The 72,089-nt window shown below is 33.7% G+C and overlaps 1 non-coding gene and 2 pseudogenes across 1 annotated transcript; 2 read left to right on the forward strand and 1 right to left on the reverse strand.

Annotated features, from left to right (window-relative positions):
• Positions 1 to 12,111: 12,111 nt before the first annotated feature.
• On the forward strand, positions 12,112 to 12,851 carry LOC126011461 (60S ribosomal protein L8-like; annotated as a pseudogene).
• A 39,541-nt stretch (positions 12,852 to 52,392) lies between these two features.
• Positions 52,393 to 52,530, forward strand: LOC126012512 (small nucleolar RNA SNORA61). The gene has a single exon (XR_007496971.1). It is a non-coding gene; the product is annotated as a small nucleolar RNA SNORA61 (small nucleolar RNA).
• An 8,166-nt stretch (positions 52,531 to 60,696) lies between these two features.
• On the reverse strand, positions 60,697 to 63,575 carry LOC126011816 (heat shock protein HSP 90-beta-like; annotated as a pseudogene).
• Positions 63,576 to 72,089: the final 8,514 nt, after the last annotated feature.

Consider the following 72,089-nt stretch of genomic DNA (forward strand, 5'->3'; position numbering starts at 1 on the left):
CAAAAGTGGGGCCGGAGCGGTGGTGCAGTGATAGTGCCTTTGCCTTGCTGACACAGGAAGGAATACAGGAATACTGTTAAGTTTTAAATATACAATTGTTTAGTAGCAATCCCACTACCAGTTCAACCTCCCTCCATCAATGTTACCAGAGTCCAACCTAAATCTCTCTGTCCCCACCTTTCATCATGACAGGCACCTTTTTTTTTTTTTTTTTTTATTGAGACCATTGTGAATTACAAGCTTTTCACAGTATATTTCAGGTACATAATGACAGTGAATTAGGGCCATTCCCACCACCATTGTTGACCTCCCTCCACCACAGTTTCCTGCATGCATCCTTTCCTGCATACTTCCACCCTTAGCCCCTGGGTCTACCATTGTAACAGGTCAATTTTATGTTTAACTTGTTGTAGCTAAACACAAAACAACAACATACCTTATTGTAGCTATTGATTCTATTGTTGTTGATTTCGGCATGGGTATTTAGAACTGGTATCTTTTTTATTTTTCACTCAATGCTCCTGAGACCTCTTGGCCTCTGAGCCCCATCAACTTTTTTTCTTCCTCGTTTCCCAATTTGTAAGAAAACATAGAAATATGAGACAGATCGAAATGGCTCAAGTTCTATGGTTTAATAAAAAAGGCAGGAGCACCTATCTAGATTATAAGTAAAATTAAAAAAAAAAATAAAAAGGGAAAGAAAGGGACAGGTGTGTCTTCCCCCACCCCTATAGGCAAAGTAAACATTGGGGGATTAGAAAGGAAATTCCATTGGCCTAAGAGATACAGGGTGTCTTCACTCACGAAGCATACTGTCAAAAGACTAACTACAGGCTCTGGGCATGTTCTTTGCCCAATCCCAATGTCTCTTTCTATAATCCGAGATAAAGTTCTGCTCAGTCAAGGTTGTTAAAGTCAGTCTTCTGTAGTTAGAGGAGGTCTTGGTTTTTGCACAGGTCCTAGGATGAAGCCTAGGATAAAGTCTTTCTTTTTGTCCCTGGAAAAATTCTGCTTAGTCGAGGCTGTTGTAGTCAGTCTTGTGTATTTAAAGATACTGGTTCTGTAGCCAGAGCAATAGCACAAGGCCACGGCATTTGCCTTGAATGCAGCCAATTCTGGACCAACCCCATTCAATCCCCGGCATCCCATATGGTCCCCGGAGCCTGCTAAGTATGACTTCTGAACAGCACAGAGCCAGGAGTAACCCCTGAGCGCCACTGGGTGTGGCCCCAAAACAAAAACAAAGAAATAAAATTATGATAAAGATCTTGGCTCTTGTGCAGATTCTAGGAGGGAGCTTTTTGGGATTTCATCTCACCATTGGGTGGTGAGGTAGGGCAACCTGTCAGTAGATCAAGTTGTTGCTGTTTCTTCATCATCTAGGTCTCTTATTGACCTACTCCAGAGCAGGTTGGTGCCAGGTAGGCATTCGGGCCTCCCCAGAGGAAGTTTGATTCCTGATGCTGGCGTTTGTAAACTGTGCAGGTATCAATGTTGGGATCTGAGGTTTGGGATTAGATGATGTCCAATACATTGAGGCTTAAGTCAATTCTCTGTGATAAATTTTAAGGGCAAAGGGCAGCCCTGAACTATAAAATTTATGAATCCCTGGAGCTGGAGTGATAGCACAGTGGTAGGGTGTTTGCCTTGCACGCAGCTGATCCATAATGAACCTGGGTTCGATTCTCAGTCTCATATGGTCTCCAGAGCCAGGAGTGATTTCTGAGTGAATAGCCTGAGCATCATTGGGGTGGCCCAAAAACCAAAAACCAAACCAAACAAAACAAAAACCCAAAATTATGATTTCCTATCCCTATTAGATACAAACTCTTAATATGTAAGATCTCCCCATTTTAGGGTGCCCATGCAAAAAAGGAACAATTCTACGTTATACTCTTGGTGTATATGGGGTAAAAATAACAAGCTTTTTTTTGGGGGGGCCACACCCATTTGATGCTCAAGGGCTACTCCTGGCTAAGCGCTCAGAAATTACCCCTGGCTTGGGGGGACCATATGGGACACCGGGGGATCGAACCATGGTCCTTCCTTGGCTAGCGCTTGCAAGAGAGACACCTTACCTCTAGCACCACCACGCTGGCCCCATCAAGCTAAACAATCTCTATAACCCGATTTTAACCTGAGCTCATAACCCAGCCACTACTTTTCTTCAAGAATTTTCTGTTAAGCATACCCGCAGCAGGGGTGGGGAAGCTACATTTACATATGGAAATAGACATTAAGAATTATAACTATTAAGGTAATGCATCTACAAAAACATACAAAAGAAATATAGAAATCCCCTTTAATTCTTTTGAGATAGTGTGGTGTAGAATTCCAGAGCACAGACAGTTTCATCCCATCCTGTGGTCTTGTGGAGTATGAGAAATTGTTCACAGAAGTTGGGACTCAGGTAGTATCCTAGAGCTGAGGGTTTCTCGGTAGTCAAAACTTGTAGCAAGCAGAAGTCTACAGTGAGAGGAGGTGGAAGAAAGAGGGCCTCATAGAATGGGTCTTCAGAAACGGTGTCTGCTGGTTCTTCCTGGGGCTAGACATAAATAACAGGCTGGGAGGGTATCTTTTTACTTTGGGAGTTAGCTGGCAGCTTGTTGGGGTAGATTGAAGTTTCCAATTCTGGAGGAGTTAAGAATTGAGGGTGAAGAGGGTTAAATAGATGGAGATAGAGGATCAGGTTTGGGGGGTGAGAGGATAGAAAAGGATTTGTAAGGTGGTAAACGGGGGCGGGAAGGAAGAATATTATATAATAGAACTATATATAAAAAGGGCAGGGATTGGGGCCAGAGCAGTGGCGCAGGATTAGGGATTTTGCTTGGCATGCTCTGACCCAGGACGGACCTCGGTTAGATCTCCACTTCCCATATGGTCCCGTAAGCCAAGAGTGATTTCTGAGTACATAGCCAGGGTGTGGTCTAAAACAAACAAACAAAAAAGGCAGGGATTATGCACAATACATATTAGATAAGAGTAGAGGAGTCCACTACGTGTACACACACACACACACACACACACACACACACAATGGAGATCTATTTGTAGGTCAGAGTTCTTAAAACAAAACAAAACAAAACAAGCAAAAAAAAAGAGGCTGGCATATGGGGTGGAGTGTGCCATTATCTAGGCAATTCCATTGATGGTGGAGATAAATTGCTAGATAAAAGCTTCCAGGATTAGTTTGTGCATAGAGCATTCTTAAAACACTCATACTTTTCCCATCAAGGGTACTAAGCAATATGATAGTGAGCTCTGTAAGAGGAGTCTATCCCATGGCATATTGTTTACCATGTCTCAAGCATTCAGATTCCTTTCCTAGAAGCAAACTGACAATGTGGAATTTGTGGTCTAATAGTAAAATAGCCTGGCTTAAAAAAAACAAAAACAAAACCAGATTGTATAAAACTTAGTCAATGAACAGGGCCTGTGACAAAAGTCTATGGTGTGCAGTTGCCTATTTCAACAGTCTTTGTGGACATACGCATTAGCTCATGACAGTAGGCATAATCAAATGAAAGCTGAATAAATTGGAGTAATTTGTAAAGGCATTACCATATTGAGGACTGTATTTGGATTCTAGTACGATAAAATATTAAAATACAAAACTTGGACAACCAACCTATATCTTCAAGAACCCCCATGGACAAGAAAAAAATTGGCAATTTATGAAATAGCTAAAAGTTTTCAATTATGTTTATACTTTTAAGAAATGAGCTTCTGGTTTTATCAAACCTATGTATTAATTTCTTGTTTTCTCTGTCATTAATTTTCATTCCAGTACTTAACATTTTCTTTATAAGCCATCTTTAAAGATGGCTTTTGTAAAACAGCAAAAACTCCAAATGGATCAGTGGAAGAATATTATGCTATTTAATATTCAAACATCTCTTCATTTCTTGATTTTCTACTTTAACTCATGTTAACATGAAATTGATATTGTCCAACAACTTCTTTATAAGAACTATAAAAATTAAGCATAAGTTAAATTTTAAATGTGTTGGGGGCCAGAGCAGTGGCTAAAGCTGTAAGGCGTGTCTGCCTTGCCCACACTAGCCTTGGATGGACCATGGTTCAATGCCCCTGCATTCCATATGGTCCCTCAAGTCAGGAGCAATTTCTGAGTGCATAGCCAGGAGTAACCCCTGAGCATCACTGGGTGTGACCCAAAAACCAAAAACCAAAAGAAAAAAAATTAAATGTATTGAATACTAAATATACTGAAAAATCACTGTATGGTATAAAAAGACGAAATAAAAGATTTCTGCTATTTCCCTACCAGATATGAGAAAAGACTGAAATTTGGATTTTTTTTTTACTGAAAGATATTGTTGAGATGATCATATGCTAAACTTTTTAAATGTATTTTATATAATTTACATAAACATTGTTAAATTTTTTTCTGACAAAAAAGAGTTATGGAACAATATTTCCATAACTCACTTCAACAATTAAAATTAGTTTATACATGTTGTTGCATGTATTTGCAAGAAATATAATATCTAATTTTTTCAAATTTAGCATTTCTGCCAAAATTGTAAGAAAAATAAAGACCTAACCATAATAACTAAAATAGGATAAACAGAATTACCAACATTATCCATTTAAAAACAGAAACAAGTCATCCTGCACAGAAAAATTTTCCACAGTTCATTTCTCCCATTGAAGTAAAAATTCCAATCTACTTTCTTCAGAAAATTTTGTTATATTTTCATTTCTCTAAATTTTTTACCAACCTACTTTTCATTAATATGTGATAAAAATAAATATAATTATTTGGGGAGGTTGTACTGGATTAGTAGATACAAATCGAAATAATCACACATGCAAAAGCATTTATTTTACTGCTGAGACATATTTTTGGTTCCACAATATAAATTTTGATGTGTAAATATTTAAATTTCATTTGTGAGCTGGGGAGATAGTATATGAGATAAGGTGCTTGGCTTGTATGCAGCTGACATTGTTCTATTCCTAATACCATATAAAGTCCCCTGAGCCAAGAATAACAAAGCCAAGAATAGCCACTGAATACTGGAATACATGACCCAATATCACCTAGCCCCCCTCAATTAAAACCTAATTAAATATGTCTCTGAGCATAAGTGTAAATCTTAAAATTACTTTTAATTCTATGGTAATTACATATATCCTTTTAATTTGATACCTTTTAAATGGTTAGTTATTTTAACTACACATTAAATATGTTATCTGAATAATACTTGATGTTATTAATGAGCTAATTTTTGTTTTTAATAATATATTTATTACATGATTACAATAAAAGCTAATTTTTGAAGAATGTTTTGCTTACCTATTTTTTTCTTATATTATATCTCAAATACTGAAAATTCTGTCCAGCTCAACAAGTGAATTGAAAAATTGTATTTGTATTTGTTAAATGACACAAACTATTTCAACTTGCTCTGAAATATATGTCAAAAATAGCTTTATTAGAATTATGTTTATGATTGTTAGTAAATAATTATGTGATTTAATTTGTTTATTTTGGGCAATATCTGGCACTGCTCAGGCTCTACTCCTGCTAGATGCTCAAGACTCAACCCTCAAAGTGTTCAGTGGCTATTCAATGCCAGAAATCAAAGCTGAGCTTTCTACATGCAAAGCATTTAGTTTGACCATTTAGTTCAATCTCTTGTTCCAGCTTATTTTTAAACTTATTTTATTTCAGGTATGTTTATAATATATTTATCCTTTGATTGCAAAAAGAATCTTTATTTTGTCTATATTTTTGAGAGATATACCATTGCTATGTATGATCTTTTATGTTGACCTTTTTCATTTTACTGAATAAATTCTTGTTCAATGACGTAAAGGCATTAGTTTCCTGTATTTTCTAATATCAAATCAAAACCTGCTAAAATATTACTTTTCTATTTTTATGTATTGTTTTGTCTTCCAGTTAAACATTTTTATCTTTATCTCTGGTTTTCATCACAGAATTTTGATAAACCTTTTTGTGGTTTTATTTATGAAATTTTATTTGGGCTTTTTAAAGCATCTACCTCATGTTTTCAGAGAATTTAATTATGTTTCAATGTTTAATATTTGATCACAAATAACTGTATTCTCCATGGGGTCTTTCTCAGTCTTACTATATTTTTCTGCTACATATGAATAATGTACATTCTAAGCCTATATAGATTTATTAATTTCTCTTGCTGCAATTGATCTTTGTTGTATTGCTAATTCCATGTAATTCATACTTTGATAAATTTATCATGCATTTTGTTCATCCTGTTTGTTCTTTCCATTTTACTTCTCTTCAGATTAGTTCTTTATAATTTTTGTATTTTTTCATTACTTTTTTTTCCAAAACAAAGACCATAGTTATAAAATTGCCTTGCCAAACATGTTTACTTCCTATTACATTTTTTTATTTCTATTGATTCACTTTTCTTCTGGTAGTATTTTTCTTCTGATTTTACTATTTCTACTGATAGTATTTTTGTTTCTTTTCTTTTCTCTGCATGGCTAGAGTTTGTTTTGTCTACTAATGTAAATTTTGTGCATTTAGCTATTAAATTTATTATTTTTGTTAAATAGCAATAAATATATTTTGATTTTCAGTAAAGTTAACTTGGATAAGTTGAATCTTTAAAGATTGCTTTAAAGGTATCACAAATTGTTGTAAAGAGTCTTTGATCAGACTTTCCAATGCACATGTATTGTGAAGTGTTTGCGTTTTATCTAGTGAGAGTTCAAAATATCACACCCTCTGCTTAATCCATTAATTGCTTCATCTCTTGTTTTATTATGTGATGATTTTTATTCTGCAAACTGCAATTCCCAAAGAATCAGTTTCATTTCTAAAGTTCTCTCTCCATGCAGAAACTTCTTTAGCATTATTGAAAAGAAGGTGTGACTGTCTTTATTCACATCCTGAATGTCTGCCAAGGACTGCAAATTTGCTCAACCCATCTACTCTGCTTCTTTTTCTTTCTAGCTGTAGGCCTTGATTACAGGAGGGAGTCATAAAGCCAATGCAGCCATCAAAATCATACCTTTTTTTTTTCTTTCTCTCAGAATCAGGTTAGTTCCTGATTTTCAAAAGTATGAATCCTTCCCTTTATAGATTTTCCTTGTTTTCTAGTTTTAACTAGAGAAGTCCCTTTTCCACCCTTGTGCCTACAAGATTATAGACAAATCTCCCAATTTCAAGACTTAGCTGTTTTACAGTTTCATCTATATAGTTTCTGATGATATTTTTATATCTACCTTTTTATTATCTATTTCCAAGAAGCATCAAGATCACTCGTTCTGAAAATGAAAAGGATGAACTGACACTATTCCCATTAACTTTTCCCATCTCATTGACATGCTCCTTCCAGACACCTGAAGAGCACACTAGCCAATGATCATCTCCATATTTTATTACCATGCATGAAACTTCACTCTTTAAATAAGTATAACAACTATATCTTTCTTTTTTTTTCTTTTGGTTTTTGGGTTACACCTGGCTGTGCTCAGGGGTTACTCCTGGCTGTCTGCTCAGAAATAGCTCCTGGCAGGCATGGGGGACCATATGGGACACTGGGATTCGAACCAACCACCTTTGGTCCTGGATCGGCTGCTTGCAAGGTAAACGCCGCTCTGCTATCTCTCCGGGCCCTTTTTTTTCTTTTTTTTTTTTTTTTTTTTTTTGGTTTTTGGTTTTTGGGCCACACCCATTTGACGCTCAGGGGTTACTCCTGGCTATGTGCTCAGAAATCGCCCCTGGCTTGGGGGAACCATATGGGACGCCGGGGGATTGAACCGCGGTCTGTCCTACGCTAGTGCTTGCAAGGCAGACACCTTACCTCTAGCGCCACCTTCCCGGCCCCCTTATTTCTTTATTTATATTTTGGGACCACACTAAGAAGTGCTCAAGGCTTATTTCTGGCTCTGTGATCTGTAGTCTCTGAAGGGAGAACTCAGAGGATCACTTGTGGTACTAGAACCACATGAAAGGCAAGCATCCTATTCACTGTACTAATATCTCTTTGGCCCCAAATTTCAACAATTTTAATTGTTTGAAAGTTTCATTGAATTTTCCTATAATTTTTCTTTTTATTTTTTTTTAAATAATAAGTTTTCCTGAAAGAAATTTAGAGAAATGTAAAGCGAGAGAGATAAAGAAAACTATGTTCAAGAGAACATGTGTTTCCCTGGGGGAAAATACTTATTTTAATTTGTTATTATATTTAATAGATTTTAATATATTTATATTATAGTATATATGCTGCACTATAGTATGGAAATGCAACTGAAGCTAATAATTTGTAGTACATGAAAGTATTCCCTCTACTAAGTTCATTAAATGTTAAGTAATTTAGATAACTCATCTTTGATATCTTTGATATGATCTATATCTTGCATTACAAATTAAATTCTTGGTGTAGTATTTAAGATGTATTGGCATAACTTTCAGATTTGGGGGAAATTATTTATAAGCTTGATATGCATTCATATTTTTCCACTTTTAAAATATGAGTTTTCATCTTTCCAATATTATTGTGTACCATATTTTTAAAAATTGAATTCAAATAATAAGGCTACCTATATTGTAATCTAACATCATATGTCTCAAAGCAATGCTTCATATTAAAGCTGTCAATTATTGAGAGATTGCTGCTCACAGGGACAAGCCTAGACAACAGCAAAATTGGGTAGAAACCATTTTATTTAAAGAAAGTTTATAATAACATTGAGAAACACATGGAAGTATAACTAATAAATAAATAAAATTAGCTATGAAGAATATAGCTAGTACATTCAGTTGTCAAGATTCCACAGACTATGTTCAGAGGAAATGAATGCAGTATAAAATCAAATAAAAATGATGTTTTTAGTAGTTATGATTGAGATTTCTTTTATAAATATAAAATATGTTGGGGCCAGAGAGAGCACAGCAATAGGGCATTTGCCTTGCATGCAGCTGATCCAGGACAGACAATGGTTTGAATCCCAGCATTGCATATGGCACTCATGCCTACCTGGAGCGATTTCTGAGCACAGAGCCAGGAGAAACCTGAATGCCCCTGGGTGTGACCCAACCCCCCAAAAAATATACACATATAAATAATATGTGTATAGAATATAGAATATTAACTCTCCTAGAAGGCTCATAATTTTAACTTTCCATTTTATATTTTTGCCATATTCATTTTAATGAGTATTCTTATTATAATGAAAATAGAATCCAAAATTTTATCTGATCTTTATAATAGAGAAGATTTTTCAAAATAAAAGGAATATATTGCTAAATAGAACCTCAGAACAATTACATTTTTATGATATATATTAAAACAATATTAAATATAGATAATATAGATAATATAGCTATTAGCAATGTACTTGACTTTTAGAAATTCATAACTGTGCTAAGATAGTACTACAAATCAAATTATCCCTTATAAAAATTAGGTAAAAACTGGAAAATTTACTAAAGAAACAATAAGACCAAAACGTGTGAGATATAAATACTAATACTATTAAAATATATATTTAAATAAAATTAGCAAGATATTGTTTTAACACTTTTTGTAAGTTACAAAATTAAATGAACTAATAATAGTTTATTTCTTGAATTTTAAGTCAGTTACCATTAACAGAAAATCAATGTAATGTTTTAAAAGTTTGTAATGTCCAATTTTATCTCCTTGAATTAATGGTATTTTCCTTTTAACTTTAAATAGCAAAAACTGGTATAGAGAGTAATAACTATTACTTGCTAAATAATAGGTACTGTGTAAGGTATATCTAAAAATAACTTATTTATAGTTTATTCTTATCAGACCATGTTCTGTTACATTAAATCATTTAATCTGAAAATATATGGAATAATTACTGCTATTAGCTATATTTGAGAAAACTGAGTTTCAGAGAGATTAACAGATGTTATATGTTTCAAAGGTAATAAATGACAGTTAACACAGATACACATATTTATATGTATATTTTAAATATGCTGAGCAAAATATATATGAAAACAACTGATCTTGGAGTATTCTTAAAAACAATTTTAAATTTTGTGCTCTTTTATTATGTAAAATTATAATTCTCAGAGAATTTGAATAATTTTCCACTGACCACACAACCATAAATTGTAAAATCGAGTTTCAAACCCAGACCCAATGAACTGCAAAAACTATCATTTTCTTATCATTTTAAGACTATCACTTGTTCAGGAAGGAATAGGGATTTATGAATTATACTCATAAGTCATTATAAATTGGAAACTAAGTCAAGTGCCTGATATTAATCCATTATAGTCTATAAATGTAACAACAAAAGTAAAATACTTTCACCATGTCCTTTATTTGCTTACCTTATATTCTGTTCTTCTAAGGTCCTGTGAAATAGGTTCTGCAGCTGGTATTATCTGCCGTGTACAGATGAAGCGGAAATTGTTTAGCGATAAAAAGTAATTCACACAAGGTCAACAGTCTAAGTAAGTGGTGGAGGAAAGTTGCCTGCCTGTGATTCCAGGGTTCCTTTCACACCTTGTAACCCAAATATAGCTCCTAGTAACCATGTCTGCTTTTGATTTATTTTTATATCCTTGATCCACTATCTGTTGACCTGGAATGAAAACCCAATCCATTCCACTTCTGGGGTGCTTTAAATTATGTTTTGACGCATTTTCTAGTCGATTCTTGAGAAACTCTCAAGTCTTCATGCCACTGTAGTGGCCTCACCACTAATATTGCTTATTCTGAAAAAAAAAAAATTCAGCTCTGGATTCTAAGTGATGGAACTCAATTTTAATTATAGTGAAAGAAAATGAATTAGATGTATACAAATAGTTATGAAGATGAGCATGAGCGTTTACAGTCAAGAAATAGTCAAGAGTTATAGAAAAGCTATCAAGTCAGGGATAAAACCAAAGTGTTGCCAGGACCTCTGTGTAGCAAGGACACACTGACAACAGTACGGCTTGGGGACATTTATGATCCACTACTGTTTTCTATTCCCTAACATTCACACCCTGAATAATGTCTAAATCCCTCTGAATCCTTGAAGATTTCTTTCAAGATCTGACTACTAAGTGAGAAGAAACTTTCTAAAATGCCAAAAATTAAATATTTATGCTCTTGGGTTTCTCTAGTGTGATAGGGCATTGTTCGCAAAATGAATCAAATTAAAAAAATCTTTGGAATTCAACATAAAAATGACAAATATCTGTTGTAAAAATCAGAACAAATTTGACTATAGGATAAAATTTTTCTTTGTAGTTGCAAACACCACGAGTTTAATAATTAAAGAATGAAAAATATATCTCTCTTCAATATAGATATACACACAAAACCAAATATTTCAATATAAAGTGTGTGTGAATAGAAAGATAATACAGTGGGCAGGGTGCTTAGCTTGCAGGCAGCCTAACAAATTCAATCTCTGGAAGCCCAGATGATCCCTCAGCTTCTCTACTAGTGATCCCTAAATGCAGAGCCCAGAGTAAGCTCTGAGAGTCCTTCCTGCATTGTGTGATTGTGTGGTTGTGTGACCCGTGAAAATGACCTGACTCTAATTTGTTTACATCTCCAGTTAAAAAATAATTGTTTTATTGATGAACACACTCTACCAGGAAGGACTTAATAGTTTTATGGCAACAATGACTTTAAGAAAAATGCTCTTAATCAGATACAAATATTTTTGTTATAAAGTTGTGAGGCATATATGCTAACTTATTTTTTCCCAGTTTAAAAATAATTTTCAAGTCAAATTAGAACTTACTTCAGTTAGTGAAATAAAGATTTATAAAACCCCATTATGAATTTTATAACACTAAACTGTGAGAATGAGAAATGAGTACTGCTGCGTTTCTATATATATTATAAAGTTAATCATGGATGCTGGCACTACAGAACTACTACACAAGTACTCCTTATACAAGCATTTTTGGTTATGTTCTTAAATTCTACTTTTACTTTTGATGACTGATCAATTCTCAAATATTCTGTACATTAAAATGATACATTAATTTAATGTATGATCAAAATTATACATAAAAATAACATTAAGAAATAAAATTATTAAAAAGATTTTTCCAAATTAAAAATGCCACAGCTCTTTTGGCTGTGCTCCATACGAGGCAGTGCAATGGGCCGTGTAATCCGTGGGCAGATGAAGGGTGCCGGTTCTGTGTTTCATGTTCTGTGTGCTGTGGACTTTGCTGAGCCCCCGGCTACATCAAAGGCATCATGAAGGACATCATCCATGACCCGGCCGTGATGCACCCTTGGCCCAGGTGATCTTTCGGATTTTTATCAGTTCAAGATACGGTAAGAACTGTTCATTGCAGCCAAGGGCATCCACACCAGCCAGTTCGTGTACTGTGGCACAAAGGCAAAGCTCAACCTCGCAATGTTCTCCCAGTGGGCATCATGCTCAAGGGCACCATCTTGTGCTGCCTGGAGGAGAAGTCTGGTGACCAAGGCAAGCTTGCCCACGCCTCAGGAAACTACGCCACTGTCATCTCTCACAACCCCGAGACTAAGAGGACACGGGTGAAGCTGCCCTTGGGATCCAAGAAAGGACGTGTCCTCAGCCAACCGAGCTGTGTTTGGATTGGTGGCTGGAGGTGGCCACATTGACAAGCCCATACTGAAAGTTGGCTGTGCCTACCACAAATATAAGGCAAAGAGGAATTGCTAGCCATGTTTGCCATGTGTTACCACGAACCCTGTGAAACATACTTTTGGAGATGGTAATCACCAACATAGTGCAAACCCTCTCCCATCTGCAGAGATGCCCCAGCTGGCCAGAAAGCGGGTGTCGTTGCTGTCCGCTGCACTGGGCATCTCCTGGGAATAAAGACTGTGCAGGAGAAAAGAAACTAGAGGGTGGCAATTCTTTTCTTTGATTATTTTATTTTACTTTATTTTATTTTATTTTGGGGCCACACCTGATAATGCTAAGAGTTACTCCTGGTTATGTACTCAGAAATCGCTCCTCGCTTGGGGGACCATGTGGGATGCTGGGAGATCGAACTGTGGTATGTTCTAGGTCAGACTCTTGCAAGACAAACGCCTTACTGCTGCACAACAGCTTCGGCCCTGGGGGTGACAATTCTTAAGTAAAGTTTGTTCTACCATAAAAACAACAACAACAACAAAAACCCACTACAATTTTCCTAAACAAAATAAATCTAAATAACATATCTTTCTTTTGAGGAAAATGGAGGAAATAAGTAATGAAAAAGTTGCTAGATATGTAGTTATAATACATATATTTATTCAAATCATGACAACAATGGAACAGATTTATGATCACATAAATCTTTTAAATAGCAAAGACCTTAGTCTCCTTCACATGACAGTCTGGAGACATTACAACTGGTGAAGGGAGGTGTTCTGTTTATGATTGAAACCCAACTATAGTTGTTTGTAATCATGGTGCTTAAATATAGATTTTATATATAAAAATAAATAAAAGGTTATTCCTGAACTACTATGGCACCAGAGATTACTTGAAATCCTTAATAAAAATCTATTTTTATATTTTATATGGAAGAAACAAGATGAAATGTTATATAAACCATAATATCAGACTCAACTTGCATATTTGAGCTGTAAATAACTTGAATAATTGTTAATGAAAATGAAATATCAATTTCTGAAATTGATTATATTAACACTACAGAGTTTCATCTGAAGGCATAATTGCTTTAATATATGATTATATTCTCTAGGTAACAGTACTAAATGGTATCTGAATATGATTCCTGGCCCATTAGGCAGATTAAAAAGTCTCAATCAGCTTAATTTTTTAAAGCACACCTATGTTTGACCTCTGGCACTACATATGCTCAGTCTCAGGAGTGACCCTTGAGCACTGAATCAGAAGTAATTCCAGAACATTGCTGGATGCCATCCCAAAATACATAAACAAATAAACAGTTACTTCCTTTTTTCAACAGTTAACTTTTTCATGAAGAAAAACTATTTGAGAGAATAACATTGTAAAATCTCTATACACAAAATATGTATTAATGCAAACTAAGATTAATCTAAACAATATCAAAGTAATTTGAACACTTTGTCTAAAAATGCAGTAATGTTTGCTGATAAAGTCAATTGATGAGGAAATTTAACTCTCAGCCACTTTTGGGAAGACAGAAAAATATAGAAATGTACGATTTTAAAAAAATCATATTTGAGAATTCCTAAGAGGAACTTTAGAGCCACTGTACCCAAGGATTAACAAGAATGTATTTAAATAAATGTTTCATAATATGATTTAGGGTATATGTAGTTAAATTGAAAACAATTAGATTTTGGATCCAAAATCTTAACTGAATGTACAAATATAAAGAACCATGCTAAAAGAGTTAAATAGAATATTATACTTTTACCACACTATGATATGTGTCAAATATTGAAAATATTGAAGCAAAGGTGATCTGTAATAAAACTTTCTGAAGAAATTTAGTCAAATGTTCAAGACAAGACTATACGAAATTATAATTTATAGTACAATGTGCAAGACAAAATTAGACAAATATAGCTGTAACATAATGAAGTGATCCTAGAAAAGAAGAACAGAAATCATGTCATATTAACCACACTAAAGGATTCAAGCATGGTTTCATCAAAAATATTGAAAAATCCTTTTGTGATTTGAAAAATATATACAATTTTTATGCATTTGAGGACTATGTGGAAGAAATCTAAATAGGAAGAATAAATCTGACCCAAAATCAAGAGCCAAAATTCTTCTTTAGTAAGCTTGATCAAAAACTATAAGTAGATTTATTAGGACTATTTAAATTAATTAGAATAGAATGTATAATAGTAAATACTGATTTATAATGGAATTTAAGGCATTGTGATTGGAATCTCTCAATTCAACATTAATGCGTTTACCTAACAAAAATTCATTAGCACTACTTTAAGTGGTCCTAATAGCTAAACAGAAAGAAACATTTTGAACATTTCTATGATTATTGTAAAATCTATACCAAAAGTTAAATCAATCACAGAAACACATCTGAAATTCCCATAAGTATGCCACAGATAAGTGTTGCTAGAGAGGAGACAGAGGGTCATCCTTAATAAGAGAACCAACTAAAATGAACAATGCAACATAACATATCTGAAAGAATTTTCTAGGTTATAAAATCTTATCCTGGGAAACTATGGGTTATGTCAGACACCTGAAGCCCAATTCCACAGTCCTATGCCCAAAGCATGGAAAGAAAATAAGACACTATGGTTCATAATAGGAGTCAGAATCAATCAGCAGGTATCATATTAGTAACTTCTCAAAACATGGCTGATGAACACCTTTGGAACTCAATCCTTAGTGAAAAAAATTCAAAGAAAGTTTTATGAAGTGAGCTATAAATATCTGAAGCTAAAACCTACAATCAGTTGAGAATGAAATACACTTTAGCTTAGTAGATATACGAACCCAATTACCACAAGCAAGCAACATCCTTACCTACAGTCTTAAAGCACTTTACCTAACTTTCCCAGTTTAATCAAGCTCAAGTTCACAATTGTGATAGTTCACGATTGTGATCTACACACTGCCATTTAGGTCACACAAGACCAACCCTTCATAATGAGTCTTCATACAGAACAAAACATAATGAAGAAAAGGAGTTGCCCTGTATAAAAACAAAAGACTGAGAAGGACTGCAAAGGACACATCAGTTCTCTAAATACTCTGAAGAATTCTTTAAAGTGACAAGAATGTTCCCTGAATCAAGAAAAACAGCAGTTCCAAGAAGAAATGTGAGTGTATGAGAAAAATTAAAAAATCACTGACTAAAACATAGTAACTGAATGAAAAATACAATAAAAGGGCTCAGCAGTAGAATGACAGATGCTTAAGGGAAAAATGCACATGGTTGACCATCAGAAAACTATTAAAGCAGCAGGCTACAAAATAAATGCACAGAATGCTGATGCACTTATATATTCTAATAATAATATAAAAGAGAAATAACTTTTTAGGTTCTCCACTTATAATTGTGTCCAAAATATCTTAGAATCATTTTAACATAAGAAGCAAAAGATCCACTTAGTGAAAATAGCAAATCTCTTTTGAAACAAATAAAATCAAGAGAAAAAAATGGAAGCATGTCCAATATTCATAGGTTGGAAGAATTTTTTTTAAATGACCATAAAATGACCAAAGTGATTTACAAATGCAATGCAATACCAGTCAAAATTTCCATGGCATTTTCTCAAGAACATAGAAGAAATATTTCTAAGATACATGAAACTATAAATTCTAAGAACATCCCGAGAAATCCTAAGAATCCTAAGAAAAAAGATGAAAGACATTAAATTTCAGGTTTTAATCTTTAATACAAAAATATTCTAATTAAATCTCCATTCAGACTCCCATATCAAATAAATAGAATTGAGAACTAGGAATAGGCTTTATGAAGTACGCAAAATTATTTTACAATAAAGCAGCTAGCTTCATTAAGTAGAACAATGATAGTGTTTTCTACAAGTGATACTGGGGAAACTGGATAGCATATACAAAAATAATAATAGCTAGACTCTAATAATAATAATAATAATAATAATAATAATAAGAAGAAGAAGAAGAAGAAGAACTATACTCAAATAAATGCATTCAGTAAAACTTCCTTTCCTTTCAGAAAGGAAGGCATCACCTGGACTCATAAGAATCTTCTCTATAGGACCCCCTTAATTAAAGGAAATGGTACTATGCCAAACTAAACATATGCTCTGTGAAGAAATTATATCTAAGATACAAAGACATCCACTGATTGGCAGAAGCTATGAATACATCACACATTAGACATGGGCTGATATCAAAGATATATATGGCACTTAAATTTGAACAGAAAAAAATGAGAGAAGAGATGACTAAAGGGTTCTTCAGAAGTGACTTTGAAATGGTCAACACTAAGATGAACAAGTTATTTATCACTATCGATTATCAGGGAAGTACATATTAAAACAACACTCATGTATCACCTCATGTCGGCAATATTATCAAAAGTCCAGAAATATAAATGCTGGCAAGAATCAGATTTCTCATTCACTGCGGGTTAGATTGTGGCTTTGTCCTGGAGCTAAGGCAGATAGATAGATCTTGGGATAATGATGGAATAGTCCAGGCTTTCTAGTGCTGGGACTGGTATAGCAACATTGAGTATATGAGACAATAATAAAGGTTTGTTGCTAAAAGTTAATGAATGATAACTCAAAGAATTAAGAAAACTATTGATACATCTTTCACTTCTTTGTTATTTTTTATTGTATTGTTAAATATGACATTGCATCTTGTAATTCCTAATACATTAACTGCATAGTAAATAACTATAATGAAAGTCATCTACTGATGAAGATAACAGTAAAATGATAATTGATATTAGCTGTGTTCTCAGTTTACTAAATTGTATTTGTATATAAACCAGTATATACAAACAAATAAATAGATACAGTTAATGGAATAAATATGCATTAAACGTATGCATCTATGAGGATGTCTACAAGTACATCTATCTATACATATAATATGATAAATATCAGAAACTGCAAATATCTGAAAAAAAAGAACCTAACAGGGCTACTAATACAAAAATTATTTTTAGCATGCTGTTCAGATTAAAAGATTAGAACATTAATTTTTTTTTTCAGAATGTGTCCCAGAGCATTTCAGAAAGTGTCCCAGATAAGCTAATGCTTGTTCACCAGTAGATGTACTTGTACATTTGTGGTTTGCGGGGGAGGCTATTTATTTATGCTTTTAGCTCATTGTTGATTTCTTCTTCCAAGTAAGATACTAGTGCCACTGCAGACCATAGAATGACAATATTCCTGGTTAGAGTAACCTCTTCTGATATTCTAGAGCAGTCAGCCCTCCTCTTAGGGTCAGAGCAGGTTGTTTTCTGTGAAAGAATAAAGAAAATGACTCTTCTCTTCTCAACAAAGGCTGGCTTTCTGGAGACCTATAATTTGTTTTGCATTCACATCATAAAAAGTTCCACTTTAATAGCATCTTTTTGTTCCTTACTTGTATATTTCTTTCCAATCTATGTGAATTCAATAAAGTGAATAAAGTATAGATGTTCATTTATAATGTTCCAAACCGAAAACTTATAAAATGGTACATTATAATATTGCTTTATAAAAGGTCACAAAATATATTAAAAGTCAAATTAAAAAAAACTAATAAAAGTTTGGGAATGACAGATGATAGATACATTGTACATTTTCTAATATCTCAACCTAAATGAGCAAAAGAAAACTCATTTTAAAGGCTTCTTCTCTGTTGTTAGACACTATAGTTTGTGAGGTAAAGTCTGCTAGCATAATATCCCCACTTGTCTAATATGAGCCTGGACTTATAAAAGCATATCTATATTCAGACATACACAAATAGGACATATGTGTGTCTGTGTGTGTACTAAATATAAATTCCAGTTCTTCACTTGGGACCTGGCTCTATCTTTCACCAGCTGTGTAAATCTGAGCAGCTCATTTAGTCTGTCACAATATCAGTTTCTTCATCTGTCAATGGGGAATTTCAATAGGCCCATAGTATATATTCACACATTTAATGTTCATGGTGTCAACCCTGTGCAAGTGACCATGTTGAACCATGACACATGGTGACTTGCAATTTTACTGAAGCAGAAAATGTATGCTTGTGTATCAAGTAGCTCTTGTGCAAAAACAAGTTAACCGGCTAGTAGGGAAGAGGTAGGACTGAAGGGGTCAAGGGGACTCTGAGCCTTGTTAATTGCTCCGAGGCAACTAGCCACATAGTTCATTGTTTTCTGCTTGACCCTTTCTACACAGTAATTCTCCTGAAGCAATTAAAAAGGAAGTGTGTGGGCTCTGAGGGGGAAGAGAAACTCTACCATCCACTGGTAGAGAGAAAAGAAAGATACACTTAAAGATTTTCAATCTAACAATGTCTTACAGTGAAAATCAGAAGCCTTCTTTTAATATTTTCCATTTATGCCCTAAGAGAATTTCGAAAATGTGTGTCCCTTAACACATTTTAAATTGACATTTAAAATTTTGTCATAAATGTAAATATTTGCAAGCGATCTTTTTTCCTAGGAAGAAATACATTTTGGTTATTAATGATATTATTAAATTTCAAAAACACTTTAATTAATGACTAGATAGCTACCATTATTCATTACAAAACATGAACAAAATCATTTTAAGAGAAAGTTATGTCATGTTATTCTGACAAATTATTAGAAACTTATTTTCATAACAATATTATAAGTCTATTTTTTGTAACAAAAATGTATACATTTGTTTCTGAAAGTTCTGTTTAAACAATATTTTGTGCTGGATTATAATTATAATAATTTATTAAAATTGACAAAATATGAGCTGACATAAATATATAGTACATTAATTTAATTTAATTTTGGGTGTTTTATTAATTTTTCATGTGTTTGTTTTCTTTGAGCCACATCCAACAGTTCCCAGACTTACTCTTACCTCTGTGCTCAGAGATAATTCCTGGGAATACCCCAAAACTATTTACCATCCCAGGGATAGAGCCTTGGTTGGTTGCATGGTAGACAAAAACCTTACCATCTGTACTATCTTTTTGACCCCAATTTAAAATGTAAATAATTTTAGACTAATTATTGGAAACATATCTCATGCAATTTATGTATATTTAAATAAATGTTTCTAGACTCAGCCTGGATTCTGTATTGATTCCATTTCTATTTTTGTTTTTACAGATGGAAGTGCTAAAAAATATCATGCACATAAAAATAAACATAAATTGGAAGGAATTTTATTAAATTGTCTGGCACATAATTATATAACACTTTCCAAGTTATTGTACTTCAGTGATTTATTATTAAAATATTTTTATAATAATGAGCCAACAGCCCCAAAAGGAGTTTCTTCATTCTGTTAAAAAGAGAATTGGGAATTATAGGATTTGTAAAAGATTTTTTATTTTTATGTAATTCATATACTTTCCCAATATTTTAAAAAATTTAAACTGTACTTATATTATAAAAGACTCAGAGACTCTTCTATCACATTTCAATGTATCCTGTTTGACTAGCAATATATAAACGATATGCTTTAATTTAATTTTATTTATTTTATTGAACCCATTGTGATTTACAAAGTCCTTCATGATTGGGTTTCAGACATCAGAGCCATTTCCACCACTGTTGTCCACCTCTCTCCACCAATGTTCCTCAAGTGCACTCTATGTCATGCCTGCTGATCCCAAGTAAGTCAGTATGGCACGCCAAATTTAAGTTAAGATAACTAAAGTTTGGGTCTCATGATTCCATTGTTGTTGACTCTGACTTGGATATTTAGTTCTGTCCTTTTTTTTTAACACCACCAGCACACTGGAGACCACTTGGTCTCTGGCCCCCATTTTTTCATATTTGTGTTTCTTCTTTTCCACTAGTTTTTATCCTTCTCCTTGCTATACTCTGGGGCCAAGGGTGTTCAAGACAACTCCCATTTAAACCACTGCATTTATTCATAGTTATTCTAAATGCCACATATAAGTGATATATTCTGTAGTTATCCTTTATTTTCTGACTGACCACTTAATTTAATATCTTCCAAATCTATTCATCTTGCAGCAAATTGCATGATTGCATGACATGATTTCCTTACAGCTACATAATATTTCATTATATATGTACCACATCTTCATTATCAACTCTGCTATTGAATATCTAAATTAATTTTAAGTCTGAATACTGAGTGCTTCAATGAATAGTGATGCACATACATATTTTCAGATTAATGTTTTCTGTCCTTGAAATAGATACCCAAAAGTAGGACTGCTGGGTTGGGTCGTATGGCAGCTCAATTTTGAGTTTACTGAGACCCTCCATACTGTTTTCCATAGGGGTTGAAACAAGCAGTATTCTCACCAGTAGTGCATGAGAGTTCCTTTCTTATCCTTTTGACTAAGATCTAGTGTAGTATTTGTTCTTATCAATTTAACATGCATCTCTTTTATTAAAAGGATGAAGTATAATTATAAAAGAAGTAAGAAGACTTTAAATGTAAATTATCTGATAAATTAATTTTAGTTAATAACATATGGAAACTTATAATTGGATAATTCTTTTCATAGCACTATTCATGAACCTACTAATTACTTCTTGGAAAAGATCCACATTCCAGTTAGAAGACATCTAGCATAAACTAAATATTAGTAATCGACTATTTTTTTGATTTTCTCTTTTAAATATGACCCTTTAATGATTTTAAGTGTCATACTCATACTATTCTTGCAGAAGAGTTTTAATTTTTCAGAATTATTTATATTTATGGCAACAGTGTGTTATATGCTAACTTTAGGAAGTAGTCCCCCCACTGAGTAGGTTCAATTGTCAAGGACCCTCCAATGAGTAGTTTTTTGGCCAATAGGCTGCTGGTTCAATGTGATGGACCAAGAATGTAATACTGCTCTGGGTCTGTAATGGCAAGAATTACTAATTATCCTGGTAATACTGGGCATTACTTGTTATTTTGGTAGTGCTTGGAACATCTAGGATTGCCCATGTTCATGTCTGGGGAGTGTCTGGGGGACCAGGTGATGCAGAAAATCAAAACATAGCCCAGGCATGTGCCTTAACTCTTATACTATCTCTTCAATCTATATGGCATTTGATGTTTTTCCTCTTAGTACTTCATCCAGTAGTGCTCAAGGCTTTGGCCACTCTTGGTGATATTCAACTATGTGATATAGATCTGAAGTGTGTTATTGGACTTAAGTTGCTTGATAAGTTCCTCCAAGCTCAGGAACTGTTTTGTTTGTTTGTTTTAGTTTGGGGCCACACCCACTGATGCTAATGGTTTATTCCAGGCTTTGTGCTTAGGAATCACCCCTGGCAGGTTCTGGGAATCATAGTTGGTTATTGATAATAGATACAGGTAAGATGAATTGCAAAGCAAGCAGCCAAACCTATTTTTAAGGGAACTGAGGAAAAACTGTATAATGAAAATGAGCTGACAATGATTTATGAGCATGGAGGAGCCCAAGTCACTTGATCAGATCAGCTCCATCTAAATAGATTAGTACAGAACATTTTTGTTTGCTTATATGTTTTGATTGTTTGGTTGCATTTACCAGTGTTCAGAGATTTACTCCTGGTTCTGCACTCAAAACTCACTCCAGGTGATGTCAGAGGACCATATGGGATAAAAGATAAGCAAGAGCTTATCTGCTGTACATTTGATGTACAGAACTTTTTGTTTCTTAAGGCCAGCCACAACAGCTTCAACTGTAACTTAGTTTATGCAATAATACTTGCTTGCTTGATTATTAGAATGATTAAAAACTGTATTGCATTTTTGTGTTCCTAGGGTATATTCCTAGGAGTGGTATAGCTGGATCATATGGGAGCTCGATTTCCAGTTTTTGGAGGAATCTCCATATCGCTTTCCATAAAGGTTGAACTAGACGGCATTCCCACCAGCAGGGGATAATAGTTCCTTTCTCTCCACATCCCCGCCAGCACTGTTTATTCTCATTCTTTATGATGTGTGCCATTCTCTGTGGTGTGAGGTGGTATCTCATCGTTGTTTTTTGGTTTTGGGGCCATACCCGGCGGTGCTCAGGGGTTACTCCTGGCTGTCTGCTCAGAAATAGCTCCTGGCAGGCACGGGGGACCATATGGGACACCGGGATTAGAACCAACCACCTTAGGACCTGGATCGGCTGCTTGCAAGGCAACTGCCGCTGTGCTATCTCTCCAGGCCCTATGGGTTTTAAGAAAAATGAAAGACATTCTTGCAATAATAATTTTCAGACACAAAAGAGAAAAGAGCTGGAATTTACAGCTCACCTCAGGAAGCTCACCACAAAGAGTGATGAGTTTAGTTAGAGAAATAACTACATTTTGAACTGTCCTAATAATGAGAATGTAGGAGGGAAATGGAAAGCCTGTCTAGAGTACAGGCGGGGGTCAGGTGGGGAGGAGGGAGATTTGGGACATTGGTGATGGGAATGTTGCACTGGTGATGGGTGGTGTTCTTTACATGACTGAAACCCAAACACAATCATGTATGTAATCAAGGTGTTTAAATAAAATTAAAAAGAAGAAAATTTAAAAAAAGAAAAAAACTGTGGATTCTTTGCTGAAGACAAATAGTTGCCAGTACTACCTGATCTGTGAGAATGAATGTCTTTTTCTTCCACTCACTTTGACTGTAATTTCAATTCTTTGATGGAATTCCCTAACACTATCATTCTGCCCTTTCAGAAACTTTTGATGCCAAAAATTAAAGTCAGACCTTGCTCATCTAAGACATGACCTCCAACCTTTTAAGTCATCTCCATGAACCCTATATGAGGTTTTTTTTTACTTTGAAATCTCCCAAAATCTTTTGAAGTATATTTTTAAAAAATGTAGTCCCCTTACCCTGCCATAAATGTTAGTCTGAGATTAAATGAAATAAAGTAGTTAGAAGTATTGTATCAATTGTAAAGCACCATAAAAATCTTCTTTTAGGTTCAAAGTGGTCTTGTTAAAGAGAAGAATGATGATAATGTCAGAGGACCCTGTGCAATCAGGAGCCATTTAGCAGGTAAAGGGTTCAAGTAAATTACATCAGAAAAATACACACTAAGGCAAGAACTAATTGTGAATTTGGAAAATTAATATAAGAAGAATAAAAGGATTTTTTTTAAAGATTTGACTGTTTCCTGGAATTCTACCAAGACAAATGAAATCTTAGTATTAGTTCTGAAACAGGTGAGGGAATTAATACTCTGGAAAGTTCCATGCTTTTATTTCCTTTGCACTTCCTTTTTTGTTTTGTATTTGTCTTAGGGTTTTCTTGTAAAATGTTTCAATGTGCATTCATGAAAGAAAATGGCTTTATATCCTGTGAAGTTGGTATTACATTAGATCAGAGAGCCTCTGGAGAGCAGACACCCATAATCTTTTAACTAACTCTATTTCCTCTCTCTTCTCCTTCCAATTCATTCTCCACACACCAGTACAAATAAACTTTAAAAAATGAAAATCTAATATGTGCTCTCCCTTTCTTAAAACTTTCTAATTGCTTTCCACTTTATACTTAGGAATACTTTGCTGCCTAAAGTGAGGATGTAATAAGTGAATGGTATAGGCTTACAAAAGTGAATTGCTAATTTCTTTGGAGTTGATTACTAATCACATTCACTACGAAAACAAAGCCATATAGCCCCATAATTGAACAAATAGTATAAAATGTAAATGTTATTGCTTTATAATTATTTGATAACTTTCTATTCTCCATTTTTAGTATTTACCAGACAACTACAGTGAAGACATGACTGGATCAAAGTATGAAGACTTTTAAATTATTTATTGTGTAACATATTCCTGTATATCTTTTTTTCTTTTGGTTTTTTGGGCCACACCCATTTGATGCTCAGGGGTTACTCCTGGCTAAGTACTCAGAAATTGCCCCTGGCTTGGGGGGACCATATGGGATGCCTGGAGATTGAACCTTGGCTAGAGCTTGCAAGGCAGACACCTTACCTCTAGTGCCACCTCACCTGGCCCCAGATATCCCTGTATATCTTTGTTTTAATTTTCTCTCCATATAAATATAATAAATATTAAATTAAATAATTCAAAATTTTACATTTATATCAATTTAATTTTATTATTTAATTTTGGATTCCTTAATATACCCTGAAATGGTCTTGTCTTACTCCTTTCTCTGTGCTCATGCATCACTCTAGTGGGTCGTGGAGACAGTATACAGTGCCATAGCTGACAAGAAGCCTCCCCAATGTGTTAATTTTCGTGCTCAATTCATTTAATCTTGATGTTACATTTCAAATATTATTTTTATCATTATGTCATCACATTTATTTCATTAGGAAACCAAGTATGCATTCTTGGTGAATTTTGTTTCTTTACTCTTAGATATTAATAAAATCTCTTCATTATTTAAGTGTGTAGTATGCCTGGCAATATTATATAATTCTTATCATAATTCTTATTGATTAGGGGCCAGAGCAGTGGTGCAGTGGCATTTGACTTACATGCGGTTCACCTTGGACTGACTGCAATTCAATTGCCCAGCTTCCCATATGGTCCCTCAAGGCAAGAGCGATCTCAGTGCATAGCCAGGAGTAACCACTGAGAGTCACTGGGTTTGGCCCACCACCCCCATTTTATTCATTAAAATATTTTTGAATACAGAAGCAATTTTAATTAAGACCATGTTTTCTCTTGCAGTTCAGTATCACTTGTATAGCAGAAACACAAATATTTTAATGTTAATATTTTGTGAGCTTAAATAAATATTAAACTTTCCATAGGTCCCATATTTCTTATTTTTCCTTTTATTTAATCACCATGACTACAAAGTTGTTCAAGATTAAATTTCAGTCTTACAATGTATACCATTCTTCACCCATGAACATTTCTACCAACAATAGCCCTGGTTTCCCTCCCACCAACGCTTCTCCACCTTCCTTTGTGGCAGGTATATAACTGTTCTCTGTATCTTTTCTTTTCCTTTCTTTCCTTTTTAGACACTGTGCTTTGAACTATTATTAATGAAGGGGTATCATGTATGTCACATTATCTCAATCCAACACCCACTTATTACCCAGAGTGATCAGTTCCAACTATCTTTGTCATTGTGGTCCCTTCTCTGCCCTAAATGCACTGCTCCACTATTTGTGGCAAGATTCCTACTATGGACTGGCCCTCCTGGCCCTCCTCTCTATTGTCTCTAGATATGATTACCAAACTATCTTTTATTTTCTTGGAGACAATTATGCTGAGTGAAATGAGGCAGAGGGAAAGGGATAGACAGAATAATCACATTCATTTATGGAATATAAGAAAAATATAGCTACTTCTTGAAATCCATACAGAGATGTATAAATTATACCATTCTCCTTAATACTTTGAACAATGAGAATGTGACCATCAGAATTGGTCAATTTACTTTCAACTTGGTTAGTGTTATTTATCAGTTAGCATTGACTCTAAAACATTTGGAGAGATCCAGTATATATCACAGTGGCTCAGTCTATGCCTACTTTGTTGACAGAAATTCATAACTTCAAATCCTTGGTGTTCTACATGTGCTGAACATGATCATAGTTTTGTATGTGAGTTTCAGTGCCACAAACAAGTTCAACAAAAACCAGAACAAGGTATGTATAAGCAGCATAAAAATATGTGAACCCCCCCAGATTACTTCAACTAAAAATACAATACCTGATAATTTTGTATTAGCAATTTAGCAAGCTAAACAAACATAATTTGTGTGCTTTAGCTAAAAGTGTGATCTCATGTGGCCTATGTTGGATATATAAAAAATTGAAATCATGCAATTTGTTGCTCTGTGGATGGGTCAGGAGAATGTCATTCTGAGTAAAGTTAGTTGGAAAGAGAAGACAGATCTCTTTCATATGTGGGATATAAAGAAACATAGCAAGGAAATAACATATGCCCCAAAGCTATAGGAACCTAGAACTTTTTTTAGTAGAAGCTTACCACAGAGATTTTGGGTTTGGGCAACACTGGGACAATGGTGGGGGGAAGTAGATATTCTCATTGAAGTTTTTGTTATGGGAATTTCATGCAAGAAATCATTTCAATAGCATTCCAAAAACTGTTTAAGTACCATAGTACTTAAAATAATGTTCCAAAAAAATCACAAGAAAATAGAAATGAGAGGATTTTTTTGGTTTATCTGACAACTTGCTATCTTTTATGGTATCAGGCAGGTATTTACTAAATAAATAAAAATATACATCACTTTGTGAAAAATATAGTTCATCAATATTATCTCTATCTTCAAACATAAGTATAGGTTTATCATGATATTTTAAAACTTAAAATTAATCATTTGAAAAGTCCATTTAAAATCAAGTTGCTATAATAAAACTGAGTTTAAGAATAAATATTTATAATTTAAGAAGGAAATTATAACAATGACAGTTTTACCTACATTATTTTTTCTTCTGTGGGGGAGGGGTCACCCAAGTAATGCTCAAGGGATCTGAAGGCCATTATAGTGGTAATCAATCAAATAGGTTGATAATTCAGTGGTAGGGCCCAAGGTTGCAAGTTGCTTGAATCTGCAGTATCAGGAATTATTTAGTTATCTTAGTGGTATTTGTAGACCTCCAGGGCCTCATACAAGGATGATGGGGGGTGGGGGATTGTGGGGGTAATCATGCAATGCTAGGGATCAAACAGTGTGGAGTGAATACATAGCTTGTGCTCTATCATTATCTCTTCAACTCATACTTAACTTTTCTGGTTGCACAATATTTGCAGGCCTCTTCATAAAACAAAGCTATTATAACATTTTATACAAAGACAATAAAGATCAATTGGTCTTCGTTGGACAAATTTGATTTTCATTGTATATTATATGGATGCATAAATATGTGACCTCTCACACAGACACCTTTCTTGTAGCTAATGATGTGTGTCTTGTAAAATAAGAATTCATAATAACGTCTGCAAAGTTACCATCAAGGAGAGAGCAATTGTGTGGTACATTTAGCTATAAATATTGCATTATCAAATATGTTCCTTCTAGAAAGAAACTTGGATTTCACCGAAGCATTGTTAGTAGTCAGTATGAGGTCCTGGAGATCGAACATGCAAGTCAAATGCCCTACCCACTGTGCATCACTCTGGACCTTCTGTCTAAAAATTTAAAGTTTGTTTAAGGCCCTTCAAATAAAATATGAACTCCATGCTATCTATTGTGTACAAGGGTTACAGATTTGTTTGCTCTAAAGTCATTCTTGTCTTATTCATATTTTTCCCACTTTATCAATATTATTTCTTCCTTGTAACTTTGCATTAGCTGATACTATTTCCTAGTTCTTTTTGTTTGTTTGGTCTTAATTTTTGGGATCAAAAATGGTTTTATTTAATATATGTAACACATATATAAACATATGTATATATCTAATATATAATTTAATGATGGTTTTATTATAACAAGAAGATCACATACATATTTTAAATTCAATTAAATAATGTCAAAAATTTATCATTTTCAAAGCAATCATTTATTTTGGGGCAGTCAGATTAAAATAAGTACCATGCTATCTTTTGATGGAAATTAGGGAGGAGTATAATTCATGACATTGATCATTTTAGTTTGTGCTAGACTTTGGAATGTAATGACAGAGATCTTAGTGAAAGGACAGCAGATAGGGTTTGATCTGAGTTCAAACGCAAGCAACTCTGAGTGATCTCAACCAGAAATATGCCCCAAATCCTCTCCTCAAAAAAAAATAACAATATACAGCTCTTACATATGCAAACAATGTTTTCTGTGCCTCCCCCTTACAGTATTTATAAAATTATTTTGTATTCATTACTTCTTCCTTTGTTGCTGTCATTAAATTGTAAAGCTCCCAAGATTGGTTACAATACTTACTGAGGGGAGAGAGGGATCACACTCTAGTTGCAGTGCTCAAGTTTTACATTGGAGATTACTCTCTCATGGCAAAGGGATGACAGTTGACATTGCCACGAGTTCCTTGCTTGGCAGCTGGGCAGTGAGAGTTTTAGGGACAGAACACCTGGCCCCATGACTGGAAGCAAGTACTCTACCACTGAGATATATCAGGAACCTGGTTGTTATTATTTTTAAATGAGGCCAGCTGCTTTGTGATCACTGAAATGTCAGGGAAAATTGTTTTCCTTAAGAGAGAGGAAAACATTAAATATTCTGAGTCAAACTCCCACAGAAATCTAAAAAAAAAATCTGTAGTCATTCTTTGTTTGAAGTATATGGATGACTTCCATTAGTGTTAATGGAAGTTATGGACACACTGACAGGCAAGTCTGCTTACCAAGTGCTCTGTCTGTTCTCTCTGGCTATTATTTATAGAACTGAGACATAGACAATGGTCATTGGTTTTAAAAGGAAAGTGTAATGTTCAAAGAACTATTTTATCTCATACAAATATTTTATCTACTTCTAACTATAAATGATAGAAACTCTCTGGCATTATTCCTCTAAATTCAAAGGTTGAAAAATAAAACAGGATAAATTTTTGAAAAAATCCTTTTATCTAGAAAGTTCTCTGAGTTAGGTTATTGTTATTAAATTTTCACAGAGTTAGCACCATAACCATTTATATAAAAATATGCATGAATGGATGACAATATTTCTTATCACATCAAACTGAAAAAAATTCCCAAGCATGGAAGGAGCCTAAAAGAGTTAGAAAGAAAGATAAATTATGTCTCCTTAGTGATTCTAAGAGTTCTTTATTTAGCTTAGACAGGTGTTTAGGGTAATAAAAAGAAGAAATAAGTTTCTTTCAGTTTTAAGTGATAAATTAAAAAAAATCAGTATGTTTTAGAAAAGTTCTAGTTGTTTCAGGTTCAGAAATTAGTATAATATTTATGTTATTTCTTTATTATGGGTGCTTTAGGAGAACTAATAATGTTTCTGTAAAGACACTTATAATAGACAGGCACAAGGTTTTCTTTTTATATTAGGGAATAATGACAATAGCAAATAATTTTAAATATAAATGTTTTATAGTTAAAGATGTATGAGGGTAGACTATCTCTCACACTCTTCTGATCTATAATTATTTGCATATAAATACATACATATGTTAAGATCTCAACAGAGAAATTATTCCATCATTAAAAAACTTGATTAAAATATAAATTTAATAAAAGGAAATATTGAATCCACACAAAAATTAAATTTTTTTAAATTTGAGGCAATAAATAATTATTTATTCTTTCTTTGAATTATGTAATATCAATTCATAAGAATTATGATTAAGTTTAGACATTGAGTAACTATTTTTTCCTCCTGCAAATGATCAGAATTTTGATATCTGAAATTCAGTGGGCCTCAAACTATGGCCCACGGGCCACATATTGTATTTGTTTCTGTTTTGTTTCTTCACTTCAAAATAAGATATATGCAGTGTGCATCGGAATTTCATAGATTTTGGTTTTACTATAGTCTGGCCCTCCAATGGTCTGAGGACAGTGAACTGGAACCTTGTTTAAAAAGTATGACGACCATTGTAAATGGTAGCTTTTTGTCATCATAAAGGTGACAACTTTTCCCAACCTGTGGGAAAGGTTAATTGGCAGTTGTCTTAGACAATTATAACACCAACATAGGGAAGCACAGAGGGAAGAAATGTTAATAAGTATTTATCCCCCACCTATTTTGCAAATACCTAGACTAGAAACAAGGGCAATTCTGGAATAATGAGGGAGGGATGAGCAGTAATTTTGCTTGTAATTGGGATATAATTTACTTACAAAATATATTTAAATGCAAGTTAATTTTATTGTTTCTTATAGAAGACACTATTAGGAAGACACAAAGAATATTTAATTTAGACCTTGTACTCAAAGAATTTTGAATTAGACAAATAGTCATGTCACAGAGTAGACTGGGAAACTTGGAGGATAGTGAGACTAGCATATCACCTTCTTTGCCATGGTATGTTCATAACAAAAACAATGATAATTCATGGTCCAATACCCAAGTGTTCTCACTAATATTGATGTTGGGTAGCTCTGTAGTTGTGGAGCATAACATCAGGGAATAGAGATAGGAAACAGGAACTTATGTCCATGATAGAGAGACTGTATTCCTGCTCTCCTACTTGACCAGCCTTGATAGAATTTAAATGAGGGGGGGAAGCAGTACATATAAGAGAGGGACAGGAAAAGAGAGGAAGGGGACCCATGCAAAGTAAAATAAAACAATTATAAATATATTAATTTTGAATACAAATAATCTCAGAAATGGAATGGACTTGCTTTTGTAAAAATGGGCTTTAAAGGTCTTTTTCTAAAGTGCTCCAGCCTTTATATATGAGTTTATATGTATATATATATGTATATATATGTATATATGTATATATATGTATATATAACCCACTTAACCTGATCCCCTGCACTCAGTACCTCCAAGAATTCAGTTCAGAGCCAGTAGTAAGCCCTGAGCATCACCTGGGGTGGTCCCCAAACCAAAAACTTTAATTAAATAGTTATTTGCTGAGCCATTATTTAAAAAAAGGATTATGAATTTAGGTGGTCTTATTTTTTTTCAGTGTATTGAGACTTTCTGTTGCTGCTTAAGTTTATCCTCTCCAGCTTTTGTTTTTTAAATTAATTGTTATTAAAGCACTGCTATTTGCAATATGGTTGTTTCAAGCATACAATGTTCCAATACCAATCTCACCACCAATGTGTCTTTTGTCTACCTTTGTCCCCAGTAGCCATCCCTCCTAACCCCCATATTGTTTCCTAAGAAGGCACATAATAAATTTAATCCATGTTACTTGCTCTAGCAAAATTTAAAGGAGTGATCAGACTTCTTTGGGGCTGAAGTTATACAAATCTTTGCCAGAATCTTACTGATCCATCATCATAGGAAGTATAACATGTACACTTGGGTTGATAACAAAGCAGATGAAAGAGTAAATAAGGTCACTCTTGCTCAGATCTTATCTGGTTCAGTTACTTAAGGGATCTCAAACTCAATTTACCTGGGGCCGCAGGAGGCAAAGTCAGGGTGAGGCAGGGCCGCAAAAGGGATTTCGCTTACTGAATATTCGGAATAAAAAATCGTATTAGTAAGAAAAAAAATCGCAAAAAATCGCAGCAAACATTTGCATACCCCGAACGGAACTGCTCGGGGTATGCTAATGTTTAATGCTATTTTTTTCTTACTAATTTGATATTTGAAGGCTGGCCGCGGGCCATAAAATGTTGTATGGAGGGCCGCAAACAGCCCGCAGGCCACGAGTTTGAGACCCCTGAGTTACTTCCTAAAGCACATTGTGTTGATAAGCAGAAGTTCCCTCCCTGCCTATCTTCTTCAGTGAAACAGCCAAATTATTTCCCTAAATTTTCTTTCGCTAAATATTTCCATGAGTCTCTAATACAATTTATAGGCATAATCTGAATTAAAATTTGGATTCATTTTTATATATTATAAATAATAATTTGAGTTTCATATCCTCTGGACAAGTAATAATGTTACATATGTGGCAAAAGCTGCTGTTGTGTACTATCTCTAGTCTTTGTGTTGTCGCTACCCCTTCATCTATCCTCTTACCTTTTGGTCACTTCTGCTCTGATACCACATTTTACTTTTATTACTGCTCACATCTCATTATCAGAAGCACTTCATCTGACTATTTGCTTGCTTTAATGAAAATTAGTTCTGTTAGTCCTCTTAATTTAATGAGAGCAAATTTCTCTAACCACGAATGTTGAATCAAAATGAATTTCCATAGCAAATATAGTAGGTGTTCTAGTAGTATAATTCTATTCAGATATTTTGTTTGTTTGTTTGTTTTGTTTTGTTTTGTTTTTGGGCCACACCCGTGACGCTCAGGGGTTACTCCTGGCTATGCACTCAGAAGTCGCTCCTGGCTTGGGGGACCATATGGAACACCGGGGGATCGAACTGCGGTCCATCCAAGGCTAGCACAGGCAAGGCAGGCACCTTACCTCTAGCGCCACCGCCCGGCCCTATTCAGATATTTTTATTGCATCTTTTTTTTTCTGCATACATATAGAGAATCCCAAATACAGGTACTTGTAAATTTCTAATATCAATATTATAATTATTTTATACTATTTATGAAATAAAAATAAAGCTATTTAACTGAAGTTCTGGTTATGCTGGAATCAATTATATTCAAAACAAATAATAAATAATTGTAGATTTTTCCCTATAGGAATTTTCACCTACATTGTAACATAGAAGACTATCAAAAAATATTATTTTAGGAAAAAAGGTAAGACGGAAAATATAAAATATTTAAAAAGATCATTTCTCAAGGAATTTTTAAATGTAAAAACTGGTGTGTGTCCAAGTCTCATCCAGAGTGGGTTCTCACATAACCCAGCTGCTTCAGAGAAGGGGCAGGGAACTCACAAGGGTCCTGGTGGGGAAGGACAGCTATACAGAGTGTGCCTAATCTTCCAGTTGGGGCGCTGGCTGCACTGCTGCCCACCTCAATCTGCTGTGAGAGTCCTTGTATCCCACCATTTTGCCCATGGTACATGGGCTCATGCCTGGAGGCCTTCAGACCAGGTTCCAGAGATCAACTGCTGCCTGGCCATGCTGTGGCCCCAGGGCAGGTGCTCTGTTCTGGGTTTTGACAGATTTCTTGCCTGGCCAATGGAAGTGTGTGGTTGTCTAGCCCAGTGTCCAAAGGACCTGCAACAGGCCCCGGAAAACATTTTTCAAGGCTCTGTCTCCACGATCCTCTTTCGAATTATCCAATGACATGACCTTTGACACATTTCACCCAAAACGATGATTCTGTGTTAACTTGAATGTCCTGTCTTTTTTCCCTTTGTAAAGGAAAGATGATAAGGTAAATATTTTTAATATTTCATGTTAAAGATGTGTATTTGTATTTTTCTGTAATGTTATAGATGACAGATATATTATTTAATAATGTATTTTTGTCTAAAAATAAAACTGAAAATAAGGTATTAAATTATAATTTCAAGAATCTCAGTTCAACCAATAAGTGAAAATAAAAGTGAACAGATAGATAACAAGGCCGAAAAGCTAAATAAAACAAAATGGTCACACACACACACACACACACACACACACACACACACACACACACACACACACACACACACACTATATAATAGTTCCAAAGGGCAACAACAAAATGGAAGGTTAAATTTTCAGTAGATCACAGAATCTAGAATATAATGCAATTATATTCTTGAAAATATTGAGAAAAATGTAAGTGTAGAATTTTATTCAGATTCAAAAGAATCTTTAAAATGATGGTAAAATAAAAATATGTTTTCTGAGAACTTGTTGCCAAAATATTTGTGGTACAACTAGTATTAAATTAATATTCATTAAGTGATGTTCTTGAAAATGTATTATTTAAATAGAATAAGAATAAGGGCATCAAAAAAGAGAAAATAGGTTAACATGGATATTTACATGGGTATTTACATATATTAACATACTGATAATAAGAACCAAATTGTTGATTTTCAAACATAAAAGCATAATATAAGCAAGTAGATTAAACAATTACTCAAGACACGAGAAGATAAGTTAAAATGCTATAAAGTTCTTATATTTCGGGGGGGGGGGCACACCTGGTGACGCTCAGGGTTAACTCCAGGCTAAACTCTCAGAAATTGCTCCTGGCTTGGGGGACCATATAGGATGCTGGGGTCAAACTGCGGTTCATTCTAGCTTACATGGACAAGGCAGATGTCTTACCACTTGCGCCACACTCAGGCCCCAGTTCTTACATTTTTGTGGGTTTTTTTTTTGTTTTGTTTTGGTTTTGGGCCACACCCAGTGATGCTCAGGGGTTACTCCTTGCTATGCACTCATAAATCACTCGAACCTTGGTTTTTCCTAGGCTAGCGCTAGCAAGGCAGATGCCTTATACCCTGTGCTACCCTTCCAGCCCCCAGTTCTTATATTTTAAGAAGTATATGTACTTGCTGGAGGCATTTTGCATCTCAGCAACCCTAGTGGGGGAAAATATTCTTTGAGAGGAGAGTAGGTAAACATGAGATGTCGGGCAGAATATAAAATATGAAATAATGAAACCACACAAAATAAATTGTATATGGGGACCCAGATCTTCTGGCATAGACGTGAGAGCCAACCCAGTCTCAGGCATGAGAAGAATTTCCTGGTTGACAAAAGGTGGGAGTCATTGAAGAACAGAAACAATGGCTGAAGGTCCTGCTAAATATACATATCAAAACTAGTCAGTACTAGTGAAAAGAATCCAGAGGAAGTAGCATGATAAGGCGAAAGAGTGTAGCTAGTTTAGAAAAGATGAAAAACTTGTTTTGCTACAATTTGGGGCTAGCCAGATGGCAGCTTAGCAAGGAAGATAGAAACTGTTTGTTTACTACTAGAAATTGAGACCAGAAATGTAGGTTTTCACCTAGCTGGCCCTGGCTTTAGAGATGCAGATTAAATTAGCATTTATTTATTTATTATTTATAAATTTATTTATTTATTTGGGGAAACTCTATGTAGATTTTTGGTGCTGAAATTCCTTTGAGCAGAATCATTGACTGAGGCTGTATTTTGGCCTGTAATTTTGCAAGGGAGACAATGCCAAATAATATGAAGAGATTTAATGTTACTACCAAGGCATGAATTTCAGAAATATTGCCAGTAATCCACCTAGGGGGTATAATTAATGTCCACCAATGGGCTTGCTGGCTAAAATATTTCTTGGGGATTTATCAGCTCACTGTTCCAGGAAAATCCGTAGATACATCTGGTGGGCCTGCTGAATTCCCCTAAAATGGAGGTGCCTTATGCTGCACGGCATGGCATATACTAACATATGAAAGCTAACATATGAAGGATGAATATTGCTAATACCAGTATAATTTCCAAGGAAATACTAAACAAATATAACTAGGATGTCATTAGAAGGAAAAGTAGAAAAAATTTTAAAATATATATTTAACTTAGAGCAGGGGTCTCAAACTCACCATTTGCGGCCCTCCTTACAACATTTTGTGGCCCGCGGCCGGCCTTCAAATATCGCAGTATTCGAGATTATTCACTTACAAATAATCGCAATAAAAAGCACATTAGTAAGAAAAAATCGCATTAAACATTTGCATACCCCGAACAGTTCTATATGGGGTATGCAAATGTTTAATGCGATTTTTTTACGATTTTTTCTTACTAATGTGATTTTTTATTGCGAATATTTGGTAAGCGAATAATCGCAAATACTTTGTGCCTAGCGCAGATGTCATTTCCACTGCTCCTGCCCACTGTCCCTTGCATTATTGGAGGCCTAAGGGAGAAAAGGGAGAGAAGTTTATTACAGAATTAGATTTTGTCATACCTTCATCATCACTTCAACAAAGCCTGCAGTGAATAGAAGGATTGATGACCAGCACAGACAATTTCAGGAAAAGTGGGAGATGCAGTATTTCTTTGTTGGCACAGGGGCATCCCCACATGTCTTATTTGCTCAGAGAAAGTTGCAGTGCACAAGGAATACAACTTGAAACGCCATTATTCAACTAAACATGCTGAGGAATGTGCAAAATATCAAGGAAATGAGAGAGCCAAGTGGGTTACCAGTCTTAAAGCATGTCTAATGAGGCAACAGGATTTCTTCAAGAAAGCAAGCAAAGAGAATGTTGCATCAGTCAAAGCTAGTTACATGGTTAGTGAGATGATTGCTAAGGCAGGGAAACCATTCACAGAAGGAGAGTTTGTTAAAAAAATGCATGTTATAGGCTGCAATTATCTGTCTGGAAAAGAAAGGTCAGTTTAGCAAAATCAGCCTTTCTGCCAACACTGTGGCATAGCACATTTCTGACATGTCAAGTGACATTTATCATCAACTGTGTGAGAAAGCCAAATGTTTTGATGCATACTCAGTTGCTCTTGACGAGGGCACAGATATAACAGACACTGCACAGCTCACAATTTATGTTCATGGTATTGATTGCAATTTTGAATTGACAGAGGAGCTGCTCATAATAATTCTAATTCATGGCCAGACCACCGCTAATGAGATATTTCGGCATCTGTGTGATGCCATTGAGAATGCAGGTTTGCTATGGAAGAGATTTGTTGTAAAAATAACCAATGGAGCGCCATCGATGAGAGGGAGGAAAATGGACTGGTGGCACTTGTTCAAAAAAAAACTTGAAGAGGAGGGTGTAGAGAAGGCCATTGCTCTTCACTACATTATCCATTCAGTAGGCATCAGTAAATGCCTGCCATGTGACAATGTGATATCTATTGTGAAATGCATCAACCAAATCAGATCAAGGGGCTTAAAGCACAGGAGGTTCCGTGCGTTTTTAGAGGAAATGGAGTCAGAATATGGAGATGTGCTCTATTTCACTGAGGTACATTGGCTCAGCAGGGGAAATGTCCTGAAAAGATTTTTTGAGTTGAGAGAAGAAGTGAAAGCCTTCATGGAGAAGGATGGGAATGCTGTTTCTGAGTTGAGTGATCACAAATGGCTCATAGACTTAGCTTTTCTTGTTGACTTCACACATGAGCTGAATGTACTAAACAAGATGTTACAAGGCCAGGGGCAGCTTATCAGTGCTGCCTAAGACAATGTGAGAGCATTCTCCACAAAACTTGTGTATGGAAATCCCAGCTCTCTCAGACAAACCCTTGCCATTTCCCAGCATGCAAGAAACATGTGGATGCAGGCATACCATTCAGTGGTGAGAAATATGTTGATGTTATTTTTAAGCTAGAGAAGGAATTTGATCACAGATTTGCAGACTTCAAAAAGCACATAGACACTTTCCAAATTTTTGTGGACCCCTTTTCCTTTGATGTGCAAGATGCCCCTCCTGTGCTTCAAATGGAGCTCATTGACTTGCAATGCAACTCTGATCTCAAAGCCAAGTTCAGGGAGATTAGTGGAAAAGCAGACATGCATGGGCAATTTTTGAGAGAATCCCCCCCCCCCACTTCCCTGAGCTTTCCTGAATATTCAAGCGCACCATGTGCCTTTTTGGGAGCACATATTTGTGTGAAAAGTTATTTTTCACATTGAACTTCAATAAGTCAAAGTACAGGTCGAGACTTAATGATGATCATCTTCAAGCCATAATGAGGGTCTCACTGCTTCCTCTCTAAAGCCAAATGTGGTTCAGATTTGTGAGAAGAAGTGCTGTCAAGTCTCTGGCAGCATGGAATAGGCAAAAGATGCCATGTTCAGAAGAACTGTTCATGATCTTCACTCAATGTTCTTTTCATGTTCAGAAGATAATAATTAAAACTGTTAATAATGACATTTGATGACTTTTATTTTTGTGAAATTCCTTATGCAGCTCTGCCTCACCCTGACTTTGCCTCCTGCAGCCCCCAGGTAAATTGACTTTGAGACCCCTGACTTAGAGGCAAGAAAATCATGAACAAGGAAAATATTAGAAAATAGAAAGCAGGGGCCGCTAGAGGTAAGGTGGCACTAGAGGTAAGGTGTCTGCCTTGCAAGCGCTAGCCAAGGAAGGACCACGGTTCGATCCCCCAGCGTCCCATATGGTCCCTCCTTGCCAGCGGTGATTTCTGAGCACTTAGCCAGGAGTAACCCCTGAGCATCAAGCGGGTGTGGCCCCAAAAAACAAAACAGAAAAGAACATAGAAAGCAATTATTATTATCATTACTATGTTTTTTGGGGACCACACCTACAGGTGTTTTGGGTTTACCAAAGTCAGGAATCACCTGTAGTTAGACTTGGGGTACTACATAGGATGTCAGGAGTTGAATCCAAATCAGTTACATGCAAGCAATTACTTTATCCTCTGTAGTATCTCTCCAGTTCCAGAGCAATTATTAATAGATGTTATACAATAAATAAAAATAGGGCCTGGAGAGATAGCACAGCTGCGTTTGCCTTGCAAGCAGCCAATCCAGGATCAAAGGTGGTTGGTTCGAATCCTGGTGTCCCATATGGTCCCCTGTGCCTGCCAGGAACTATTTCTGAGCAGACAGCAGACAGCCAGGAGTAACCCCTGAGCACCTCAGGGTGTGGCCCAAAAACCAATAAATAAATAAATAAATAAATAAATAAATAAATATATAAATAAATAAAAATAGAAAACTAAAGTTGTAAAATGCTTTACTTTGAAGGCAAATATTGCCAATAGGTTGAGTAAAAAAAAAAAAACAATTGTATACTGTTAAGAGAGACACAACTAAAATAATGAACAGATAGTTTTAAAGAATAATGATTGGAAAAACATCCCTTTTAAGTACCACCAAAAGTCAAATGAAATGACTATATTAGGCAAACATTTGATACAAAAAGTATATAAACTTATTTAAATGTATATATAACATAATACATAGTAATAATTTGCAGAATCAAAGAAGCAATATATATTTCCACAATTATATGGCTGATCTTAATGAACTCATTAGGCAATAGAATAAAAAATGTTATCAAATTGTTATAGATGATATGTTCAAAACCATAGACACACTTGATCTCAAAGACATATATTAAGGACACTGTCCTCAAATAGTGCAGGCTAAACACTTATTTAAGTACACTCAAATGTTAACAAAACACATTTGCTGAATCATGAAGAAAGACTCAAAAATATAAAGTTCTGGAGCATATAGAACATGTTCCCTGACAATAGTAGGAATTAACTAAATATTAGTATCTGTAAAAATATAAATAATATATAAATAAAAATAAATAAATAAATAATAAAGATTTTAACAACTTTTGATATGCTGCAACTATTCTGATACTACTTATCTAGATTTCATAGTGAGGTCATAATAGTGTCCACTGAAGTATTCTTATACAGTATCAACATAAGACCATAAAAAAATAAGGCTAAAAGAAATTATTTAATAATTATTCTTAACATAAGAAATAAAGTTTAATATGCATATTCCTATTATCAGCTACTATTAATGACTACCACCTACATCTTCTGTCCATGTCTAGATTGGTCTGTCTATTGAAGAAGGCTATGCAGATATCCATTGATAAATTTGTCTCTTTCTGACAAGTTTTAATTTAGAATAAACCATTTTGTTTTTATATTTGTTCCAAAATTATTCAACCAGACACAAATCCTATAATTCAAATAGTTTTTATTAGGTGAGAGTAGGGAAACATTTGGTGATGCTTGAGAGTCACTCAGTGGTGTTCAGGGACTGGGACTAAGATATAGTAGTACCATCCTTTCCATGTTTCAATAAATAACAAATCTGTTTATTAAACCACAGGTTTATTCTTGGAAGTCATTGGCACTGAAAATTAAAATTAAAAATTTTAAATAAGCATCATTATTCCTAATATCACATAAATCAGTGAAGAAATTACAATAAATTATAAAATGTTTTTTTATTAAATGGTAATAAAATAGCATATAAAAGTACTTTGGGATTTAGTAAAACTGTTGCTAGAATTAGATGAATGCTTGAAATGTCTCCTACTATTTCTGGCAGTGGACAGGGAAAGTTATTTGAAATATGCCCAGAGTGTTCTCCATAACAAAGATCAATTCTACAGAGGAAACTACCAGTGCCTTATCTGACCTAGAAAGGACAATTAGTCAACTCCAGTACAGTGGAGACTTCTTATCTAACATAAAAGGAAGAAAAATAAAAGACTGGAAAATGCTATTGAAGTTCATAGCCTAGGGGCTCATGCTTACTAAAAATATAGATTTAATTATATGATTATAAAATGCATTTCCTCACTAACACCTACTATTCTACCACATCAAAAGGGATTTAGTTTAATAACTGTGGATTATAACTGAGAAAGCTACAAGACACAGACTATTTAAGAAAGAAACCTTAGGTAAACCCAAAGGATACCAAATGAAGCTAAGTATCTAGTACCTACAGCTACAATAAGCTTTAAATACAATATGACTCCAATAAGAGTACCAGAAATGTCACACTAAAAATCTAATTGCCACAATTAGATTAGTCCCGATGTCCAGCTTTTAATAAAAGAATAAAAATAAAGCAAAATGATTCGCTGCAACATGAATGGAACTAGAAGATACCATGTAGTAATAAAGAATAATGACAAACACAGTATGATACTCTTTGCATGTGCTATATGAAATAACTTATCAATAAATTATATCATGGGCTGATTCCTTAAGGTACATTTCTGATACAACTGCAAAATAAATATTTCCAATTAAGGTTTCTTCCTTCTCCATATTTACAACTATCAAAGCTAGCAAATATTCCTAGTTTCTAATATTTACTTGAACTCTTAGTGTCTGTGACCAAGCTTTAAGTGTAGCAGAATGAATTGAGTACTATCAGTAATAATGTATTGGCTGGTACAAAATATGAATAAGTAACAGAAATCACAGTAATCGTTAAAATAATTGAAGGGGGAAAATTGATAATACTGTTATAAGATAACTATACTATAAATGACTCAATCCAGTGTTTTGTGTTAGTGATCATAGATTATCTATAAAGTTTATTGACAACTCAAAAGTAGGAAATAGAGAGATAATATAGTAGGCAGGGTGATTACCATGAATGGTGAGCACCCTAGAATCCAATAAGAAAGCTCCACTAAAAGTGATTCTTGAGTGTAGTGCCAGGAATAAGTCCTGGTATGACCCAAAGAAACCCTCCAAAATGTACCAAGAAAACTGAAAGGCCATTCATTAAATTTTAATTTAGTTTAATTTTGTTTTGTGACCATATTCATCCATGATTAAGACTTACTCTAGCCTCTATGCTCAATGATCACTCCTGATGGTGTCAGTGATTAAACTAAAGTGAGTGACATGCTAGGCAAGCCTCACAACCCTTGTCCTGACTCATATATTTAAAGTTAATTTGGGGGGTTGGCCACCCCAACAGTGCACAGGGACTATTTCTGACTCTAGTCTCAGGAGTCACTCCTGGCAGGAATTGAGGGGCCATATGGGATTCTGGGGATCAAACTCAAGTTGTCCACATGCAAGGCAAGCACCATGTACACTGAACTATCTTCCCAGAATCTACTTAAACGTTTTTTTTGTTTGTTTGTTTGTTTGTTTGTTTTGAATCACACCCGGCTGTGCTCAGGGGTTACTCCTGGCTCCACACTCAGAAATCGTTCCTGACAGGCTCGGAGTACCATATGGAATGCCGGGATACAAACCACCGTCCTCCTGCATGCAAGGGAAAAGCATTCCCTCCATGCTATCTCTCCAGTCCCCCCCACTTAAACTTTTTTAAAGTACAATAAATGTTCAATACGTTTCAGTAATTGGAGTAACAACTAATATAAATAGATTTAATACATAATGATGTATTATATATAAATCTATATCATACATAAATATAAGTATTATCAGTTATTTTTTAAACAGAAACATTAGAAATTGCATTTAATTAAATACTAGGGAGTATTATATTCAATAATAGCAAAGTACATGTTCTTCTCAATTTACAAGGAACCTTTAAAGTAGAGAATATATCTAGTAATAGACTAATAACAAATTTCAAAGTTTATAAGTCAAACTAAGTATTCTGTCAGAATACAATGGAATTAAAGTGGAAATCAACAATCGTATGATAAGTAAGAAGTGCCTAGGTAAACATTAGCATAACAACAAAATAAAATTCTAAAATAAATCAATAGTGAAAACAATTAAATTTTGTTTCTCTGAAATACTGACAAAATGTTTTTCTTTTATAAATATTTATTAAAATAAAGGGAAAATTTGAGATGACATATTCCTCACAAAAGTAGTGGATAATTTTTCTTTATTCTATAGACATTAAAAGACTAACATATCAATACCAAGATGGGCAATTTTGTATCTATCAATTAACCAATTATATAATATAGACTAGGTACAAATAGTCATCCTTAATCAACAGGTTTTCTTTTTCTTTGATGAGAGGCATACCAGGCAGTGCTCAGAGTTTACTCCTGCCTCTTTGCTCAAGGATTATTCCTACTGGTGCTGAGAGAACCATATTTGGTGCTTTGGATTGAACTAAGGTCAGTTGCTTGCAAGAAAAGTGACTTAACTGTTGTATTATCTTAACAGGTGCTTTATCGGCAATTTCACTTTCTGTAGTTTTAGTTATCAGAAGTCAATTAAATTTCGAAAATATTATTTTCAATCATCAAGATATTTGTGAGACTGAGAGATTTACATAATTGTATTATAGAATTATTCTACAATTGCTATTTTACTAACAGATTCTGCTCTTAATTATTTACTAATAATTTATAATAATTATTACTAATTAATAAATTAAATTTATTATAAGCATGTATGCATTAAAATATAATTATAAAATTTACTACTATCTTTAATTTTATTTATCACCAAGAAGTATATCTTGAAAGGGCTATCTTGAAAAGACTATCTTGTTTGAAACATTTATAACAAAATAAAAATAAACTAAAATTTAAAAAGGAGTCATACCATCAAAATTATAAAATGATATATTTATAAGTTGAATATGTCTGTATATATTAGCAAAATTGTTTTTTTTTGTTTATAATTTAACTTAGAATAGTAGCACACTCTTAGCTCTTAAGTTATAGGGGCCAGAGAGATAGCACAGCAGTAGGGCATTTGACTTGCATGCAGCTGATCTTAGACGAATGGTGGTTTGAATCCCGGCATCCCATATGGGCCCCTGTGCCTGCCAGGAACAATTTCTGAACACAGATCCAGGAGTAACCTGAGAGCTGCTGGGTGTGACCCAAAAACCAAAAAATAAAATGTTATTATTTAAAAGAAATGTAATAACTGAAAAATAATGAATAAGACTAAGATACTATCGTTAGTGACTTTTGTTAGATATTTAAGGGAACATGATAAAAATATGTAGGATTATGAAAAATTTAAGTAAGAAAATAGAAAATAAAAGCTTTGAGGAGGAGTTGGGTCATATATGGTGGCACTAAGAAGTTATTCCTGTCTGTGACCTCAGAAATCACTCCTTGCAGGCTGGGGGTGACTATATGAGATGCCAGGAATCAAACCCAGATCAGCCACATTCAAGGCAAATGCCCTACCTGCTCTGCTATCACTCTGGCCTCAGAAACTAGAACATTTTTAAGCATTCTAAAAAAATAGAATTTTACTAAAAGCCAGAAAATATTCTATAGGAAAAACCATAGACAAATCTCTCTCTTCTCTCCCTCTTTTCTTTTTTAACTATAAGAATCATTCCCAGGCATTCTCAGTGGATATCCATTAATGCTTGGCCTAGTAATACAGTGGAGTTCATGTCAGGAATTTTTTTTTTTTTTTTGGTTTTTGGGCCACACCCGGTGTTGCTCAGGGGTTACTCCTGGCTGTCTGCTCAGAAATAGCTCCTGGCAGGCACGGGGGACCATATGGGACGCCGGGATTCAAACCAACCACCTTTGGTCCTGGATCGGCTGCTTGCAAGGCAAACACCGCTGTGCTATCTCTCCGGGCCCAGGAATGTTTTTAAACTGGTATTCTGGGGTCCACCAGAACTACTCTGGTAGTTCTTGAGTCATCAGGACTATGTCCAGCTGTGATCAGGCATGCTGAGAGGTGCTAAACTTTTCATATGCTAGTATAGGTGCAAAAATCCTCAATAAATTAGCAGAAAATATAAGCATATAAATAATTGTATACTAATTAAAATTATTTAAGTATGTAAGCCTTTCAGTTTACTTATAAATCATTAATTTAAATTCAAAAACCTATTATTGAAACACATCAACAGTTACAGGGGGTTCTATGATCATATAATAAAACGGAAAAGCATATGATTTTAAGTTTTACTAAATAGATTGAGTAAAAGACAAAATTCTGCCTTCACATACGATAAAAACTTTGAAAAAATTATATATGGAGAAAAACATTCTCAACTTCAATAAGTAACTTCTTCAATAGTTTATATAGAGATATTTATAGCAAATGTACTGATAAGAAAATATATGTTTCTATTCTTTATAGGAAACAAAGCTAGGATAGTGCCATGATTCTTCAAAATAATGTAATTAAAAATCTAGTGAATAAATTAAAATATAAATTGAAATAAATAGTACACTATTGGGAAAGCAGAAATAAAACTGTATTCAGGTGACTTGATGGTCAATAAGAAGGAAATAACCAAGCTATCAAAATTAATAATCAGTAACAGCAAGACTGTGGGGTATAAGATCAAATTATGGGGCCATAGTGGTAGTGCAGAAGCAGGGTGTTTGCCTTCATGCGCCTGACCCAGGATGGACCTCAGTTTGATCCTAGGTGCCCCATATGGTCCTCCAAGTGAGAAGAGATTTCTGAGTGCATAGCCTGAAGTAACTTCTGAGCATCATTGGTGTGGCCCAAAAACCAAAACCAAAAGACAAACACAGAAAAATATCAAATCAATTACTTTATGATAATAATTGAAAATAAAAACACATTGCCATCAAAATAGCATAGAAAAACCATTATATAAACATAATATATTATATAAACATAATGTAAGTATTATAAAATGATAAACATTACAAATATTATAAATATATATAAATATAATACAAAAATTATAAATAATATAAAAATATAAACATTATATAAATAAAATATGAATGCAATATAAATCTAACAAAACATATATATATATAAATTCATAGAAAAAATTTTGCAAGACTAATAAAAGACAATGAAAATCTAAATAATTGGTGCAATATCCCATGCTATGGGCTATGTATAAATTTGCAAATATAGGTATGTATACATATAAATTCCAAATATGCCTATAAATGCATATTATTAATATACTAACTTCTTCCCAACTCTATTGTCAAAAATTTTAATTAAAATCCCAGAAAATAATTTTATGGATATAAAAATAGTTTAAGATTTCTGTAGCAAGAACAAGGACTGACAGAATACAGCATAATGCTGAATAATTGAATGAGAAGATTGACTTTATCTGACTTCAAGATGCACTGTTATGCTATATTAAGCCAATGTGAAAAATGGAAGAATAGGCAAATGTCAATATAAGAAAATAGAGGTCCCCAAAAAGAAATTTACAAAGGCATAATGAATATATCTTTGACAAAAGAACAAAAGTAATGCAATGACATTTTTAGAAAATGTTGCATAAACCAGGTTTTTTCTATGTGCAAAACAAACAATACAAGAAATTTCAATATAAATCTTAAACTTTTCACAGAATTAACTTTGATTATATGTAGTTTTAAATGGGAACTTTAAAACTATACAACTTCTCAAAGGTAATATACAAGAAATGATAGGAATAATGGTTTTGATGAGGCACCAAACCAAAATATGATTTAGAAAAAAAATAATGATGATTTGGACTTTTTAAAGTTAAAATGGTTTGGTGAAAAATATTGCCTTTGAAATAAAAATAAAATGTCAGGTTGAGGGGAATTATTTGCAAAAGCACATTTGATAAAGGGTTTCTTATTCAAAATCTACAAAGAACTCTTAAAATGCAACAATAAGAAAATAAGCCTCATTTTAAAATGAGCAAAACAGAAAAAAAACATAAAATAGACATTTTATCATATTATTTAGAAATGGAAAGCAAACATTCAGAAATTTTTTTTTATAAAATCTCTCACTAAAGAATTACATATTAGTAAAAATATATCATTACAAGCAACTAGAATAAATAAAAATGCTGGCAACAATGACAAATGTTGAGGGCATGAAGTAACAGAATTATTTACATACTGTTATTGAAAAAATAAAGTAGTAAAGCTACTTTGACAGGTTTTTATAAAGTTGAATATAGGCATAATATGTGAGGTAACAATCATATTCATCCCCATAAGTTGAAAATATATTCAGCTTTGGAGAGATAGCATATAGTAAGGCACTTCTGTTGCATGTACATGGCTAACTCTATTTCAATTCTAAATACCAGATATGGTGAGAGGGATTCCTCAGAAGAGTCAAGAGTAGCCCTGAGCACATCACAGTGTGGCTCCAAACTCACCCACCTCCAAAGAAAGCATTTCCATGAATAAAACTGCACATCAGTTTTGTTCCTTATTATCAAATTTTTAAACAACAACAGTGCCCTTTAGTTGAGGTACTTATAAACAAGAAATGGTTTATCATATAATGGGATATTATTTTGTGATAAGATATGAGCTATAAACCAACAGCTGAAAAATGAAAAGAAAAAAAGGAATATTAAATACATTTTTTCTAAACGAGTAGAACGAAATTAGTTGTAAAAAATACATGTAATATGATCTCAAGTATATAAAATTTTGGAGTTGCAAAATTAAAGGGATAAAATCATTTAGTTTGTTAGAGTTCAGGGAAGTCAAAGGTGGAGAAAACATAAATGAAGCACCTAAGCTTTTAAAGATGGCAAAATATTTTGCCTGATAATTTGTGATGATGAATAATTAAACTATGCATTATTCAAAATTATATAAATGTGGCACAAGACAGTGAAACTTAATGTATAGTATAAAATTTAATTTATAATAATGTTGGCTCACTGATTAAAGTAAGTTTACCATATTAATGCAAGATAATAAAGAGTAAATTATATGTATGTGTTTAGGGAATAGCCTAATGTCCTATCCAATTTTTCTATAAATATAAATCACTTGATAAGGTATGCTAAAAATTGTAGGAAAATTGAGTATTCTAGGAATAGAGAGAATTATTCTAGAAGCAACATAAAAATGAAGATTTTGCTTTAGCAGATACCATGAAAGGTAAAATTTATCCCAAGGGAAATATTGCTATGTTTTTCATGTGGAACAAACAGCATAACAGTAACTATAAAATTTGTATAAATAGAATTTAAATAAAATCTGCTATATATTTATAGAAAGGTTTATTTTAGAATCCTATTTGACACAAAAAGAAATATACCTGATACATTACCATGCATTGTATTAGTTCACGACTGAGATAAAATAGAAATGGAATAGGAATAAATATCAATTCATATAAAACACAGTACTCATTCAAAGTAAGTGGTATCTGTTTTTACTCAGAGTTAGCTAACAGACCATTTCAATGTGGTTATGAAAGAACATAATGTGGTTAGCATATTTTTCTACCAATTCAGAGAATCAGACTAAAGTTCCCCATAGAATTTAATTTGGGTATTAGGCAACAGGAAATGTGGCTTCTGATAAATAAGTTTCTATGAACCCTGAAGCAGTCACTGGGACATTTTGTCCATTAAGTTCACAGATGGAAAAGTAGATAATACCATTCACATCTGTATTTATGAAGATATGACTTCTTTGTATTAATCTCATGGTTTTCTTGACATGACTCATTCAACCGATCTCTTACATGACAAGACAGCTTAACTAGCAAAACATACAATGGTGGTAAAATAGATCCACACATTATAATTACCTACCCTTTAGAGAGAAATAGAAATACTAACTTTATTTTCCAAATTATAGAGTTGATAGAGTAAACTTTGTGGTTTAAGTTGCTTTTCAGAATCATAAAAACTGTGTCAAAAATTAAATCTAAAGATGGAAAAATTAGCTCAGAATGTTTCATTTATATTTCAGACAAAGAATTTTATCTTCAGTGGAAGATTCCATTTTTTTTTTCAAGAAATAGAATTTCTGGAAAATTTAGTAATCAGAGTTAGGGGGGGTAAGTGTACTTACTAAGCACTTAAGCACTTTTTGCTTTGAACTTTATATCCTTAAGCCAACAATAAATCATGATATATTATCAATCACCTGCATCAGACCTACAACTTTCATAGTAATATCTACTTGTATTGTGATGAATATCCAAGGTTATGGGAAATTGTGATGGGCGTATACAGTGAGTGAGCAACAATCTACCAACTCAATACAAATAATAACAGTAAACTACAGTTAATCATACAATTATCAATGAATATGATAATCAGAATAGATAGGTCTAGTATATATTAAATAACATAAGCAAAAAATTTAAGCTTTTATTGAAAGAGAAGCACTTAATGATGAATAATTTTGAAATATCCTATAGAAATCCTAGAAGATCCCAGAAGATATAAATTGTCATTAAAGCAGCCTTCTAACTCTCCAACTATGCAAACTAGAAATTGAATTCTCCTGTTTGATGACCATGCATTAAGAAAAAGAATAATTTACAGGGCCAGAGAACAGCACAGCTGTAGGGCATTGCCTTCCACGCGGCTGACCCAGGACGAACAGCAGTTTGATCCCCCAAGCCAGGAGCGATTTCTGAACACAGAGCCAGGAGTAACCCCTGAGCATCACCGGATGTGGCCCAACCCCCCCCCCCCAAAGAAATCATTTTAATTTGGGTATTGCCTTGACCTGAAAAGACAAAGTCTGAAAGTCTTTATGGGCTAAAAATAACTTTTTGTTTTATGCAGATAAAGTTAGACTTCAATCATAGTTAAGCTTAAGGAGGTTTAAACAGATACCATTTGATCTCCCAAACACTTTTAGATGATGAGCAAATCACATGGCTCAGCAACTCATTTTTAAAAATAGTATTCATCTACTTACGCAGTCTATTTATGATATCTGTTGCCACAAACTCTAAAAGCAAAAATCTTTGTTGACTTTCATCTTCAAAATTTGACATATTGGAGGAGCAGTCCAGGGCAGTATTTAAATTTTAAATAAAAAGAAAGCTCACAATCTAATACACAGAGGAAAATAATTGGTCAGAGAACACTTCTAGGCTTGTAAATGGCAAATGTGTCTGAAGTGAGCAGAGCATGCAGCCCTCATATTCTGGGGAAAAAAAGGAAATATGACAACAAAAATAGCACTGAATGCCTGAAGTGTGGAAGTGCTGATATTAATAAAAAACATTCTACTACCCATCAAACAACTCCAAATTAGATTGTGGATTCTAGGAGCTGAAGAAGGGTATAAAAATGATCTAACCTATCAAACTTTGAGACATAGTTTCCCAAAATATTCTGGTTTCCAACAAAGTATGCCATTTGAAATAAGAATCCTAGATTAGTGTTCTGAAAATTGGATATGCATAAGTATTCCATTTTGTAGATGTACCATAATTCTTTACCCACTGATCTGTTCTTGGGCATTTGGATGTTTCCAGATTCTGGCTATTGTAAATTGCTGTGATGAACTTAGGAATGTAGAGGGCTTTACTCTATGGCATTTTGAGGTTCCTAGGGTATATCTCTAGGAGTGGTATTCCTGGATATTATGGAAGCTCAATGGAAAACTACACAGCTGTTAGGAAAGATGAAGTCATGACATTTGCTTATTTATGGATAGATATGGAGAGTATTATGCTGAATGAAATGAGTCATAGGGGGAGGGCTAGACATAGAATAAAATCACTCTTTATGGGAATATAAGAAAAATAAAAGATAATGTGGTAATAATATCCAGAGACAATAGAGAGGAGAGACAGAAGGACCATTTCATGGTGGGAAGCTTGCCACAAAAGTGGTGTAGAGCAGTTAGAACAACGAAGGGACCAGTATGACAATGATCATTGAAACTGGTCAGAAAAATAACTGGGTGTTGGATGGAGATAAAGTGTTAGGGCTATCCCTTCATTAACAGTAGTGCAGACCACAGTGTCTAAAAAGAAAAATGGAAGAGGAAACGAGACCCAAAGAGAGAGAGAGAGAGAGAGAGAGAGAGACAGAGACAGAGACAGAGAGAGAGACAGAGAGAGACAGAGAGAGAGACAGAGAGAGACAGAGAGAGACAGAGACAGAGAGAGACAGAGACAGAGACAGAGAGACAGAGAGATCAAGTTCAGGAAGTTGCCAGCTCAGTAGGGGTATTATTGGTGGCAGGACACATTCATGAGTGAAGGATAACATAATGTAACACTGAAACTCAATTATAAACAACTTTGTAATCAGTGTTTAAATAAAAAATATTATAGTTCAATTTTCAATTTTCTTCCAACTGTTACAGTGAACACAAATATATCTAAAACTAGTCACATTGCTCTCATTGAACTATGTGGTCATTTAAGCAAAAGCAATAAATGAAACATGGTAAAATAAAATAGATATGGAGTCTTATAGCTGTCTCAGTTTCTAAATTGAAAATGTACCAACATGCTTACAGGACAATTGGACATTTTAATTTATTAGTTTCTTTTGGGACCACACCTGCTGATGCTCAGGGGTTACTCCTGGCTATGCACTCAGAAATCCCTCCTGGCTTGGGGGACCATTTGGGATGTGGGGGAATCAAACAGTGGTCCATCCTAAGTCAGTGTGTGCAAGGCAAATGCCCTACTGCTGCACCACTGCTCTGGCCCCAGACATTTTAATTTTTAAATGGAAATATGATTAATGAATATTTCAACAATTTAATAGTTATATTTAAAATTTTCAGCACTAATAACCATGAAAATTGTAACAACTAGCCTTTATTATTGTTTATTTGAAAAAATCCTCAAAGATATTTACTTAATTAAGTTAATGATTAGTGAAGCTGGTAAGTTAGAGTACACCAAGATTTCATAGTTGGTCTCCTCAAGATAGACATTTGAGTAGATACATAATTTGAGAAAATTATTTTGATCTGAGAATAGTAACAGCACTAGATGCTAAACTTTTTATTCCCCCCCCCCAATCCCTGTATCAAACTCACTGACTAACTAATCCCTTTTTATTCTAAATACCTAGAATAAAGTAGTTTGGGTGATATTATCCAGAAAAAGAGTCCATTGGTCCAAGTCCCTTATCTCAGTAATACATCCTTCATTTGAGAGAAAGATAAAAGCATAACATAACACTTGGCCCCATAACCTCATATCCTTGTTTCACACTGAAATATCTTCATCTCTGAAAAAGTGGAATGTTTATTATTATTACAGTACGCATGTGCACATTTTTTAAATTTATTTCTTTTTGCAAATATGAGTATGTTATGATTAACTAAATAACCTAAGAAAACCCAGTGATTGGGAAAAATTTCTCCTACATCTCAACAATTAGTAATGTACATAGTATTCTATACATAGTGTATCATAGTGTATCTACAAAGAAAGTGCTATTAGTATTTTCCTATTTTACATATGTAGAAATGTAGTCACAAAAATATTATAAAGCTGTTTTCATTTTTATTCTAACAACACTAATAAGAACTTCCAATATATTTTATTCATTACTACAATATCTATATATATACTACATATTGTAGTTCATAGCCATAAACAAATTGTTTATAATTCTCATTACTGGGATAAATTTATCCTGACAACTCCATAATTCTAAAAATTCTTTAACCAAAGTATTAGATTCATTGATGTAGGTGATTTTACCTTACATTTCTACAAGCAAGAAAAAACACAAAATTATATGAAAAGCTTGTTTACATAAGTTAGCAAGAAATCAAAAATGTGTATTATTTATTTTTGTCTTCATGCTAATCTTAGGTGATTTATATTTTTGTTTTTTATTGTTTATTTTTATCTAAAGTTTAGAAGATTAGTTCCTATTAAATTAAATGGTCAAGGAAGTTTTTTATAACATCATATTTTTAATTCCACTTTAGTATAAAGTATTTCATCCAATTATTGTATACATTGAATAAATAACATTACACTTAAAATAGATATATACTCATTCTGTTTGGCTTTCTTAAAATCACTTTTTTTATTAATACTTGAGAAATATATAAGAATATAAACTGTTCCTACTTTGTTTTATAAATGATGTATTCTTAAGTTTGCTATATCAGATGTGTTTAAAGTACACTGTGGAATTATTGTGGTCAACTTATCCAACTGTTTTCTTTTCTGTGATTACCTTAAAGTTTTCTACATTCAGATCAGGAGTCATGGTACAGCAGATACAAAGCATGTTTTTAGATTCATTTCCCCCCCCCCCCATATGGTCTCAGTACTACCAGGAGTTAACCCTGAGTTTTTGGCTACTGGTGTGGCCCAAATCTCCAAGCCTGGAAAAAGAATAAAAACAATATGCACAGTATTGTTAATTTTCCAATTCTCTTTCCCATCAGATCTAAACACTGGTCTTAATGGTTATAAAAGAGAAATAGTAATACCAAATCTGGCCTAACAGAGCTCATTGTCTACCACATAACCAAAACTGAAGGGCTAGTTTCAAAGAAAATTACAAAAAAACTTTTCTACATCTAAGAGTAATCACTGAAGGTATTTTATCTAAGTCATTTCTTGTACATGCTACTGCTAAAGATCACACAATAATAATAGTGGAAAGTTTTACAGGAGTTCATCTCAGGTAAACTTCAATATGCCCATTTTTCTTTGAGAGTGGATTGAAGAGTTCCAACCAAGTCATAAAATTGTGAAAGCAATTTCAAGAATCCATCCTGATTGTTCCCACTGTGACAGAGAAAGAAACATTGAGGTTTTAAAAAACATTTTGGTACTCAAGGATATATCAGTAACTATTTATTGAACATTCTTGCAGAAAGTATGCCATAGACTGGGGAGAACACTTCAGTGATTCAGTGAGTTATTTATGGAGTTCCAAGACAAGGTGTTGTTATTCTTGCTGAGTATCAGTTGCTGAAAGTAAATCCAATCCTAGCACAAAGGAATTTATGATGTAACTTTCCAAATTAGCATTACAATCATTACATTCAGGAAATCATGAAATTGTAATTTTAAAAATGACCTAGAGGTTCACTAATGCAACTTTATTTTGATAAGAGAATATAAACTTTGATACAAAAGGCAAATGATTAGTAGTCAAGTTTAGTTTTCAGACTTAATCCTCTTGAGTTTACATATTTATGCACACTGCTGCAAGGGTAAGAGAGATATTGATAATTTTAAGAGAACAATCTTTCCAAACTTTTTGCATATTTTTGCTTCTACATATGAAATAATAATTAATAGAAAACATTTTAAAGAGACAAATATATAGTATAATCTTAAAGCAGAACACTAAAAATAGCCTCTATATTTAGATTTTTAAGTTATTTTCTTGGAAGAAAACAAGTTAAAGAAAAAACACAGAGATTCAAAATAATTTTAATTAATAAATAAAATTAGACCTAATAAAAATTTTGAAATGTAATCTTAAATCACTGGTAGATCCTGACATTTGTTAAGATTTACTTTGCATAGGGCTTTTTGTTAACTGTTCCATGTGATCAGAAGTTTTTTAAAAGGAATGAATTAAATCCAAAGAAAGAAAATATTAGAAATTAATATAACACAAAACAATGACACACACAAAATTCACCAAAGACAAAAGTTATTTCTTGAACAAAAATATAATGAAGGCCATAACTCAGGTCAAGGCAGATCAAGAGAAGGCACAAAAAAATAATAATAACCATTTGAGAAAAAATTACCCCATGTCCTATAATTAACAAAATTTGCAGCGAATTTTTTGTAAAGAATTATAAAAAGATCAAATCATTGTCCTTGTTAGGCCTCAAGACTTCTTTGAGATCAGGAATCACTGTGACAGTTCTTGGGGTACATCTAGGGTGCAATTGCCTGATCTATGGTGCTATCTCACCAGCCACAGAAAGTTAGAATATTTTTATTTGTTTTGTCTTTTGCTTTTTGGTCACACCCGGCAGTGCTCAGGGGTTACTCCTGGCTCTACACTCATTAGAAATCGCTACTGGCAGGCTCAGGGGATATATGGGACGCTGGGATTCGAACCACTGGCCTTCTGCATGAGAGGCAAATGCCTTACCTCCATACTATCTCTCCGGCCCCTAGAATATTTTTAAAACATGTAAGATATCCTAGTATTTCTCATAAATATTTTATATTTTTTCATGAGCTCTTGTGATTAATATGTGTAATATTTATAGAATATATAATGCATAGTGTATATATTATATTTATAATGTATATGGTACATTTTCAAAATACAAGAGATCATAATATATTTGCAATAAAATATTTTATAATAAATCCAAACATACATATTATGCATTTAAACATATACATGCAATATATGTTACATAAAATACATGATCTCTGTGTTCAAATATATATATCCCATAATAGAAATAATATAAACCCTACATGAAATATGTAGTATCATATAAGCAATTATGGTATCTCCCAAAACCTAATGTTTGTCCTGAATGAAAATCTTATCTAGTGGTAACATATGTATATGTATATATTCATGTATATATAAACATGGTTTCTTACCATCAACACAATAATCACTGTAAATCATCTAAATTGTTAAGAAAATTTTTTAATTTCCTTTTTTTGGGGAAATTTTTAATTTCTTAGGAAATCATGTGGAATGTAAATACGTGGCCCTAATATACTTAAGTGTATCTACATATAAATTGTAATAAAATCACCACATTACTATGATACTAAGTGTCTTTATGAGATCAGAACAGAATTGAGGATGTCCAATTATATTTCACACTGTATTAGTGTATAACTAGTCAATTAGACAAGAGGAAACAAAATTTGTAAGTCTTGAAAAGAAATGAATTAACATGTGATATTTACTAATGACACAATTCTGTTCTCAGAAAATTATAATAAATCTTTAAGATTAGTAAAGGCATTTTGAAAATATTTTTTAATAAAAATATTTAGAGATTAATTGATCTTTAATTGTTACTACAAAAATAGAAAATGTATAGCCACATTTAAAGCCATCTTAAAAACTCAAATAGCAATCTAAGTTCTTTATTTTGAGATAGTTTTGTTCATTTGTTTGGCCACACCCAGCAGTAACAAGGACAACAAGCAGTCAGTGACCATTTGAGGCAGCAGGAATCAAACCCAGGAGGGCCTTAGTGCAAAATAAATGCCAGACATTCTGACCTTCTGTATTATTGCTCTGGTCCCACAATATCAGAACTTTAAACAACAACAACAACAACACCTTATAATATTTAATAAAGACATTAAATTAATTAAGTAGAGAATATTGTGTTTTGAATTAAAACATTTGATATGTCCCAAATTTCCATAAACTGGTCAAATTATACTGTATAATTTTAATAAAATCTGGTTGTTTTGTTTGTTTATGTTTGTTTGGGGCCATTCCAGGCAACTCTAGGTTTATTTTAGGCTCTGCATGCAGGTTCGCTCCTAGAGGTGCTCTGGTCACCAAATGGGGTGCCAGACACCAAACCAGAGCCAATCCAAGCAAGGCAAGTACTTTATCTTTTGTACTGTTTTGCTGGCATCCCAAATCTGAAGTTTAAAAAAAAAAACTTTGATAGACATATTTTAAAATGTATTTGCTTGTTTGTTTTTTATGGGTTACATCCAGAGGCACTTGAGTTACTCCTGGCTCTGCACTCAGAAATCACACCTGGCAGGCTAGGAGGTGGTGGGGATGGAATTCAGGTAGGCTCTGTAGAAGTCAAATGCTCTATCTGCTGTGCTATCTCTCCAGACCAAATTATTTTAAAATTTGTATGAGGTTATGAAGGATTAAAACTGGTCAAAGAATCTGAACAAGATTATAGAATTTAAAAGGCCTATAAATCAGGAATAAAAAGTCCCCCCAAAAAGAATAATTTTACATTAGCACAGACATACCAACAAAAAGTAATTTAGAAAAAAATTTTCACATGTATGTGAATACTTGATTAATGATGCAGTTGACCCTGATTACAAATGGAGGTTACTATTTTGTATAATTTTACAATAAATAACACTGAGTAAATTGAATATATATATATATATATATAATTAGCTGTCTCACTCTGAATCTAAGACTGAGTATTAGAAGAATTGTTACATAAATATTAAAATAGAAATAAAATATCTGTATATATTGTTAGGAAAATTGAAAATTACTGAAAAGCTGTGAATTTGAGGGAAACAGACAGATTTATGGGCATAATCGGGAGTGAAGGAAGGTGTTGAATTCTGAGTACAAGAAAGATTTCAATCACCGTGTAGAAAATTGAAGCAAAACAATTAATTAGTTCTGTGCAAAACCCTTTGTTCCTCAAAGTCACAGCAACCTTATCTGTAATTCAACTTTTTTTACTTCTCTGTTTGAAGACAAAAAAACAGAAAAATATCAGGTTGGATTCTTTGGGAAATAGAGTGTCAGAGATACCTCAAATCTTGATTCCCAAATATAAAACTCCATTCTCTTCCACTCACCTTAGAGTGCTTAAACTTCCCTAACAGAAAATGAATAGCAACAGAAAAAGAATGAAGAGAATGTAATGATTTGGAGCTTTCCACACATACTGGAAGTTTTGCTCTAAGAACTGGAAATTGAAGCACATACTCATCTTCACAAATACTTTTGTTTATTTCCACCTTGGCAGAATAGTTTAGGTATTTTAGAATGATAAATAGAAATATATTGAAATAAAGAATATTAAGTTATTCATTACATTGGTTAGTAAAGTTACTAATTAAGTTTTTATCATATTTTGTCCTGTTGTATATATTTTGAATAAATCTAGTGGCATATAAATTTGAATCAAATTACTTTTCAAAATGTATGTCACAGAAAATAGCAAGTAGAATTTTCTATTATTTTTCTCATAGAAGAAATTCAGATGAAACTAGTCTGCTGAGAGCTTTTGCACAAGCTTGAATTTAACATTATGCATGGCAATTTTTTCTTAACCTTTACTCTAGAGTATTCTTAGAATGCTTGTATTCCCATACAGGCATACTCAGTATACCATATTATGTCCATGCTATATGCAGGAAGAAGAATATAGAATGGAGGAGGTTGTAAAAATTTCTTAATCAGGAGAGTAACATTATTTATATACCCCCCCAAAAAAAATTTCATCTTTTTCTGTGTCCCAACCTGACTGCTGAACAGATGGCAGGAAGGCATTTTTGATTTTAATGCACTGGGGGTACTGGTGAAGAACTGGGTAAGCAATAAGCAGCACTTTAAAAATCCATGTTTTCTTATACTCCTAATCAACTTATAGTGCTGACATTTTCTCTCTGTATCTGACATCAGGGTGCAACTCTATTTTTTATTAGGATTAAAAAGCAATTTGAATATGGAATAATTTGGTTATACTTTCTGCAAAAACCCTGACTCAGACCCTTTTTTCAGATTTAAATATTTTGGAGAGTGGTGCATTTTAAATGCTAATGATAGTATTGTGACAATTCTTTTCTCTGTGACATTTCAAAGGGAACATTCCCTAAACCCCAAGTAAACAGTAATGGATCACTTACATAGCAATGAGATTACTACACTATTCTATTTAAATCAGTCTCCCCATCAGAAACTGTAGCTTTAAATTAAGATTTAAGTTTAATAAAATCTAAGGGCAATTTTAAAAATATGTTAGAGTTGATAAAATTACAATTAATAATTCAACAATATATTATATGTTTTTTAGCTCTGCTAAGTAATTCTAGTAACACAAAAAGGAAAGGTATTTGTGCTTAAATTTTGAGGAGAAGGAATAAAGTTGGATCATTTGTATTTAATTTCTAATACATATAACAATTTCTAGGAACATAAATGGAAGGTTCTGGGATTTATAAAACTCCATTTACATTTTATTAATAAATCGACTCTTCAGAAGAAAAATTAAGACATTCCTGAGACCAAAGATCTTTTTAGAAAACTGAAATGTATGTTTTTCAAGTGTAAATAAACTGCAAACTCTAGGGAGTTCTGCAACTAAATATTACAACAGAAGGGTCTAAGGAGAAAGGGTCCAGATAGCTCTGGTTGCTCCTAGCACCCTCAGGGCGTGAGCAGCCACACATCTCTGGGTTTTTTAAGATTGCCTTTTAGGGGACAATTGGCCAAATATAGGAATGGCCCTCCAGGGACTGACCATTGGAGACCTTTGCATTTTGCTTGGAAGCTATCTCAGCCCTATTAAATGACACAAAAGAGTTAAATAGTCCCAAACTAAATTCCCTGACCTCCTTCCTGCTTTTGTACTGTTCCACTAAGGCTAATGCTAAAACATAATTCTAACCACCCCATTTGTTCTTCTGCCTCCCTAGTCTGGATCCACTTGGTAAGGTTCTTACAAAATTAAAAGATAAAATCTGGCGGAGATTTTAGTGAAATTAATACTAGCAGCCTTTAAGTCAGAGAGGTAAATGGTTCCTTTTTTTAAGTGAATATTAATTCTTACTGGACCTGACACTCAATGGATTTGCAGGAATGGAGTGTGTCCTATACCTGATTCAAAACACTGAGGTTATAGCCAGCTTTACCAAGTAAAAAGAGAATAGCAGTCCTTCTCCATGTTTCAGGACACTTTTTTTTTTTTCTACACAGTTATGGGAATTTGAATCCCAAGAGACTCCCTCTCTTTCTCTTGGGCATAGGATACACAGTTCTTTTTTAATAGATATAGTTTCAAGGGCTGTATCTAAGGCCATGTTACACTGCTCTCAGGATAATGGGGGTGCACTTTAGAGGCATGATGGTGACCCAGAATAGAAACAGTAGTAAAGATAGCAATAGCCAAGGGCCAAGTGGAGTGGTTCTGTTAAGATTAGCACCTAGACTCAACCTAGAAAGATCAATCCTGAAGTTTGTCCCCAGAACTTTCATACAAACATTAACACTCTGGACATTAATTGCCAATGCTGGGCAATGAGTTTTGTCAGTAAATTATTACAAAATAAAAGTATCTATATGTTCACTATATATATGCATATATATACATACATGTATATATATATGTCAGTTACTCAGGATTTAAGTTATTCAAGGTTCTTAGAAATATTTTGAATTTAAAATTTCAGCAATAGAGTCCAAGTGATAGTTCAATTTTAGTCCCTGGCACCTTGTGCCTACCTTACCATCCTCCCACAGACAAACAATTTTAGAAAAAGTTGTTTCAAAGTAATCATTAACTCAGCATGTAATAAAACTTAAATCTCAAAATATTTTTTCAGGAACCAACATTAAAATGGTCATAATTTATAATAAATGATTTACACTAGAACTTTTCATATTAAAATTATCAAAAATTATTTGCATTCAAAAAAATGATTCATAGGACTGGAGCTCATGCTTCATGTATAGGGTTCCAGATTTGATCCCTAGCACCTGATGGTTCCTTAACACACCACAAGTCATCTCTAATTACTGTTGGCTTTGGCCCCATAAAACCAATGAAAACAAAATGTAAAATAATAATTATTTGTGACCTAGCATATGACTAAACAATGTTAAATTTTTATTGTACAATTTAAAATAAAATTGTTAAAAGTCTATGTGTGATGGCTTACCTAAATACACTGAGAAAGTTATGTCAGAAAATATAGATGATAAATAAAAACTGCACATTTTAAAAGTCTTATATTGTTGGCTAGATTGTAAAAACTAATCAAACTAAAATGTTATATTTCTTTGATATTTATGTGCTTATGTTGTGATCTACCTGTCACTATTTCCCAATTATATTGCATAAAAAATAAAGTATAAGGACAAAAATATTGTGTTTTTATTATTTTAATGATACATTTGCCTGCTGTTTTATACAGGGGCCAATATTTTTATTTTCCTCTGAGCTGCGTGAATTATACTGCCAGTTCTACTTAGTCTTATGATCTGAATCCTTGATCCCCTTTCATTTGTTTTCTGAGTCCACACAGCCAGCCCATTCTTATTCCCTCCTGATCCTGAGTGATGATTCATCTTTGCCTTCTTGTCTGCCAGCCATTTGCGTCACAGTATGTTATTCTCAATATAATGGAATATTTGAAATCATTTTGAACACTTAATCTTTGCTAAGTTCTGTACATATAGTAACTAATTAATCTTCACAGTCACTCTTGGGGGTAAGTATTTTAGCCTCATTTTAGAGACAGCGAAGTAGTGGCTTATGATGATTAAACATTTTTGAATGTCACAAACCACACATTAGAGATTGAAACCTCTGAGTAAAAGGGCAAACACATTACATTACAATTTCATTGCTTCTTGGATAAGACAATATTATAATGGCTTACAAATAATAATTTTTTTTAATTTTACATACTTTATTTTTATAACAAAATAAACCAAAACGCAGTATTAAACCAATTTGGGAAGGGAACAGCTTGAGATCCTCCCCCCATCCTCCTTTATGAAAGCACAGGAGTGAAAACAAAACAAAACAAACAAAACAAAAAAAAATCCCAATAAATCCAGGACTGCTAGGGGGATTGGGACACTGTACAAAGGCACTGCAGGTAGAAATTTCTAGTCTACTTCTTCCATGTGAGATGCATCTTCATCACCCTCAAGAGAATTTATCTCATTAGGAACAGCAACACTGGACTCCTCAACTGTCCCTTCATCTTCATCAATTTTCTGGCCTAGGTTTATCATACTATAGATACGATTGGGGTGAATCTAGGGGTCCTCAAGTGAGGAGCAGGAGGAGAGCAGTGCAGTGTCAAACAATAGGATCTCTAGGTCCTTGACAGCCTTGTCATTCTTGTCTGCCTCTACCTTCTGTCTCAGTGTCTCTACAATGGTGTAGTCAAAGTTGATCTCCAGATGATTTTTAGCTATCATGTAGCCCAATGTAGAGTTGTCCTGAATGGCTTGGGTTTTCATGATCAGCTCTACAATAGTTGAGTTGGCAACCTGTTCTTTGCTCTCACCAACGATGTAATGGAGTTCTTGCACTCCTTCATGTAAGAGACATATTCTGAAAGAAAAGTCATCTCATCACCAAACTGAGAAGTCTGAGAGTGAAGCAGCTCAGAAAGACATCACGGATTTGTGGAGTCCTCAGATTTCCAAGTATTAGATTTTTAGATAATGCTTCCTAGAGTTTCTTATAGTTCTTCTTCTGCCAGTTCAGAGAGGAGCTCAATACACTTCATGAAAATGGTTATGCAAATGACCTTTGAAATGCTCTTTTGGAGCATTTCTTGAGAAATATATAGGGGTAAATCTTCAGAGTCAACCACACCACAGATAATGTTTAGATACTCCACTGTCAGCTCATCACAGCTATTCAGAATGAATCCAGATTCATCATAAAGTGTGATGTTCTTGTTATTCTTGTTCTCAAAGAGGTCAAACAAAGCTCAGCAGGGAATGAAGAACAATGACCTGAATGCCAAGTGACCTTCTACAGAGAAGTGCTTGGCTGCCAAACAATCTTTCCAGTTATTGACTGTTAAGACTTTAATAAAACTTTCTATTTACCCCCCGTGGATGATGTCATCAGGATTTTTGGTCAAATGGCTTATTCTGGTTCAGTTCCTCCTGATCAGTGTATTTCTCCATAATCTTTTTGGTTTTCATTTCCTTATCCTTACCTATCTCATCCTCCACATCTGAGCTTCTATCTTGAATTTTAGGCTTCTCCTCGCCATTCTTTCTTTTCTTTTCTTTTCCTTTTTTTTTTTTTTTGAGGCCACACCCAGTGATGCTCAGGGGTTACTTTTGGCTATGCGCTCAGAAATCGTTCCTGGCTTGGGGGACCATAGGGGACCCAAGGGATCAAACTGAGGTCGGTCCTGGGTTAGCCGCGTACAAGGCAAACACCCTACAGCTGCGCTACTGCTCTGGCCCTTCTTGTCATTCTTACCTTTCTTTTCCTTCTCATCTGTCTTCTCTTTTGCCTCATCATCACTGATTTCCTTCTCTTTCTGTCTCAAAATAGAGGGGAATGGGATAACTGATAAGCTGTGAGTGCATCTTCAGTTCTTTCATTCTCCTTTCCTCCAAGTACTCTGAGCTTTTGAAAGACTCAGGATCACTCTGATACCTTGGACAACAGGCTTACCATGGAAAGCAAATAGAGTGAAAGAGACCCCAGCAGAAAACTCCCAAGCATACTGCTCATCAATGTGCTTTGTGATTACAAACACTTTCTCTGCTACCAGGAAAGCAGAATAAAAGCCAACACCAAATTGCCGAATCATAGAGATGTCTGCACCAGCCTGGAGAGCTTCCAAAAATGCTTTAGTGCTAGACTTGGCAATTGTTCCCAAATATTTATTAGTTCACCTTTGGTCATGCCAATGCCTGTATACAATAGAGTCAAGGTACATTCCAGGGGGGTTGGGATGATGCCTAATTTTTTAAGCTCTTTACCTCTGTCCAACTTGAAAAAGTCAGCCAGGCTCTTATAGTGAATCCTGTTTAAAGCACCAGAAATATTACTGGTCAGTTCCTGAAGAAATATTTCTTTTCTTTTTTTTTTTTTTTTTTTTTTTGGTTTTTGGGCCACACCCTGTGACGCTCAGGGGTTACTCCTGGCTATGCGCTCAGAAGTTGCTCCTGGCTTCTTGGGGGACCATATGGGACGCCGGGGGATCGAACCGTGGTCCGTCCTAGGCTAGCGCAGGCAAGGCAGGCACCTTACCTCCAGCGCCACCGCCCGGCCCCGAAGAAATATTTCTTGATTGGATAAAAAGTATTTATTATGAGTGACAAAACTTGGGCAATCTCTGCTTGGAAGGCAAAAATTCCCAACTCCGTTTCCCCCGTCTCTCTTTTAACCACACTCTGCAGTGCTCAGGGGTTACTCTTGGCTCTGTGCTCAGAAATTACTCCTGGCAGGCTCAGCGGACTATATGGGATGCCAAGGATTAAATCCGGGTTGTACCAGGTCAGCCATGTTCAAGGCAAATGCCCTACCATTGTGCTATTGCTCTGGCCCCTCCAACTCTTCCTTTTAATGGTGCACATCCTCAAACTTCTTGAAGAAGAGTTGTAAATACTATGGAGCAGGGCTGGGCTGGCTTTGGCAGGGTCCAGCTCACTAACCACGACAAAGTTGCACAGGAGCGATTCAAGAGACTAATGATCTTAATTTACTTCAAGAGTCCTTCCTAACTTTATTGAGTTCCTCTTTTAAAACTTGAATTGATCTTATAGAAACTCCAGGCTTTCATAAATTCTTCTGCCCCAATACTGATATTTCAAGTTTTACTTGAAATAGCCTTCCCATTCATTCTATTGAATCAATAATTTTTTTTTTTCACCAAGACTTGGCTCAAAATGTAGCTCCTTTGTAAAGTCCAACCTGTCTCCCTCACAAAGCAGCCTTCACCACATCCTCCATATATTCACTGTTGACCACAATTTTTTTTTATTCATAGGTAGGGCAATACTATATGATTAGACAGTGGCATATTTGGTGTCTAATATAATAAACTTACCACCTTTTTCACATCACTGTATAGTTCAGCCACAAATAAATGATGAACAAGTAAAATATAATGAACAAATGAGGCAATGACCAAAAGGAAAAATAGTTCCCCCATGCTGCTGAATTATACATTATGACTTGAAAATTTCTACATACTAGGTTAGAAGAAATCATTTATTTGAATCCTATTTTGAATGATTTGCCAGTAATTTTATTTCATTGTGAATAAATATCAATTCATTTAAATAGCATTAATAGCAGTTTATAAAATATGAATACTTTTCAGTGAGAAACGTGACTTTATTTTGCAGTTCTGTGAATCCATTTAGTGTTTGTATTCATTAAAAAGAAAGGTCCTCAAAGCTGTTACTATTTTAATTTTGTTTTATTAACCCTTTTAATTGAGTCACATGAAATAAATATAACTTAATATTGATATATAAAAAAGGGATATTGAACATTTTCAAATAATTGAGACTATTTTTATTAACTAACAAACCAAAATCTGAATAAACAGTATTATTTAATTGTTTTTATTTTTAATGCAGGAAAAAAGAACTTTATTTTTAGAATTTAAAATGATAGTAACTCAAAGAAAGAAGAAACAAATAGTTAATTCCAGGAAGATAATACCAGGACTAAAATGCTTGTCTTATATGTAGCTCACCCTAGATTAATATCTGTTAACATAAGCACTGCCAGGAGTGATCTTTGAACACAGATATGTATATAAACCCTGAAGACCACTGCAATGATGCAGTTTCCCTCAAACAAATTATATATATTATTGTTTGGAATCATGTTCAGGATACTCAGACCTTAATCCTTGTTCTATGCTCATCGCTCACTCTTAGTGCCAGGACAATATGTGGTGCTGAAGGCAAGCACCGTATCCAGGCCAATTTTATTTTTGGTTGTTTTTCTTTTCGAAAAATTTTATTTCTAATAATTTTTTATTCCGTATTCTCCACCCCTCTCAAGTAAATTCTAATGTCTCTGCACTGGAATAGTCAACAAAATAGAGAATAAGTTTCCATGAAAGCAACCACTTTTACAATTTGATTTGTTTATAAACTGTAAATGTTTAAATGTCTCAGGAAGTACAAAGTTATCACTACACATCTATTCTCAAAGTGCCAATATAACTGTCCAATGGACAATTCCATATTTATTCCCTATTCCATCCTCTTAACAACTTTAATACTACTGTTAGGGATACTGTTTGCTTTTGTTGGATGGTGTCGATTGATAACTATTACCTTGCTTTATTTCTTTAAGTATTACATATGAGTGACTTTATCTGTTTTTCTTTTGACTTTAATATGACACCCTCATTCAGTCTCATTCATATTTTTTGGCCCACACCCAGTGATGCTCAGGGGTTATTCCTGGCTATGCACTCAGAAATCCTGGCTCAGGGGACCATATGGGAAGACGGGGATTTAACTGAGCTCTGTCCTGGGTTAGTTGTATGCAGGGCAAACACCCTACCACTGCGCTATAGCTCACAGTTTGTCAGTATCATTCATATTGTAGTTAAAAGTGAAATTTTTGTCTTTTCAGACTATAGAAGTATTAATTTAATGAGATTTCTCTATACATACATATATAGTTGGGCATTTGTGTTGTTTCCAAATTCATTTCACTGTAAATAGCTCATTATGAGTTAGCATTTTTGAGTTCTTTAATAGATACTTACAAGTGGAATTTCTGTATATTTTATGGTTTTAATATTTAAAACTCTCCATACTGTTTCCTAATGTTTGGAACAATTATATTCCCACCAACAATGAACAGGGGACCTTTTCCCACATCCTTACCAACAATTATTTTTTTCTCTTTTTGGATAAAGGCCATTCTCATAGTTTTGAGGTACTAGTTTATTGTTTTAAATTACATTTTCATAATAATGAGCATTTTCTTAAGTGCTTATTAGTTATCTGTGAGTCTGCCTTAAAGTGTCAGCTCTTCTCTTATTCATTTATTTATGAAACTCATTTGGAATTGCCTCTTGCTTTGTGCCTAGGAATCACTTTTAGTATGGCTCAGAATACCTGGTATGTGCAACCAGGGATAAAGATCAGGGCCAGCTGCATATAAAGAAATACTTTTTTCATTGTACTATCTCTCTGGCCTGATTTTTATACCTGGTATATTAGTTGCTTTCTTCTTTTGTTGAGCTTTTAGTTTTATTCTATGTCATTTTGAGGCCAACATGGTGGTGCTCAGGGCTTCCTCTTGCCTCTATGCTTAGGGATTGCTTTGAGAGTGTCAGAGCTCAGTCTAGAATGCTGAGAATTGAACTCAGCAGTATACAAGAAAGACTCAGGAGCCCCTTTCTATTGAGTTTTGAAAGTTTTAACATATATAGTGAAAATTATTTTCTTGTCTGAATTATATACTGTGAAGATTTCCTATTAATGTAAGTTGTCATTTTATTTAATGATTGTTTCTTTTTTTCTGTGAAGTTTTTCAATTAATGTAATCTCATTTGTTTATTTTTGTTTTATTTTCCCTATGGTAGAATCAAATCCCAATAACACCACTAAAGTTAATATTGTGGAGTATTTTGCTTTGTTTCATTGCCTTTTATTTCATCTGTGCATTTTATAGTTTTGGTCTAATATTCAGGTTTTTAATCCATTTCAAATGTAACAGTCCATTTAAACTCCACAACAATACTATGCTTAAATTTCCTTCAAAACAGGGGGAATTTGAGAATTAGAGAGATTAAATTAATTGCCTCCTCTCAAATATCTACTGCAAGATAGCAATGTAATATGAACCCAACTGCTTTTAACTTCAAAGCTCATTCTCTTTAAAAATGTTTAACACCATTCATTAAAGTACTGGTTCCATATTATACAATTCTTTTACTTAAAATACTAATTTAACTATCTATCTCCAGGAAATTGATTAAGTTTGATAAAATGAATAAAAGTTGTTTCTCCTTCCTATGTCATATTAAAAATTATCTCTTTCATCCAACCCTTTTCCCTTGGATCTCAGTTTACACATGTTCTTGTTTTGTGCCTTACAATTGAGGCACATATACATTTGGTCACAACTCCCCAAGTCCCTGAACTTTTCTAAGTGTTAATGTGATAAAGATTATTTCTTTTTATGTTAGTAATGGAATTTTTGGCAAATCATCTAAAGATGGGGGTGGTTGCCAGGAGAACCAACCATTTAATGAGAGGTTTAGAAATTTAGGTAGTGTCTCCAGAGATCTGGGGAAGGTCCTGAGACTGAGCTGAATTGATGATAACTAATAATGGAATCCATCATGCTTATATAAGAAAACCAGTAAGTGTAAGTGTCAGAAGGGATTTAAGAGATCTTAAGATTGGGGAATTAGAGCCTTCCTTTTTTATTTTAATTTTTTCATTTATTTTTTATTTTGGTGGTGTTGAGGATTAAACACAGAGCCTCACAAATACAAAACAAGTGCTCTATATTACAAACAACCTCACTGATTGTCTTAAAAGGTTAGGGAATTAAAGCTTTTCTACCTGCTGCTTTCATCTGCTTTCATCTGCTTTCTACCTGCTTATTTCATCAAGACAGAAGCTCCTTTACTCATGTTTTTTTCCATTTCTTTTCTCTTCATTTTTAGTCTTTGCCCTTTATTTCTCTTTCTCTGACTATAACTCTCAGTTTGTAATAAATAAATGTCTTTATTAAGAACTTATTTGTAAACAAAGAAAGGTGCACTAATGAGTAAACAGGTTTCCTAAGTTCTATAGCAAGATATGAAGAGGGATTTGTGGCTCTGCTTTGTAGCCTTTTGATTAAAAAAAATATGAGAAACATCTTGGGATTGCAATTTAGTTTAAACTGTAGATTAGTCTTGAGAAACTAAGACCTGTAAAGATGAATCTCTGGATAGACAGTGTTAGAAAGCAGTTGAATTCATAGACATACCACAGGCATACCACATGTATCATATACATGAAATCTTCCAAATATGTCTACATATTTACATTGGTATTTAGTACAGTAACACTAAATTTTGTTCATTAAATATATAATTAATTTTTTTAAGTGGAAGAATCTTAGCATGTAAGAAACGGGTGTAAAGTTAATGTATTATTCAATGGGCCTATTCAGTTTCTTACAACAGGATTATTTTTTGAAAAATTGAAGATTTTCTTGGCATATTAGAGACTTGAACACTCACACTTTTAATAGTTTCCATGATTTACCTGAGTTCTTTTCAATATTTTCTATCTTCTCCATCTTGACTGTAGAATTAGTAAATAGAAAAATGGTAAATAGAAAAAATGTTGAAAATTTATCTAGTTAACTAGTAAATAGAAAAATAATTGAAAATGGATCTGCTTAATTTATATTTTGGGTATATAAATTTCAAAATATCACAATTTATTTTTGGTTTAATAAGAGACATAAAACAGAGAGAAGATATCAAAATGTGGGCATTCCAAATTCTCTCTACTGTAAAAATTTGACTTTGTAATGAAAACTACCTTTTAAGCTTCTGCATGAAATCTTTTCTCAAGTGATATTTGGTTTGAATTTGATATCTAGTAATAAATCTCCTTTTTAATGTTGTTAAATTGGTACTCTGAAACAGCACAAAGGACAAATCATCTATAATTCTCTTAATGTTTATGAGATACTAATAAGGGACATTTATAATTAGGTCTGTATCTTATATGAATTTAAATGCAAAGCTAATAATCATGTGTAGTGAGACCAATTCCTCTTGTTGAATAGTAATTTTTTTTTTTTAGTGAACAGCTGAATCTTTGTAGTATCCACTGTCATTTGTTAGACTTAACAACCCTGAATAAATAGCTCTGTAAAAAGTAACTACAGGTCTATCCTGTTGATCTCATTTTGTCAAATGTCACAATAATAAAAGAGCTAAACTTTAACAAAGGGTGTGAGATTTTGTAATTATTAAAAAGTTTATAGACCAAGTCACAGAGATAGTTTTTATGTTACATTTCTATAGCTCTGATTAAAATAACAGCAAGATTTCTAATGTTATATTATCTAACACAATACAAAACATAACCTTTTTTGTCTTTTGTCTTTCAAATAATTCTTCAATGGAGACACCTTGACAGAACAATTTTAATTTGCTCTTGACATTTTTCAGAGAAGAAAAGAGTAAAAATGTAAAATAGATTGCACAAAATTATAAATTTTGGAATAAGATTAGTTTTCCAACATGAGTCACAAAACAATTCACTTTATACTAATAGAGTAAAAGTGATTGAGAACACTATGATCATAGAAAATGTGTACATGGTAGTTTTAATTCAGTCATTATACATTAAGATCTTTATGTTATTAAATAAGAAATAACTTTTAGTAACAAAAACTGAATTGACTAAAATTATGTGTAAGCTTTGGTTATGTAATCAGTTGTTGAAATAAATTGAAGCCTTAATTGAGTTATTATTTCCTCTTTACTCTCTCAACAATAAAATATTATTTTCTTAAGAGCTGGAGGTATAGCACAGTAGGTAGGGTGTTTGCCTGGCATCTCATATTGTCCCCCAAACCTGCCAAAAGTAATTTCTGAAAACAGAGCCAGGAGGAACCACTTAGTGCTGTTGGGTGTAGCTCAGAACCAAACAAACAAAATACTGCTTTCTTAATTAGTTCTGTCATTTAAAGTTTCCTTGGAAGTAATCTGGTATTACTTCTCACTACATTTGTATATTTCCCCCAATTAAGCCAGGAAATCACTTAATTTTCAGTAAATTATTTTGTAGCTTAAAAATTATTATTATCAATTGCTTTAGTAAGTCTCTACTAATATTATACTGGCATCTTTTTAAAAAATATATATTAAATACCACTATACATTGATCGGAGGAGTTGGAAATAGAACATTTAGCAGAGAAATTAAAGTTATCAAAGTTGTTTTTAAAACAGTGAAAGCCAATCTTAATTAACAGAAAAGAAAATGGCTGTGCAGGAATTTGTTTCATATACACATCATAGTTTCAGTTAAATTCTGTATCACACAGCTCAATTTCTCCATATACTCTGTATAAACTAAAATGACTCAGAAACTGCTTTTTACAATTCAACCTTTTATTAAAACATCAAAATCATTTGGAGAATATTGAAGGATTGTGTAGGCTCAATTTTAATTTTTGACCTTTCCACCAAGAGGGTGATTTTGGAATCAGGGCAGCAGCAGGCCCAAACAGTGTGCAATCTGGAGATGAAAGTAACCTAGGAGGTCAAGTTTGAGCCTTGAACAGCTGTACATTCAATGAACAGCATTATAGTGATCGTAAACAGAACTGGCGATCATTTACAGAGGAAGCAGAGGAAAACTCGTCTGTAAAGATAGGAGTCACCAAGGCTGGAACCATCAGTGTAACAAAAGAGACAGTAGAAGAGAAGAAAAATGGTGTGGATCTAGACACTAAAAGTTTTAAAATAACATTTTATAAGGTCATTTGAGGTCCTTTTGGCAGCATTTTATAGATATAATCTTTTGAAGCCAGCTTTGCAAACTGCCACATTCCTTGATAAAATTTTAATGAACAGTAGCTATAGACTAATACTGAAATTAAAAGAATGTGGTTCCAGTTTTACTAAAATTAATAATAACTTTTCACCTAGGGGTCCTTTGAAGAGGAAAAGGTTTTCCTGCACTGAAAAGGTTAGTGCACTGTTCCTAATAACCGAGGAAGGGATATAGTTGTTAATTTATTGTATTATGAAACTATACTTAATTATTTTTATTTTAAGAAGTATTTTGTTAGGGATTCAGAATTTGGGGTATATAATACAAACTCAAGTTTATAATCTGAAATTACTTAGTATTTTCTTAGGTGAAAAATTTGTTTAGTAATTTATTTTGCAGAGTATTTAAGAAAAGCTTATTGATAAATTTTTGGTGAAATCACATGTACCTTATTGACTTTAAGTTCTATGTGCTCTTTTGAGTTTTACCTTAATTGAAATATATATATATCTATGTATCATATTTAACTCCAAATTTTAAACATTCATTCACTAAAGCATATTTTTCTGGAAGTTGAATATCTCTAAATTCCATTTTTAACATTAAATATGGTGTTAGGTAGGGGCCAAGTGGACTCAGGAGCATAGAGTGGAAATAAAACTGGCCATTCCTAAATACCCAAACCAATGTCAACAGTAGAATCAAGAGAACCAAACTATAACAAGTTAAAAACATAAAATGGACCTGTTACACTGGCATCCAGTGACTATGGATGCATGCTGGGAACTATGGTGGAGGGAGGTCAACACTGGTAATGGGAATGGCTCTAATTCACTGTCACTATATAACTGAAATATAACTGTGACAGACTTGTAATTCACATTGGTCTCAATAATACACATACATGCATACATACATTCATAATACATACATACATACAGATGTATGTATATAAGGTAATTTCCCCTTTCAGGAAAAATACTGCATAAAAAATGCACATTTTATAATATAATCACTGAAAGCACAATTTTTATAAGAAAAAAGTGCTTGAAGTCTTTAACTCTTGCCTCTTTCACAGAAACTTTAAACTTTATTAAACCAGTGATAGTACAGTAGATAGAATGTTTTCCATGCATGTGGCCAACACAGGTTCTATCCCCAGTGACCCATATAGCTCTTGAGTACTACCTGGTGTGACTCTAAAACCAACTAAATAAACATTATAATGTTTTCGGTGTGGTCAGAACATGTGTACAACATATTTTATCACTCCTTTCACTTCAAAGTTCCACTCATATGTGATATCAAACTTATGAAGACTAATAAGTGGGTTCAAAAGAATGAGTGTCTGTTTGCAATATCCATGTTCCCTTAACCACAGTCCTTCCTGCAGCAGTCAGTTTTAATCTTTATTTTTTTATATTCATAGAATAAATCTTACCATGGCCTCATTGAAGAGAGGAGACAACACTTTCTCTTATGAGTTCTGAGTCACGGCTTCAAGACTTTTCGTTTCCTATTCATACCTAGACTGGTTGTTGCTTTGAAAGTTACAATTTTGGTGACATTTCTTTGCATTTTTCTGTTTTATATAGCTATTTTAAAAAATCTCTATATTTTAATCTAGCATAGTTTTTATTTTCTTTGCCACATCTGGACTGTTAAACTCTATATTGTCTCAAGTCTTTGTAAATTGTTAAAAATGTTTTAAGATTTAGATAGGGGATTTCTTTTTACTAATGTTTAAAGAATTTTTGGAATCCATTTTCCATTTTTTTATGTTTTATTTCTTGCTTCAAATAGTCTAAAATCATTATTAAGTGAATGAAAATTATAAACATTTTATAAATTCTAGATTAAACTAAAACTTCTATCTTTAGAAAGTGGCTCTCTTTGTCTTGGTAAGTGCTCTTCTGTATAAAGTCACTGCTCATGGTGAAAGATTAAATTTATTATATCAAAAAATGAAAACTTACTATTCATGACAACATAAAAGGAACTGTAAGAAGATATGTTAAGTAATATAAATAATAGGTAGAAAAGCACAGGACGATCATAATTAAATTTAGAACAATGAGAAACAAAACATAAATGATAAAACCACAGACTCTAATTTGTAAACTCAGACCATAGTTCTTATCAGATGGAGAAGAGAGAGAATGTTAGAAGTAA

This window comes from Suncus etruscus, chromosome 6 (assembly GCF_024139225.1).
Source record: "Suncus etruscus isolate mSunEtr1 chromosome 6, mSunEtr1.pri.cur, whole genome shotgun sequence".
NCBI classification, from domain to species: Eukaryota; Metazoa; Chordata; class Mammalia; order Eulipotyphla; family Soricidae; genus Suncus; species Suncus etruscus.